The sequence below is a fragment of the Lepidochelys kempii genome, chromosome 25 (assembly GCF_965140285.1).
Source record: "Lepidochelys kempii isolate rLepKem1 chromosome 25, rLepKem1.hap1, whole genome shotgun sequence".
In the NCBI taxonomy this organism is placed as follows: domain Eukaryota; kingdom Metazoa; phylum Chordata; order Testudines; family Cheloniidae; genus Lepidochelys; species Lepidochelys kempii.
In genome coordinates this window covers 13,850,644-13,902,397 of record NC_136404.1, presented here as the reverse complement: position 1 = coordinate 13,902,397, position 51,754 = coordinate 13,850,644, and the positions used below count along the sequence as shown (strand labels likewise).

Genomic DNA, 51,754 nt, shown 5'->3' with positions numbered 1-51,754 from the left:
CCACTGCTCCATTCCCAGCAGCCCCGCCCCTTCGCCCGGGTTAGCTCTGCAGTACCCCCAACGGAGGCTCAGTTAAATGGACCCAGAATGCCCCAGGAGGAACATAACCTGCCTCTGGCATGGAACCCTGGCACCCTCCTCCATTCGGGAGCCCTGGGGGTGCTTTCTGTCACCCTCCAGCTGACCTGGCTGCAGAGCAGGGGGAGACACTGCTAGGGGCTGAGACACAGAGGCAGGAGCTGGATCACAGATACATATCATCCCTCCTGCCCTTTCCCAAGGACTCCTGCTCGTCGGCTAGCTCTGGGGGAGGTTCCTTTCCAGCACACTGGGGAATGGGCAGGATCAGATTGGACTTCATGCAGGTTTCTGCTGTGTGGGGAGTTTGTTCCTCCTCTTGCCCTGGGATCCTCTCATCTTTGGGGTCATGAAGCTCCGATAAACCCTGTGCAGCGGACTGGTGATTGGCTATAGCAGCAGAGCTAAACATAAGCAGAAGCCAAGTAGATCAAGGAGCTTGGTTACCTCCTCCTGGAGCATGCTTATGGGATGAGTGGCTAAGGCCTCAGGCCATGACGCAGGAGAGCAGGGTTTAATTTCTGGCTCGGCCACTGATTCATCACGTGACCTTTAGCAAGTTGCTTAGGATTTTCAGAAGGGCTCAGAAGCAGCCAGGCTGTCGAAAGCCCCTGGCACTCACATCTCTCTCTGCCTCAGTTCCTCCACTGCAAAATGGGGAGAATAATCTTTCCCTTGCCTGCCTTGTGCATGTCAATTGTAAGCTCTCTGGGGGAAGGGCTGGTTCTTGCTCTGCAGCATGCCTTGCACAATGGGGTCCCAATCTCAGCCTTGCAGTGCAGGCTGAGGTGCAGTGAACAGTAATCATTGACCTGGAGACTGATTCTTCAAGGTGAAGATTTCCATCAACACCCATTAAATCAGGGCCCCTTCTCCATTCTCTCCCAGCACTGCCTGCCACTCAGTGGCGAGCCAAGCAACGTGAGACCTCAGAAGCAGACCTGATCCCAAGAATCTTAAATTGGGGGAAAGTTTCAAGTCTGAATCCTGCAGCCTGGGCCTGGTCTCTATACAGAATCAAGGACTGGGAGGGAAGTTTCAGTTTTACCTCTAGCCTCTCTCACTACCTGTAATGTTGTTCCTCTTCTGGGGACCTCTCCAAGGTTGAATTAAGGGCAGGGAGGCAGTAGTATCTGTGATCAGGCAGGAGAGGGGTGCATATGGGCGGGGGAAGGCTGTTCCCTTAATGGCCTTTGTAAAACAAATGACTCAATGAACCATGTGACCTTTCCAACCCACTCCCTTACTACTGCGGTCAGCAGGTCTTCTGGCCTGTCCTCACATGGCCATGCAAGTGTGATGCGAGGATCCGTGCCTCTGGCTCGCTCCGAAACATCTGGATGGCTTGGAACACACAAACTGGAGTGTTTCCATTTTTGGAACTAGCCCATTCTATAAAGACATTTGGAGATGTTGAAAGGGGAGAGCCTTAAATAAATAAATAAAAATCCCCCCTCGGGGTAATCTGCAGCGGGCAGCTGGAAAGAGAGGATCTGGCAAGAGGAAACTGTTATTTCACTGGGAACGAGCCGCCGCAAGCTGACTTAGCGCACTCGGATCTCTGCTCCTCCCTGCCCCAGCAGTGGTGTCCAGGGCTGGAACTGAGTTCCAACGGGACTGGGGGGAAAACTCCCCTGGAGCAGGCACAGTGTGGGGCGGCAGTCCATTGTCCTACGCTGCCCCCTTGCAAGCCCTATGCAGGGGGCGGGGCCAGTAGTGGGAGGAGGAGTCTCCACAGTGCACATCATGGACACGCAAGGCTCCTCTGGAATGCAGGGCAACCCATAGGCAGCTGTTACAACGCACGCCTGGCGTTATTCTGATTGATGTCAGGGGCCGTTCCAGTCCTCGGTGCCACCCAGAATCCTGAGGGCATGGTGCCAACTTTGCCCCCTTGGGCTTTTGCCTCTAGTTGGGGATCTTGCTGCTCGAGGGAAAATGGCTTGTGAAACAGACTTTCTACAGGTGCCCTGCTACCCCGACCAGCGCTTCTGCTCCTGTTGCTCTAGGATTTGGCTGGGAATGGCAGGGCAGGGAATAAACCCCCGTACCTCCTGATCCTGATATAACGTATAATCATGGGCCACGACAGTGGGAACCTCCAGGTTGCTCCTCCCCCACATGCAGGAGGAGGGAGAAACAAGGTCACACACTTTGGTCCTAACCCCGCCCTGTTCCATGGAGGATCAGTTTACACCCCCTTTGCACTGGTGCAAACAACTGCATGCCACACACAGCAGTGACTTGGCTCAGAACCAACTCTGCTGGTTCCATGTCGGACCCCAACCCAAAAAGGGGCCTGTTTGTCTAGGTCCGCTGTGGCCTGTCTCCTGAGCTACCAGGCCAAGACAGTGGAAATGCTGCAAGAACAGACAATGGCTGGAGATTTCTGCTTTGTAGGACTAAAGTCTGCCCCCCCACCCCCCCCGGGCGATGCCGGAGTTGATGCCATTTTAAATGTGAACCCAAACCTCTGCTCCTAGTGGCTGTTTGTGATCTAGTAGCTATGACAACACCCTGAGACTCAGGACATGTGTGCTCTTGTCCTAGCTCTGCCTCGGACCTGCCGTGTGACTTTGGTCAAATCACTTCCCCTGTTTCACTTCGCATCCTTGACCTGCTCTCTCTATTTAAGCGAATATCTTTGGGTCAGGGACAGTCTCACTCTGGGTATTGCTGCAACTAAAGCGCCAAAGCAGAGACACGTCCCATGTTGACGGAAGTTTTCTCTATCCAGGTAATTAATCCATCTCTCCAAGAGGCAGTAGCTAGGTTGATGGAAGAATTCATCCGTCGACCTAGCCACGTCTACACTAGGGGTTAGCTCGCCCTAACTACACAGCACAAGGCGTGATGGTTTTCACTGCCCTGAGCCATGTAGCTGGGTTGATCTAATTTTTAAGCGTAGACCAGGCCTTTGTGGGTAACTCCGCACTGCAGAAAAAACCCCACGGCAGCAAGTCTCTGAGCCCAGGTCAGTTGACTCGGGCTCACGCTATAGGGCTAAAAATAGCCGCGTAGATGTTCCTGCTTAGGCTGGAGCCTGGGGTCTGGGATACAGCATGGGGAGAGGGTCTCAGGGCCCGAGTGGGAACATTTACATGGCTATTTTTAGCCCTGTAGCACAAGCCTGAGTCAGTTAACCCAGGCTCGGAGACTTGCAGCCACAGGGTGGTTTTTTGCAGCGTAGACGTACTGTGTCTGTACAGCACCCAGCACAGTGGGGCCCTGATCTCAGCTGAGGCCTCTAGATGGTCCCATAACACTAAGCAGTATTTATCATAAAACACAATAGGCTCAGGCCTCCAGCCTCTGGGCAGGCCAGGCTTCCTCAGACACTTTGCCTACATAAGGACAGCAGGGTGGCTACATTATTTCAGCCGTCAGCAAGCACATTTACCTTTGCAAGGATGGCAGGTCACCAGCCCCAGGAACCCCAAGAGGCTGATCTTATTGCCTGGCTGGGTGTAGTTGGACCAAGCTACGTCAACGTTGCTATTACCGCAGCATTCCTCCCAGGTCACGCCGGTCTTTAGGATCATGGTGCATTTCGCTTCCTTCCCCTGCTGCAGCCAGCAGATCCCACCTGCCAGAAGAAAGCAGACCATGAGAACCACACTTGGGAGGCTGCGTCCTTAAGATGAAGCTACTGCGTTTACTGGGTACAGCTACCCCCTGGACAGAGAGCCAGCCCGAAGCCTCTGTACCACTAGAACAGTGCATAATGTGTGAGAATTAGTTCCCCCACCTATTGGTGCTTCTAGATGCTTATACTTCACAAGCTGGCCGTGGCCCCTCTTCAGAGACACAACAGAGCTCAACCTCAGGGGTGGGGTAGGAGGGAGGAAATAAACAAATATTTACAACTGGATTTGCAAAATGTGTGTCAGCCTGCTACGGCATGTGCATTCCATGCAGCTGCATTTCCATGTGCCGTTGACCAATATGCATGCAAACGCAGGGCGTTGCACAGGTGCACACAGATATTTGTGCAGGTGCACGCATTGTGCCTGGCTTGGGAAATTGGGGTGGGGGGGGGTGCTGAGTAGCACGGTCTGCAAAGTGTCGGTTTGCAAATGGCAAACTGTCTGCAAATTGCGGTGTTTGAGGCAGGTTGGCTCTCTCCCCTCACCCCCTTCTCGTGCCTTCGCTGACCTGATTGACCCTCACCCATCTCTGGCATTAGGCTCTGGAAAACAGACACAGGGTCGTTGTTAAAGAGAACAGCACCAAGAACCTGAACTGGCAGTTCCCAAACCCCTTCATTTTCATCTGTAGGGCTGGATTAGGGGGACCAGCAGGCAAGTGGGAAAAATCAGGACGGGGCAGAGGGTAATAGGTGCCTATATAAGAAAGCCCCCAAAATCGGGACTGTCCCTGTAAAAATTGGGACAGCTGGTCACCCTAGGCTGGATACTCCTGAATCTAGTTCTACAGATGGGGCCCAAGCTATAGTCCTGGGCTCCCGACAGCAAAGACCCCAAAACTGAAAGAGGTTTTTAGTTCTGTCAACTCCAAGCATTCAAAAATCATGAGTTTGGACCCAAAAAAATCTATCAGATTCGTGGCTTAAAAGCCATGAGACTTTTCAAAAGTACCAACTTCGGGATGCTTTTCATTTGCCTTCCAGTATTGTAGACTCTAGCGGGTCACGTTTTCAAGCTTTTCTCTGCAACCACAAAGGCTAGAATCTTTTTTTTTTTAAATGAAAGTTGAGATTTTCTCTTCTTCACATGAATCCAGGATCTGGGGCTTTAAGAAAGGCATTGAACAGCATGTGGCTTGCAGTTCAATCGCAGTTCTCTCCTAACAGTGGATTTGCAAAAATGGGTTTAAATCTGGGTTTAGATTTCAAAGCGTTCAGGAACATTTGGCTCTGGAGATTCCGAGCCCTCCCTTGTTACTTCCCCAGAGCATTCAAGCAAGACTACCAGGTGTAGGTGGACCAGACATGTGGGACCATGAGTGGTATGGCACTTAGGATCAATCCTTCTAGTATGCAGCCATGTCTTGACCATTGGGCACTGGAGACAGCCCCTTGGGACACAGCCAACCCACTGGCATCTGATCTCACTGAGTCAAAAGCCTGTTTGTTTCTTAATCTCATGAGCAAATCGTTTCTTTTTTCCCCTCTCTCTTTTGTGAGTGATTCCTTTGCCATTTCCTTCCTTGTAAACCAGCCGCTTCTGATGCTGGTTGGTTTGTTTTCTCATCAGCTCAACTTGGGGTTTGTTAAATGGCTAAAGATGTGGGGGCCAGTTTCCGCCCTCAGATATACCGGGGTAAATCTGGAGTGACTCTACGGTAATCAGTGGAGTTACTTGGGGAGTCACCCCAGTGCATGCTGAGGTCAGAGTCTGGTCTGAGATTGCCCAGCCGCAATTAACCTGACTTTGGTTGGGTTGCAGCAGCTCTTTGCCCTGGGCAATTGGAAGCTCCCAGGGAAGATTTCCCACTGCTGCCCAGCCTTCTCTGTTCTATAGAGGAGAAGATAATAACAGGCTCTGTGTCTGGGCCCTCTCTGATTAAAAGTGCAGGACACCAGGCCACTAACTGAGGAACAGAAGGTTCCTAGTCTCCCCTTCTCGCCCCTGGTCACTAATCTAGACGGGTGGGGTGTCTGAGCAGAAACAAAGGGAAGAGGGAGCCCGCTGTCTCATTCAGGAGGGTTTCTCCCACCCTGGCCTCATGCAGAGTTAATCCTGAGCAAACCCACCGAGTTCTGATCATTCTGTGTGACTAACTGCTGGGCCCCACTCCCTTTCTCCCAACCTCACAATGCTGCAGCCAAGCGTAACCCCACAGAGATGACCCCCGGGCATCCTAACATTTGGAGTATACCCCCTCTGTCCTCACCTCCCCACCCCCATTGGTCATAGACAGGGGCTGTCACAGCTCTTGCCAGCAATGTTTCTTTGCATATAAACCAGGACTTTGGAGTCTGCTCTTAATCTCACCCATGTTAAATGCATCACAAAGGGTGTAAACCAGAGCAGGATTCAACCCCGAACACTGACGTGGCTCTTTGTAAATAGCACCCCATACATATTAGTGAGTTAATCCTCACAGCGCCCCCTGGGGGATGAGTGAGGATCACACCCCTGATGGGGAAATTGAGGCATGGAGTGATTTAATGGGTTGTCTATATGGGTATAATGCCCCCGTGGACATTCTTATTCCAGCATGAGTGGCTTTTTTCAGTTTAGCACAATAAACTAACCCCTCAAAAAAGGTACTTAATATCTTTGTCTCCACATGCAGCTATTCCAGAATAACGATTCCTGAGTAACTCCATATGTGGACACTCTTGTTAGAAGTGCCTTGTTCTGGTTTAACTTAATCTATTTGTGAATTAAGCTAAACAGGAACATTTTATTCTAGAATAGAGCATCCACACATGGAGTTATTCAGAAATGGCTATTCCACTTTAACTTCGCATCCCACCTTTATCCAAAATAACTTCCAAATCTAGATGAATCCTAGTGGTCATGCAAGGAACTGTAACCACCATATAACTGGTTTCAATTCACACCTTAGCTTATACCGGTATATCTTTCCCATGTAGACAACCCCTACTACGAAGCTTGCCCAAGGTCAATAACAATGCCATACCACAGCAGGAAATAGAACCCAGGAGTCCTGACTCCTGGTCCTCCGCTCTAACCTCCAGACCACACTTCCTCCTAGAGGCAGGACTAGAAGGCTGAGTCCCAATGTTTGATCTAACCACTAGACAACACTGCCTCCTTCAGAACTGTACATTGGGATGACATGGTTGTCAATGAGCCTGGAATTTGGCCCTGAATTGCTTATTCATCTGTTAAATAATATTAATTGGGCTAGACTCTGCTCTGTTACCCGGTACAAATCCCAGCGACATCCATTCTGGAGTCATACCAGTGTGAAAGTGGGGTAAGTCACGTTAGTATCTGATGGTTTGTCTACACTTAGAGCGCTGCTGGGGCTGTAGCGCTTAGTGCAGATCTACCTACAAGAGCTTGTCCCGTTGGCATAGGAACTCCACCTCCCCGAGAGGCAGTAGCTGTCGACTGGAGAAGCCCTCCCGTCAACACAGTGCTGTCTACGCCAGGGGTTAGCTCAATACAGCTACATCGCTTTTCCACACCCCTGAGCAAGGTAGTTATCCCGACGTCGGCTGGTAGTGTAGACCAAGCCTCACTCATGTACTCTGCATGTCACAGCGTTAGCCAGAGCCAGATCTTTGTCCCCTCTTGGTAAAAAATGGGTTTGTTTTTTTTTAAAAGCAAATAAACATCCTCTGCAGCATTTGCAACTCAAACATTGCAACATTCTGCTGGTGCAACTGACTGGAAACAGTGAAACTGACCAGCCTGTTGTCCTTGTCCAAGTTGAGAGCAATGTAAAAGGTAAACAAAGTGCAACAAGTGCAAGCTAGATCCTGCCGTTACTCCTGAGTGTAGTAATTACTACCCTGAGTAGTCCCACTGATCCTGAAGACAGGGACCTTGTTCTGAAGTGTTTGCAGGATCAAATCCTCTCAAACAGATTGTTAAAATTCTTTCAGTTTTAAGTACCTGCAGCATTATAGGGAGAGGAATGTGTTTGCTTTTAAAGTATGCCAGCAACCGGTGTAAATCCACATCACTGCACTGAATTCAATGGCGTTACCATGATGTACACCAGCTGAGGATCTGGCCCATGTTTTTTAGTTTAGCACATAAGAGGCTTGAAGCAAACTCCAAGTTCACCCCTGCTCTCCCCCCCCCCTCCAAAAAAAGTTGGAAAGTGTTTGGATCCACAATTTTTCACCCATCTCTAAGTCCAGATGATAATTCTGGGCCTGATCCCAAGAAGCGCTGAGTTCCCATCAAAGTAAATGGGAGTGGCAGGTACCGAGGCCCAGATCCCCAAAGGTATTTAGGTGCCTAACTCCAATGGGAGTCAGCCACCTAAATACCTTTGAGGATCTGGGCCTCTGCCCTTGTCTGCCACCTCTTTTCAGTCCTGTTTGTCACCGCCACAGCCCCGTGTGATTCCTTATTGCTTGCTGCAGAAACTGCATTGCCTTCTCCGGAACGTAACTCACCAAGTGGAAATCTCCATAACTGGCTGGGTACTAAGCTCTGATGCAAAATGTGGGGAGCCTTGGCCCCCCTCATGGCTCTGCCAAACCTCCTCATTCCCGACTTGCAGCCTGCCCAGCTGTTCCAGTCCTAGACAACTCACACACAGCTCTGTCAGTCCTCCCCAATCCTGGCCCCAGCAGACCCCACTCCATCAATTCCAATCCCGGCATTCCACACAGCTCTGCTGCAACTCGGCCAGCGGTTCCAGTGCTGGTCTCCCCACACAGCTCTCGGTCATTCCTCCTCAATTGTAACCTGCAGCTGCCCCACTCCTGCTGTTCCAGTCCTGGGCTCCCCACCCACAGCTCAGCTGATGCACCTCGATCTTGACCCATTAATTTCTCTATAGCATTTCCACTAGTCATAAGTATTTAAAGTGCCCCCAGCACCTTAGAAATAAATTAGGTTAGAGCCAGGAAATTAATTAAAATTACCCAAAGACCTCCCAATCTCATGGCATCTCAGTTCCACGAATGTCCATTCCCACCACACACACCCAAAAGCTAGTGAAAAATGTAAGCACAAGTATTAGAAGTGGGCCAAACCCGTCACCAGGAGCCTCCTTAGTGAAGCAAGGTCATCCTTCCAGTTGGATTTAAATTCAGCTCAGGCTGAGAGATGACACACGGATATCATCTAAAGTGCTCAGCTACCGTGGAGGGGAGAATTTCTAAATTTGGATATAATCCGAACAAGGTTTTCTGGAATCTGGCTCTTTTAGAATAGTTTAGTTGACAAAATAATTTGCAAGCGAAGAGGGGGTCAGTTATCCTGAGCTTTTTGAGAAAAAACAAGTGTTTTAAGATTATCACTAACATTTACCCTGTGTCATTACTTTTTTTAACAAAAAAAAATCCATTAATCCCATTGCTACTACATAGAACAACCTCTTGCATTTCTAACAGTGCCTAGGTACTATGCTGATGGCACTCTTTAGGGTCCTTCAATATCTAGTACAGACTAACACAGCTGCTACTCTGAAATCTTCAATATCTAGTGCTTTTCAACCTGAAGAAACCCCAAAGCACTGTGTAAACTTAATGGTTGGGAGAATTTATATGCAAGTAACACTTAAGCTACTGCGGAAATACAGCTAGGGAGGAGGACAGAATCAGTTTAGCAATGCCCAACAATGCTACACAGCAGTTCAGGGAAGAAAGAGAGCAAATTAGAGTCCCATATCCAATTGCATGCTGCAGAGGAGAATTGGAGGGAGACAGAATGCAACTCTCTGAACTGCAATTTGGCCTGGACCTCAGGGCAAACACCTGTATACTTGTCTTGGGTTCTTTAACGAGGAGGAGTGTTCACAGCTTGGTTTTACAATCCCTGGGGAGGAGTTAATTCCCCAGGTTCCTACTCAGGCAAAGTTCCTGTTGACTCCTAAGGTGAAAAGCTGGAAATAGGAGTTGTGCCACTGATTTCACTGGAACCAGGATTTCACCCCTTGATTGGTGCCTCAGCAAGGACCGAATCCATCTATGGTATTTCTCTAGCCCCACTGCTGGAGTACCTGAGCTCCTTACAAGCGTTAATGCATTTGGGCTCACAGCACCGCTGGGGAAAGTGCTGTCAAAGGGACAACATGGCACAGAGGCTCAGATATGGAGGAACCCAAGTCTCCGAAGTCCCAGGATAGTGCATAGCCACCGGATCCTCCTTCCTCTAGGAGAAGGAGAGCTCATTGAGGACGCCAGGGTTTTGACCCAGGGACTGCACGTATGGCACTGCACCTAATCCCCACGATTTAACTGGATCTTGGCTGATATTTGTAAAAATTCTTTTGATTTCAGCAAGGGTCCGAATTGCCTGTGCTCCTATTGCCAGTCAGCAACAGTATCTCATACTGTAGTAATTGTATTCATATTAGACCAGGTTCAGAGGTCCACTGGGTATCAGTGGAAACAGTACAGTTCAGGCAATGTCACAGATTTGTTTTGTGGCAAAGGCATGAGGCTGGGATCTAGGTCCAATTCCCAGATCTGCCCTGGGCCCTTGGGTAAGTCACATTAAAGTCAGTGTCTGTAAAACAGGCATCCTACCCCCAAAGGATGCTGCAAGCATTAAATCTATTAGTATTTACAGCATGCTAAGATGATCCCGTAGCTAAGGTGATGGGGACCATACTTCAGAAATATTTCCCATCTACCTCGCTGTATCACTCAAGGAAGAAGCAAAAATCCACTGCCTGGCAGAATTCGAGGCTGAGCAAAACTACAGTGGGAACTTGGATGCTTTAAAATGTTCTCATAAGATAGGGATTTGTTGGCTGGCTAGAGTCTCCGAGGCAGGTTCCCCGGTAGACACCCATTACCAAAATTCCATAGGCAAACCCCATGCCTAGTGTTATTTTACCTTAATGTTCTTAACAGAAAGGGGCTCAAGCAGCAACCTCTGCACCTGGCTTTGGAACACTCCAGTTCGGAGTCAGATGGATCTGGGGTTTGGAGATGGCCCCTTTATAAAGCCAAGGGACCTGATTCTCCATTACCTTCCATCTTCAGCAGCAATTTGCAATGGTGCAAAGTGAATGTAAAATGCTACCGGAACAGAATGATAGAACAGATGGTACACCCTTGGCCCAGGGGTAAATGACTGCATGAAGCAATGGAAATTCAGACCCACGGGACGCTGCTCAATTCAAGTTGGTTCCCAGGTTTGGATTCTGAACGCCCAGTGTTTCAGGAATGTTTCAAGCTGGCATTTGGAAACCATTTCTAGTTTTTAAACAGATAAAACTCAGCATTATGGCTGCCCTCGGAAGCACATGCATTCTCTTGCTTTTCAGATCCTTAGGCATGGATCCTAACAGGAAGAGAACACCTGTGGACTTCAGTGGGAGTTATGGGTACACAGCACCTCTTAGGAACTGACCCCAATGGGTGACTTTTATACTAACACCAACTTGATGAAACAGAGCAGCCGCAGTATACTGAGATAGCAGGGGACTTGGCTAATATTTGCCCGTGATCTCTTTGCTTTTACTATAGCTGCTGGTGTTCTCCCACGGAACAAAGGGCTTCCTTCCACAATGAAATCACAGCTCTGATGACACTGCAGTCTAGATCAGTGTGATCATGATCGTGGGACTTCATCGTTATGTCTTCACACAGGACCGAACGGGGCAGGGAGAGAAGCTATGGGGGAGGGCTGAGGAGGCTCAAAACCACAGAGGATTGGGCCCTTAGCAAGCCTGGTGAGACAGAACACAAGCATGGAAGAAATGCCCCTGTGAAACACACCAATAGCTACAAAAACAATGAGGAGTCCAGTGGTACCTTAAAGACTAACAGATTTATTTGGGCATAAGCTTTTCTGGGTAAAAAACGCACTTCTTCAGATGCATTGTTTTGTGATCTTTTACTCATGAAAGCTTATGCTCAAATAAACCTGTTAGTCTGTATCCACAAAAACAATGAGGAGTCCGGTGGCACCTTAAAGACTAACACAGCGCCCCTCTGATACTTGATGACAATAGCTAGTCTCCAGTAGTGACCAGGGGTGAACGAACATAATGCTAGATTTATAGCAGTTCTCAACTTTTCCTGTACTGGGACCCCCCCATGCTGGCCTGGGATCTCCCTCCCATTTAGCAATCTGAGAAGGGGGAAAGTGCTCACAAATCCTCCCCCCCTCCCCACACACCCCTTTGTGACCACTCCTAGGGGATTGCTCCCCTGAGGTTGACACCTGCTGAATTACAACACAGGGAGGCAATTTCTTCCTAAGCCCAGCTGGGGAAAGGTAAGAAACATGTGGCAGGTAAATAGATGGGTGTTTGTCTGGCATCTCCCACAGTCTGCCGGAAAGCAGTTGTCTGGACTATACATAATTTGCAACAGCAAATGACCCAGATCCAAAATTGCAACCAACCCATCCCATAGACCATTTGTTTTAAAAGTTACTAAACTCCGAGTGCAAACGAGCTGAAAAAGCACTTAAGAGCCTCCCTGGAGCTCCAGCTGGGGACTAGCCCAGCTCTCCAGAGCAGGAACTGCAAGTCTCTGAGCCAGAGCTCTGGACAGACAGCCTGGAGCACAGGTAGCTTCTGCTGCTTGTCAGGGGCACCCCACTCCGCAGCAGCTCCCCCATGAATGGCCGCGTTATGGCCCGACGAGGCGTGCGCTTCTAGGAAGTTCATCCAAAACAAAACACAAACCAAAGGGGCACCTTGCATTGGTGCTGAGCGGGGGAGGTGGCAAGCGGGGATCCTGATCCGGATTCGTTCGGGACAAGGTCCGATCTGAGATCAGAACCGGCTTTGAACCACTTGAGACCTCTACAGAATAGCAAGGTTCAACTTCAAAATGGGAAAGGGTTTTATTTTGGAGGGGGGATTCCTCCCCCAACTTCTGCCCAGCGAGGTTTGCAACGCTCACCTGCAAACACTCGTCCGCAGCTGCCTGCCCTTCCCTAACTCCGGGCAGTTTGTTTCAGGGAAGCATCGGGTGGTGTGGTTTTTGGCCGGGGTTGTTGCGTTATGGTTAAGAGCTGCCCCTGGAGCAGCCTGTGAGACTCACTTACCCTGAACGGAGTCCTCTTCCCCTCCAGTGATAGGACACCAAATCACAGCCAACAGCAGCACCAGCCAGGGCTTCATGTTGAGCCGAGACGAGCGATCAAAAACCAGCCAGGCAGCCCCAAAACTTGAAAAGTTTGCTAGTCAATTTCACACCCCTGCCCAGTCCTCTCCTTTGCCCCCCAGGGGCGTGCGGCTCCCGCAGATCTCCGAGGGCGAGACACGGGGCGAGGCTGGGCTGGCCCTCCTGTATCTTCGCCTAGTCCTGGGCTGACCTGTTGCCTTTCGAATTACAAATCTCAGTTTCACACTGGCTATATAAAGATTTTTTTTCGTGCAGGGTTGAATCATGCTGCTGGGGTGGGCGGTGCCCGCGCAGCAGCCAGTGAAGTGCCGGGAAGAGCAGAGTGTGTGTGTGTGGGGGGGGACACGCATGTATGTTTGCAGGCTTGATTGTCTGAGGTTACAAATCACCCCACTCCCCCCCGCCCCCACTTTCATCAATAACGTACACACAAGTTGACAGGAGGAGGGATGGGGAGAAAACTCTCGAGTGTAGCTGGCTGCCAGCTTCTGGGTTTTTTTCTTTCTTTTCTCCACTCCTTATTCTTTTCCGCCAAAATAATGCTCCCTTCCTGACCCTTTAAACACATGTCTCTGGTATGTGGAGTAGATCTCTCCCTAGTTCTGTTTACTCCTGCCAGCCCCAGCTTAGAATAATCACTCATGGGTCCAGGCTGGATGGCAAACTGCTTAAGTTTGTATTTGTTGCTTAGCTGTGGGGAATAATTATAGCTGTTTATACATCACAGTTGGTTCAAAAAAGAAGTAGAAAGGGAAAAAAATCAAGCCGAGCCCCACAGAATTAATATGAGGCGGTTGGAAATTTGTTGTTGAAGTCATTGGTGCAATGCAGGTTTGTTGGGAGGGTCAGCTCAAGTGTTATTCCCCAGAGATTTTTCTTGGAACTTCAGGGATGTGTGTATGTGTGTATGTAAATGAAGTAACTAATGTGGAGTGGGGCAAATAATTTGCCTCAGGGGAAGGATGGGACCAGACTGCAAAGACTCCGCACTAGTGTAAATGTCTGCATGGGTCATAGGGCAACGAATAACCCAGACCCCTGATTTGAATTGTGCCAAAGTTCAGGCGTGATTGGGGCTAGGGTTTTCTTTCAGGTTAATTCTCTCTAGCTGCCTAGTGACCTAGGTTTTATAACACCCCCTCAATCATGGTACCAGAGTGCTCAGTAACTTCAGATAATATTAATACTACTTTGCTGTTATGCAGCCGTTTTTATCTTCAGAGCACTTTGTAAAGCTTAATTAATTCAAGTTCCCAGCCTCTCTCGTAGAAGGGCGCTCGCCACATTTTGTAGAGGGGGAAACTGAGACACAGACAGGCCTTGTCAGTCCTCATAGAGCAATTCAGCGTCAGAGGGAGGGTTAGAAGTCCTGGGGCCATGTCTGTGAGGCCAAGGAGAGTCTGGAAATTAAATGTTGCCAGGCTTTCAATGGATATTACACAGGAGTGGGAGGGCCGGAATGGGGAAGGGGCACAGCTTCCAAAACCCACAGATCCAGAGAAAATACAGGGAAATGAAGTTCTAGCTGCTTCAAAAAAGATTCTGCCTGGCTCCCTTCCCTCTGTTAGCATCACTCCTCAGGGGCCACTGACTCATCTGCCCAGGCCTGTGCAACACCAGTGCTGGGGTGGAGTGGAAGTTAAGGGAACCTGGAATGGTATTACTTCCATGTGAATATCATTCTGCATAGCTACAGGGTTCCGATCATGCCCCAGTCCAACCACGCTTGTTCCCAGCCTCCCTGAGGCTGGGTAGAGCGGAGATGCAGGCTGTATTATCTCTGTCTCTTCTTGCAGCTGTTTTGGAGGTCTTTTCTAACCGATGTAACCTTTATTTTTTGTCCCTCTGTACTTCACAGCTGAGGAGAACATCAGACCCTTAACACTGGCCTCTGCTGAGGTCACTCACTCTGCAAAACTGATCCAGGGTCTTTCAGAAGGGAGGCCCCTTCCAGATGACATAGGGGACCTCCCTTGCTTCACATTCCCTCTCTCTTAAATTCTGCCTTACGGAGCAGTGATCTTGCAGCTCAGAGCATGTCATCTCAGATCTGATGATGCTATCCCAGAGTTATCCTTGAATCCTAGTTTGGTGGGGGATTAGTTCAGATCCAGCCAGGGCTAGATGTCATGTGGAGGGAGCAACTCTCTCCAGACAGCTAGAATCATAAGAAACGGGAAAGGCCAGCCATGCACAGAACCAGATTCTGCACCTTGTGCAGCCATTGCACCTATACATAGCACATATCAAATGCTACCAAATCAAAATGCGCCAACCTTTGTGCAGAGACCACCTCAGTAAAAATAGCAGCGAAGGGGCAGCATGGGCAGGGGCAGAGGCTAGTTGCCTGCATTCAAGCCTGCCTAGTACTTTTCTGTTGCAACACGTGGACATTTGCTGTGTTCTCGCTGAGCAATTGCCCATGGCAGGTCAGGGGGTGATAGAGTCAAATTCTGTGGCTGGCTTTAAATCAGCAAGAATAAGTATGCCTCACAATGGAGGGATCATTAATCCACCCGCTTCAAGGCATGAGCGGCTCATTGCAGTGGCCAAGATGGGATTTTCCCTGGCATTGCACAATGGATCAGGTGCATTATGGGGAGGAGGTTACCTTTCTCAGCAACATCAAGTATTGGCCACATCTGGAGGCAGGCTGCCAGAACTGCTGGTCAGACGCCCTATGGCATTGTGCTGGGGAGGAAAAGGTCAAAGCATGGCATATTTTCTTCCTCTCAGAACATAGTTCTGTAGTGTCCCTTCAAGGATTGCAAAGCATGGGAGAAGGGGGATACTCAGCTAATTTAAATTATCATAGCTTTGCTACTGTAGTCAATGAAGATATGACACTTTACACCAGCTGAGGATCTGTCCCTTTCTAAGCATTAATGAATTTAGCTTCAGCATCCCTGGAGGCAGGGAAGTATCATTATCCCATTTTACAGCTGGGGAAACTGAGGCACAGCGAGATGAAGTGGCTTGCCTAAGGTCATGCTGGGAGGGGGGGAAGTTCTGTAGCCAAGCCAGGAACAGAATGTAACAACCAGTCCCGTGCTGTAATCAACAGATGATCCTTCCTCCCCTTTTCACATTTTCACTGGTGCACTTGTGATTGTCATCCTAAGGTCAAAACCAAAAGGAATGGCTGGCAGATATTGAGGCAAAACAGTAGCACATGCCAAAGGGGAAAGGGAGAAGCCATGCCGGAAAAACCAAGTATGTTTTCTGTCCAGCGATAAAAGGTCATAGGTGCCTGAGCTCAGCCTGACCACTCAAGAAACAAAACACGTCTCTATCCTTTATTGTCCCGGGCACGCAGAGGCCAGGCCAAAATGTTTCTTCTAGATCTGCCCTCCACAGAGAGGGACATTGTAATGCTGGCTTTTGCAACAGGCTTTGGTGCCGTTACAGTGTTTGGTGGGCAGGGATAAAGCAATTCTTTACAGACACAATAAATGGTAACCTTGCACTTGACCTTCCCTGTCTGATTACGTTCCCTTGTTGAAACGACTCGGGTTAGCTGTCTGGGTGCTGGCATTGTTCTGGATCAAGCGGCTTCCAATGGTATTTTGCTCTGTAGTGGTATTTTAAAATTATGTGTACATTAAAGAGGAAAAAAGAAACAATCTCATTCCATAATCCCTGAACCACAGATGACCCTTCAAGAGTATCTTTCTTCTCTCCTTTGTTTGGGATAATTACACTCTGCTATATAAATTATGGCTCCAATTCGCAACAAGATACTGAATTCATTAGTGGCATTGAGCAAAGTGCTTCTTAAAGATTCCCCGGCTAGAGCAACAGGACGGAGAATGTGGTTTTCATCCTGGCCACTGTGGGGCCATGGGCAAATAATTTAATCTCACTACCTACCTCAGTTCCACCCCACCCCCAAGTAAAATGGCATTGACAGTTCCCCACCACAGAGGGATGTAATTCACTAACACTCATGAGCTGCTCTGATACAACTGGGAATGGTGATGAGTGCCACAAAAAAACCTACAAATAAATGTGGGAGACCAGGCAGCAGGAGTGGGTCGGGGGGGGGGGAGTAGGAATTTGCTCTGTGATTAAACAGAGCCCCAACCCACTGACCTTCAGGGTGTAATATAAGAACCATCTATTTACTTAGGCGTTTGTCTAAGCAGGGCGGGTGATTACAGAGAATACAGAGGTAGCTTTATTCTGGTCAGGGAATTTTTTAGGCTGACCTTTGTCAATATTGTTTTACACAAGAAATAACAAGAGGGGCACATTTTATAGGTCGCACAATAGAAAAATGACAACTGTGCATTATTGCCATGTACTTGTTGAACAGATGGTTAAGAATCTGGCTCAGGTCCTTCCTTAGTGTAAATTGGTGTGGCTACACTGAAGTCAGTGGAGCTGCCTCGGTTTACATCAGCAAAGGATCTGGCACACAATCCAAATGTAGGCCCAGCAAAGCCAGGGAACCAAGAGTTAAGGGCAAAGCTCCATTCTTTACTTGTGCCCAGGGACAGCAGCATGTAGCTTGTGTTGTTCTGAGATGTCTCCAGCACTCAGGCACAGTACGGTGTATTAAGGCAGTGTCGCCTAATGGACAGAGCACTAGGAGACCTGGCTTGTATCCGTTTCTGCCGTTAGCCTGTTGGGTGACATTGGGCAAGTCACTACCCTGCTCATTGCCTCAGTTTCCCCATCTGTAAAAAGGGAATAATGATATTGACTTCCTTTATAAAGTACTTTGAGACCTACTGATGAAAAGTGCTGAATAACAGCTAGGGATTATTATTAAGGCAAATGGCCAGATTCTCAGCTAGTATAAACTGGTGCAGCCCCATCAACTTCAATGGAGCTACGCCCATTTAAACCAATTGGCCCTTTATTTAGAGCGATGCCACATTAGTGGGTTTGTCTCATGACTAGTGGGTCTGAGCCCAGAGCTGGCCAGCAGGCACTGCTGTGTTCTAATCCCTGAGACTAGCTTCCTCTGTTCCCCTGGGGCAAGTTGCTTCACAGCTCCATGCCTCAGTTTCCCCATCTGTCAAACAAAGATAATGTTTCTTGCTCCATTCTGTGGTACCTCGCGGGGAAGTTGCTGAGGATTAATTCGCTAATATTCACAAAATATCTTTGAAGATGAAAACCCCCGAAGAAATGCCAAGAATTACTGAGCTATATTCTCCTACCAACAAATCTTTTCATGTCACGCTTCCATTTCTGCAAAATGGGGAGGGAGGGTTTCAAATCTTTCAAAGACCAGCTCCTCCAAATCTGATTCCCTTGGATGTTGGGTCTTGATCAACTCAGACTCCCCCTGAATACTCACCCTGGTTTCTTCAAATAAAGCCTCTGTAGGGAATGCAAGATACTAACGATACCACCTTATAAATACCTAGTTCCACTATTGGGTCTTTTATCCCAGTGCAACTGCTTTTCCTGACTGCCGTTTCCAGCCAAGCCGATGGCTGCACCATGTCCTACTGCAGCATCAACTGCCCAGTTAATTGATACCCCATTTACCTCATCTTCCAGATTATTAACAATAAGGGGGTTAAATGATAAACAGCCTGATGCCCAGTCCTGTAGCAAATCAACTCCCCACTAAGACTTGACACTTTGCCATTTGTTTACTATCCTCCTGCCCGATTTCAGCACATGTGGCAGTTCTCATATCTCAGGCAATTTGAATTAATTATTTGGGTAAGACTTCACAAGTCACCATGTCAAATGCTTAATTAAAGTTCCGATCTATTACACTGCCTGCATCCCAGACCGTAAGCTCAGTCTGTAATTCGATCAGAAAAGCTATTGAGTTCGTCTGGCATGGTTTGCTCTCTATGAACCCAGCTGTTTATTGCCCAGGGTCCCATTAACCTCTTGGTGCCTGCAGATCTCTTCTCTGACTATACTCTGCATACATACACTTCTATCGCCTCAGAACATGCTCCTTGCCTCTGTTCGCTCTAGAAGGACCTGATCCAAAGCCCCCCTGAAGTTAGGGGGAGTCTTTCCATTGATTGCAATAGACCCAGATTTTCAGAGCTACCTAGATAGAAAATCTGGCCCTATATTAAGCCACCTGATTCATGTGCGTTTAATCCCACGGCAATAGACCCTGCAGCACACCCAAGACTCTAACTGAATCCAGATATGGCCCCACTCTGGCTGTTTCACTGATCCTGACCTCTCTCTCCACTGAAGGTGGCCTGAAAGCTATTCCAGCCCAGAGACATCTTTAGCACCACAGAACCGCTTGTGCTTTGTCTCTGCAAGCTTCATCCAACTGAACGTTCTTTCCTTCTCAGTTTCCAGGACATCACCTCCTTAATTTGAGTCAGCCCCATTCAAAGCCACATCAGCCTCCTTATTGCTCCTGGTGGGTCTCTTTTCCCTGGCATTATAGCCTCTTGCTCCTCAGTTATGCTGGGCAAAGTCCAGAGATCCTGACTTAGTTTCTTACTCAGACTGTAGGTTTGCTCCAGCCTTCTTCTGTTCTTGGGGATGCTTCTTCTCCTTGCATTCTTCACCCAGGCTCTGGGTTCCCACATGAGCTCAAAGTTTCCCAGTATTCCTTGCATCCTTCTGGGTATCCTTCTAATCCTAGCATGCCATCCTGTTCTCTTCATCTGATTCACAGATGGCCTAGACTATATTATTCTCTATCAATTCACCAGTCAAAATCACTGTGAGCTGGTGGGCTAGTTCACTGGCCCTGGAGGAGTCAGTTCCCCATTTGTAGAATGGGAATAATAATCCTCCCTCTGTTTTGTCAATTTAGAATGTAATCTCTTTGGGATAGGAATTGTCTCTTATGATGTCTCTTCTTTACAGTGTCTAGCTCAGAGGGGCCAGGATCTTGCTTGGGACCTCTAAGTGCTACCATAACACAGATAGTAATAGTAACAGGTCAGAAATCAGCCTGTACCCCTTGCAACAGGAACATTGCTCATCTTCTGCATGTGGCTTGAGAGGCAGAGTGGTCTGTGAGCACTTGCACAGGGCTAAGAGCCTTGGACTTTCTTTGTTCTAATCCAGCTCTGCCACTTATTCTGTGACAAGTCACTTGGGCCTAGATCTTCAATGATATTTAGGTACCTAACTCCCAGGGACTTCAATGTACTTCTTCACACAATGCACAGTCAACCTGTGGAACTCCTTGCCAGAGGATATTGAGAAGACCAAGACTTCAACAGGGTTAAAAAGGAACTAGATAAGTTCATGGAGGATAGGTCCATCAATGGCTATTAGCCAGGATGGACAGGGATGGTGTCCCTAGTGTCTGTTTGCCAGAAGCTGGGAATGGGAGACAGGGGATGGATCACGTGATGACTACCTGTTCTGTTCATTCCTTCTGAAGTACCAGGCATCAACCACTGTCAGAAAACAGGGTACTGGGCTGGACAGACCACTGGTCTGACCCAGTATGGCCGTTCTTAAGTTCAATGTGAGTTAGGCACCTAAATACCGCAGACGGTCAGGGCTTTGATCCCTATGCGTCTGAAAAACGTTGACCTAATTCTTGCTTACCTACCTTTCAAGAGTGTTGGGAGGACTGCTGCAATTAGTTGGTGTTAGTACCATGCTTTGAAGATACAAAGCAAAATGTGTGATCTTGAGATCCTCTGGTAGCTCTTGTGCATCCCAGTAAAGACTTCTTGGGGTGAAATCTACCCCTACTGTAGTCAATGGCAAAATTCTCATGATTTCAATAGGGACAGGATTTGACTTCTGACCTCTAGTGAGGTCCTTTTCTTTCGTTACAACATGTCAGAGTCTGGGCTGTTGAACGTGGAGGAGCAAATTCATCCTTGGCATAATCAGATGTAATGAAGTCAATGTACGTGTGCCCACTTACACCAAGGCTGAATTTGACTTGGAGATTTTAAAACACATTCGTCAGTACTAAAGCACATTAAAGTGTATGGCCCCGACTGCCTGAAAAGAAAGGCATCAGAAACGTGACGGGGGCTGTGGAGTAGAGCTATGGAAAGCAGAGAAGAGGGAAAATACAGACTGCACCTTGGAGATGGGAAAGTTGTACAGAAGTCGGTAAAGTCAAGTTGTTACTACTGAAGAGAAGCAGCTAGTCATTGATGAAGCTGGTTTCCCATCTGAGTGAAGGGCCAGATGCCTCTTGTCTATGGTATTCCCTGGGCTCTGTATTTGATTTCTCCAGGCTGCAGAAAGGAGTACTTGTGGCACCTTAGAGACTAACAAATTTATTTGAGCATAAGCTTTTGTGAGCTACAGCGGATGCACAGAAATTTATAGCTACCTTAATTGGTTCCTTATGAAATGATCGAGTTATGCACATAATTTTCTGATCTTTAGGATGGGGGCTGGGGCACAAGTGCCAGGCTATGTAAGAAAAGGGGAAGGCTGGATGGCAAGATTTTAGTTGTAGCCAAAGATTTTGTTTTTCTAATGACCCAGACTCTCTGCCCAAGTCTAACTGAAGCCAGGTGGACACAGCGTAGTGGCGAGACAATCTGGGGGCACAGGAAGAGTCCTGATGCACACATCCAGAGGTGTCCAAGATTGCTCTGGGCCATGGGGAAAACAGCTCTGTGTCCAAAGTCCCTTCCAAGACATGCAAGACAAAGGAATCATGTTACCATCAATGTCCTGTTCTAATGGGTGCAAGATGTTTTGATCTGTTTGGTCCAGAAATTGTAATGCAGGAGCAGTACACAAAAAATATTTGCACAAAAGGGTACTGCACAAATTCAGATGGTGCAATTATATCACCCAAGTAACATGGTGCACAAAGATGTGTGTCCAAAAAGTATTGCATTGCAACACCCCCCCCCCATTGATTACACTTCCGTTATGTGGCACTGTGTCTGCTTCTCTGGAGCAAACTCAACCCAGGTGTCTTTAATAGAGTTGCACCCTTTTATACATCAAGGCTCAGTTTAGCCTGTGACGTCTAACAGGACAGAAGAACCATTAGCACTGGGAACCCACACAGCCTACTTGTGTGTTGACTCATAACTTTGTCTACACTACATGCCTGCGTAAGTTACGTAGCAAACTGTGTCATGCCTGATGGACCCGGGCCACATAATTTCACAAAACCGCTGGTATTTCTTGCCATAAGTTATTGCGGGCATGAGTCTTTCCGGGGGACGAGTAAGCAGGAAAAGGGACAAAGGCTGTAACGACAGGTGACGGGGCAGTTAGTGGCCCAGAGAATCAATTCAAGATTGAGCTGCGCCAACGTACACTAGCTGCAGAGTTTGTCCCAAAACATGGTTAGAGCTAGGAAAGCGACTACGAATGAGGATGTTGGGCTGGAGGATCCTGCTGAGAGCTGCTCACTCAGGTGTGCCTCTGGGGGTGATCTTCCCCTTTCCGGGCAGAAGCCTCCTCCGCACCCTCCCCATCCTGTGAGGAGGGCACGCTACAGGACGTGGGATCTGCATGGGGGGATAGAGGTGGCAGAGAGTGTGGTTGAAGAGGGGACTGGGTTGCTTAATGCATTGTCCTGCCCATCCTGCAGTCATCCTTACAGAGAATCTGCTCCAAAGTGAGCAATATCCTTTTAACTGGAGCCTGTTAGCCTGGTGGGACCTTCCAGAGAGCTGGGGGCAGAGAAGTTCCCCAAAGCCGGTGTACAAGAAGAGGATGTCTGTGCAGATAGCCATCATCTGGCAGATCACCTAAGGTCTGTTGGTTCTGGGGGGCCAAAGGCTGTGCACTTTCTGCCAGGAATAGGAGAGAAATTCTACCATCCACCCTCCCCCCGTTCACCCCAATGGAACGATGGGGTATTAACTCCTCATGGTGACCCTCATACAGTATACCATCCCAACCCTCTCATCTTCTGGCAGGAGGGGACAATCTGGTCCATCCCAGGGCTCTGTGTCTATTCTCTCTCAATGATGGGTCACAGTTGCTCAATATGCGACTCCAGATCCTGCTTTCCAAGCTCCAACTAGCAGGTCTGAAGAGCCAGCTGCATTCGTCCTGCCCCTTGCACGTCATCGCCTGTGACAAAGATCCTGCTACCGGATGTCAGATGACAGTGTGATGGAGGAGGATGAATCGGGCCGAATGGAATCCAGCCCGCTCTTACAGAGCCATCCTCTCAATGCCACACTAACCAGAGAAATTAAAGCATACTTATGAAAGCAAGACAAGCAGCTATTACTCACAGCTTGACACATGGTGGGGAGCAGAGACATTGAGTAAGAAAATGCTGTTTATACTGTCAGCTTTTCCCACTGAAGACCCAGTCCTGCTCCCACTGAATCACAGGGAAGAGAAGCAAGCTGCAAAATGGCATATGAGGCCTTGATGCTGCAAGGCACTGAAAACACTCTGCTCCCGTTGGCTTCAGTGGGTTTTGAGGGTAGTCAGCATCTGGCAGAAGGTGCACAGGAGCGGGCCCTCAGTCAGAAGTTGGATCAATACCCTCCTGGCAGATCTGATGTGACTACAATTTACATAGTTCAGTACCAGAAAGAGAGGAATTGTTCAGAGAAGCACAATGACAAAAGTTACATTAGCTCAGCAAGCTGTTAGCCAGGAGGGAGGGATCTAACTTTGCCAGGCTTACAACCTATTAAAAAAGCAGGGTTCTAGGTTCTTGGTAGATTGAAGGCTCCACTTCTGACTGGCTTCAGTGAAATGCGGGTCCTGTGCGGCTGCATGGCATGTCACATTCTTAGATTTACCCCGTCAGCCTCAGCAGCGGGGCCAGAATGACTTTCAGAGAAGAATCTCGATGGCTTGCAATAGATAGTACAGGCTTCCAGTTAGTATAAAAACAAAACATGTTTTTCACATTAAATTTCCCTTGAAAAACAATGATTTAAATTAAGGGTGAAAAGAAAAAAAAGAAAAGAAAAGAAAAGAAAGAAAACTTTAGTGAAACTCCAACAAGTTTAATGAAACTCCAAACTTTTTAAAAATAAGTTCTAGAGGTTTCATGAACCCTAAAAGGCAGGTGGGATCTCCCACCACGAACTGCTCCTATAGATCAACCCCTCCAGCAAGGGCTGGAAATAGCAGCAGGGCAAAGAGATGAATGAATGACTGCTTATTATTGGCACTCCAGGAGTGCTTAGAAGCCCTGCCCCTGGATTGGGGCCCTGTTGGGCTGGGCACTATATAAAACACATACCAAAAGCCAACCCCTGCCCCAAAGAGCTTATCATCTAAAGAGGACAGACAAACAGTGGAAAAGTAAAGAGACTTGCTGAAGGTCACACAAGCAGGTCAGTGGTGGGGCTGGAATAGAATCCACACCTTCTGTCCCAAGAATGTATCTGGCCCCCATCACCGCAGTATCTGAGAATCTCCCAATCTTCAATGGGTTTATCCTCACACCGCCTCCTGTGGGGAACGGCAGTGCCATTATCCCTGTTGTGTAGATCACACTCCTCAGACGCAGAGTCGGTCTACATTACAGTGGCTAAGCTACAGCATGTGCTGCTGTAGCATGGACACCTACTACAGCAGGAGAAGGGGATTTTCCATCAGTGTAGGTAATCCATCTCTCGGAGAGGCAGTTGCCAGGGTGACAGAAGAATCCTGGCTGTGTCTACAGCAGGAGTTAGGTCTAGCTAGCTACGTCACACAGGGTGTGAGACTTTTCTCAGCCCTGAGCGATGTAGGTAGGTAGACCTAAGTTTTAGGTTCATACCAGACCTCTGTGACTTGCCCAGAATCACACAAGGGTGTGTCAGTGCACACATGATTAGGCGATGTGCACACATGATTTGGTGGAAAGTGGATCGAGACCTTCAAACTCATTTCACCCAGGCCACCCAACAGCCTTTGGTCACTGCAGCTGGGGCTGAATTTGAACCTGTGAGCCAGAGGTGAAAGGCTCTTTGGGTGGAGGTGGGGATAGAAATGTAATTCTTACGATCTGCCTGTACATTAATTCAAAGGGAAACCGATTCAAATCCACCATGATGTGAGTGACTGGTTCAGTGCTGACAATCCCTGCAGCGTCTGTAACAAACTTTGCAGCTTTCCTTTGAATGGTCTCCAATTTACTAATTAAAACATGCAATTACATATCATCTGGGGTGGGGGAAAGCCAGGAGCCTAGCTACACTATTTATTCTCACTTGCCCAGAAATACAACACAGAGCTAGGCTTTGTCTCCTTTGAGCTTCTCCTGGCTTCAAGGGTCTTTCTAAGGCAGAATCTGGGGTTGGTTCTGTGCCTTGCAGGAGAGAATTGTGTCCGCCATTCTGGAACTAACCAGCTCTGGGTCTGCACGGCAGAATTTGGGTCTGAATTGTGGGGCAGTCTGGGAGAGTTGGAAACTGGGATTTCAACTCTGGATATCATTTAAAACAAAGACCCCAGTTCTGAGGCAGGGAAGTTGTTCTAGAAGTAGCTCTCCCCAGGACATGTATGGTTTTGTGAAACAGGATTTAGGGTGATGGAGGAGGTGGTATGCAACAGCTCAGCTTTAAGCCCAGACTTGCTGATGACCTCACAGCTTTTATGAATAGGAAATATACAGCGCTTGGAGCCCCTGGCTTCAACAGCGTGATGTGGATCTGGTGTGTGCAGGGGAAGGAACTGTGAAGGAGAGACACTTTGGGAACATGTCTGTGCAATGCGACATCTACATGGAATAACATCTGAGAGTCTGGAATTTATATAAACACTGCAGAGCTCATGTCAGCAAATCCAGGAGTCGGATGGATTTACCCACAGCTTTGTTACTTTTCGCAGGGCATGTCTGGGTAGAGAAGGCCCCGGCTACATTCTCCTTTGCCTGCTAACCACCTTTGCGTAATGTAAACTAGACCCCACACAGCTGGCACAGTGCTGGCAAGCTGGGCTTCCCCCAGCACAAAATGGGAGCAAGTGTGTGCCATGAACACACATCACACATGCATGCTGGAGTCCACTGTAGAGCCTCACAGTCTGAGACGCCTCTCACCCCTTGCCAACAGCCTGGCAGAGTGGCATTGTCTGAATGAAGTAACGTCTCGGGACGTGATCTCATGGTTAACGCCCACAGGCTCTTGGATGGAATGCAAGCGGCAGGGTCATGTGAATGGAACAAGAGGTGCCCTGACTCAATTCCTCTGGGCTTCCTGGGCATGCTGCATCTCATGTGCATGAGCCAGACAGAATCACTTGCTTGGGGCTGGGTAAGATCCGCAGGCTGCTTCCTGCAGTGAGCTGAACAGAGAAGATTCTACTGCTTTGCAGTGGTCCTGGATTAAACTCCCCCTTTTCCCACAGGTGTGGACAGTTTAAAGGTCTAAGCATTGGCCTTGCTATATTTACTCTCTCTGTAATCACAGGGACAGAATCCCAAGTGAGGTCTCCAACCCTTCATCTTAAAGGAGATATATTCAGCCACTGCAGTTTACTCCGTGTGCCTCTCAGATGTGTCCTTTCAGGCCTGTCTCTTCCTTGTGGACATTTAAGTGTTTGTGATATTTTCCACTGCCCTTAGCCAAAATTCTCCCTTTCCTTGCTGCCTTCCCTGAATGGTTATGGCTGCATTCCAGCAACTGCTAGAAAAGCATTTTGGGAACGGAAGGTGCTGTATACGGACAACTTAGCGCTGAGCAACTAATTCACAGAGGATAACTGATTCAAAACATTTTGCCTCCTGGTCAATCTTCTGCAAACAGACTGCAATTTTCTCCTATTTGCTATTCAAGAGCATTAGCAGAAACTGTTTGTGGCTGGCAGTTCACTTGTCCGTTTTCATTGGACACATAAACCACCTAAGAATTTGCTGTCCCCACTGAATGAGTGTAACTCTTAGAATTAGCTTCCCAGTACAAATATGCATCACTCCGAATGTGATAACCATTTTCCAACAATGACCATTGACATTTGCTTAAAATGTGAGGTTTCTGCCAATGCTCCTGCTGGTGAACCTGTGTGCTAGAAATCATGCAGAACAGGGGCGTACACTCTGCAAAGCCAGCTCATTTAAACCATTGGATGTTCGCAGCAAACCTGTCTGGCAATATTCTCCCAGCTCCCACCATCATCTCCTTAAATGGCTGGGTTTACTCACAGAGGATAATATTCACCCAAGTGAAGACAGCGCATGTGACAACCTCTGCTTGGCTTAAGCCCCACAAGAGGGAAGAGCTGGGCATCTGTCGTATCAACTGGTACAATCTCTTTCTTTGTCTCCAGGAGGCCTTCTAAAGATCAGCTGTTTTGGAATGTCCCTCACCACATCTGTAATTCAGGATGTGGCCTTTGGAGGACAGACTGTGCAAAGTGGCTGCCAATACACGCCACTACCCCAGTGCAGAAAAGCAAGACTCGGCGTCTACTAACTACCCATCTCTCTATCTCTACCCATCTGTCCATGGGCATTTAGATGCCGACTGCTGGGATTGCAACTTTCCCAGGTTTGTAAATCTGTCCACAAACGTGTAGTTTCCTCTCTGGATCAGTCAGATTGCTTCTAAAGGGTCTTTCTTTCCATTGTCCACTCATCTTCTCTCACCTAAGATGAGAAACAGCAGCACTGAAGAATAGAGTTGTTCTTGTGGATCGGTCCATTGACCTCCAGAATCTTATCACCAACAATAGCTAATACTTGATGCTTCAGGGGACAGTGCAAACCTCTCCAGCTGTGCGCTGTGTTTGTACAACACCTCATACAATGGAGCCCCCGTCCATGACTGGGACTCCCACGCTCTACTGTGATACAAATAAAATAAATAACAATAATGACAGGGAGACTGTGTGATAATTATTTCCTGCTTGCTCCAGGCTATCAGTGCCTAATGCCCTGAAACTTGAGATTTGATTGCCCTTATCTCAACATGCATATGTGAAAATATTATCAATGATTATTAAAATGATACAGCCGCCATATTTGACTCCATCCCTTCCTTTGTCAGGGACTTCCACAGGGACACAGAAAGCAAAGGAGTATTTCCTGCTTGTTATAAATTTACAGCCATTCACTACAGCTGTTCTCATACTATGACACAGAGTAAAAAGGGAGAGAGAAGTCCAAGTCAAAAAAGTCAGATCAGAACTTTTCTTAAATTTGAGAGGTGTTAGAAACCAGGATTTGGCTTCAGACTAGTATAGTTAGTGGGAATTTACCAAGTTTGGCTCTAGATTTAGAGCTGAACTGTCACCCGGGTCAGGGGATTTCAGATGTAATGTTTTTGTCTAGACTTGTCTCCTATAAAAAGGAGGGACTCATCAGTTACAGGAAAAGCTAGCAGAATTATGAATCAATTACCAATTAATTGTGAAATTTCTCAACAAATACTAGAACCATTACTAATGACTCTGCAATAACTAACTACAGTTATTAATTAACTGTAGAATTTGCTAAGCAATTGTTAGAATTTCTAAGCAATTACTAAACAATTCTAGAAATAGCTGCTTAATTACTAATCAGTTGCTATAACAATTTCTAAACTCCTCCAGAAAAAGCCAATCATTTAGTACCCAATGGCAAAATTTTGTACCACTGTCCCTCAGCTTTTTAATTTTTTAAAATAAACTGACAATTTCACAGAGTTTTCTCTCTCTGCTTTTCAGAAGTACAAAAATTCACTGAGCAAGACACCTCCAGAATTTCATCTCTTCCTCTTAAAAACCTGAGCCAATGGCGCCCTCTCGTGTATACAGATTAATTTGATGCTTAGGCATCTATGCAATAGCCGCCTTTTGGTGTGAGACCAGATTCTTCTGTTGTGTTAACTGTTGGCTTCAGTGGAGTTATCTCAGGGGTGAATTAGACCCAGCATGTGCAGATAGGAAACATATTCTCAAACCACCACATACATACACAATCTGTTCTCTGCGTCTCATGTTGATGGGTGAATGTATGTGTGGTATTGTGGCATTTGCCTCTTTTTATTTATATAACAGTAGCACCTACAAGCCCCATTCATGATCAGGACCCCACTACGCTATGCTCTGTACAGACATAGGACATAAAAACAGTCCCTGCCCCACAGAGCTTACAATCTAAGTAACGTGCCTGGCACAGAGCTATTTTTACCATCGTGGTTTTTTTCCCCCGCAACACTGTGGTTAAAACTAGCCAGCACTTTCTAAAATAAAGGTAGGATTCTGCGCGCACACATGAATACTTAACTTTGCCTCATATGGGTACTCTTGTGTGCAAAGTGAAGCAGTTCATTAGTGTTTGCAGGATTGGGGCTTTTAGGCTGTGCTGAGGCTTTAGCCTATTGGCTATCAGGGCACTTGGAGAAACAGAGCAAAAGAACCATTTTTTCTCTGTTACTTAAACCACCCTTAACTCTCAAAAGTGCCAATATCTGAAGTTAAAATAAATGAGCAGAGCTGATCGAAAACTTTCCACTGAAAAGTTATTTTGACAGTGGGGTTTTTTGTTGGAAATTTACACTTGGAACACCATCCAAAAAATAATTCCCCCCCCCCAAGTTTTTGCAAACCAGACCCCTCACCCCAATTTTGGTTTTCAGAGGAAAATTTTCAGTTTTCAATCACTGAAAAAAACCCAGATTTTAATTTTTGTCAACATTTTTCACAAGGAGAAAAAAATTTACCAGCTAGCTCCACCGATTTGAAAACAGTGCCAACCTCCCACAGATAAGCACATCACCGAACCTCCAGCACACGCGGTAATAAGACTCACTGGAGAGGATAAGAACTGAATGAAGATGGATTTCCCTTCTCTGCCCTACACAGGGTCAGTTCAGGACCCTGCGGAGGCACTCTGGCTGGGTGGAATTGGAGAAAAGCTTGCTCTGCAAGTTCCCAAGCTGTCCCTGTTTTGTGCATTGATAGTCGCGGGGCCTCATGGCCTCTATCCAGAGGTGCTGGAACTAGGGGTGCTGCCGCACCCCCTGGTTTGAAGTGGTTTCCATCAGATACTGGGTTTACAGTTTGGTTCAATGGCTCTCAGCACCCCCACTCTGTAAATTGTTTCAGCACCACTACCTCTATCTGGCACCTTTCACAGGCAATACACTCACTTCTAAAAGTTTTTTAAAAAATTATTTTTGTAAAGATAAGGTGGATCTATGCATAGGATTTTTTCTTTATGCATCACCAGCACACTGGGGCCCTAATCTCAATGAGCAATAGCATAAATCATAATAGCCATTGGTGCTATAATTCTGTAACAACTGGTTGTTGCATCCCATTACCATGCCTTAGACTCATATATAGTCTCTGGGCCCTCATCAGTCAGAGACTTCCTTTCACAATGCCATCCTGATCTATATATATCTTGGGCCAGATTCTATGTTGCACCTCTTAGTGGATGCAGATCAGAAGGCCCAACACAGAGGGAGCAAAAGTAGATTCATGCCTCCCAAATTTTGGTCTGATGTGGGGTAGAGGAGATAACCCTGTGGAGCTGTCTGGCAACCCAGAATAGTTGAAACATAGAGTGCTCCTTCCTGCCACTACCAGGCCCGTGGGTCTGCCCTACGTTACATCTCTTTGTCAGAGGCTGTGAATTGAGGCAACATAAGGCCTTATGCTACATAGGAACCCACCTGCATGGGGAGGAATTTGTGGCTGGTGGATCTGGCAGTGTTCTAGCCCCTTTAAGGTGCTGGAGCAGTGTTAAGGCCCAGAATTGGGGCTCTTGTCTATGCATGGATAGATTAGATTAATTCATAAAACAAACTTTATATCTGAGGACCAATCATCCAAAGGGCCAAATCCTGAGGTTTGTTCTCAAAGCCAAAACCTGCCCTCACATGTGTTTGCAGGAGATTTCAATTCTTCCCTAGATATTAAGGGGAACGGTGTTCCAAAAACTTTTCTTTAAAAAAAAATTGAAATTTTGTTCGTTTCATATATATATATATATATATATATATATATATATATATATATTCAAAATAAATACACTGCACTTGTTTCCCAGCACTAGCTGGTCCCAGCTGCCAGCCACAGCTGAAATTGGCAAGGGATGGTTTTATCCCTGACCACCACCTAGCATTTCCATGGAAACAGAAATGGTAAAAATGGGGGAATTTGCTTTAACTATTTCTCTGCTCCCTAACATGCCCGGCACAAGGGAGAGATGAACCCCAGTGCTGCCAGAAGTACTAGGAGCATGAGCACGCAGCACTGGAATTTGAACGCCATAGTAAAAAAATACTCTCTGGCAGCACAGGTGCTGGAGTGGCGGCATCAGCATACCACAGCTGCATCAGGTCTGCCCTAGTACAGATGTTGGGTCAAATCCATCTTCAGTAAAGTGTCATCCCCTGCAAACAAATCTGTCCCTTGAAGGAGGAGGATGTACTGGCTACAGCAGCTAGCAAACTTTGCTCAGCTGAGGGCTACCTTCATAACCCGCTGTGTGCCTTGGTACCTCTCCTAATTGACCAAAATTGGGGTAGACTGAGAATACACAGAGGTGCAGCTGATAAAGACTGCAGGTCCCAACATGCAATGCTCTTATTGATTTCAGATCAGAAGCATGCTGGGATATGTAGTCTCCATGGAAATACCTCTGTACTAATGAAGAGAACAGACATTAGCTAAATTATGGAACTCTGTGGGCAGTAGTGAGCCCAAGGACACAAACTGGTAGTAGCTCCATGAGTAAGCTCTCCTATCAGTCAGAACATTGTCCTTCCACAGTGTCATTTATAAAATACGAATTATGCAGAATGTGTAAACTGCAGTTGAAATATTACTCCATCCAGTTACCAAATATGCCTTCAGTTCCTGTTCCTCACCAACATGCAGCTTTGCTGTGGGGTTGTCAGCTGCTGCACGCCACCCCAGAGGTGGCTGCATTTCAGTAGCAGATGAAGTCACTCTTGTGCTTGCTAGCATACATTTACAGAGAAAAACTCACTCACAGATGTGAGAGGGGTGCTGGTGCTGAGAGGCCACATCGAGACGAGCATCACATTCGCCAACAGAAAATCGAACTCCGCACCAGACGCCAGAGCCCCGGCAGTTCAGTCAAAGGAGCCGCTCCCACCGCTGTGCGTTAGCACCAGGCTGTTCTAGATGCTGAGGCCTAGCAGTAGTGGGAGACGCTGTCATGGGGGGCTTCTTTTGTACCTGAGACCAACAAGCAGACAGGCCTCTGTGCAGACCCCACAGATCCCAGTAGGCACACGTAGAGGGACACCCCTGTCCCTGTGCAGCCCCCTACGCCTCATGTCCCCGTGCAGCCCCTATGCCTCTGTGCAGCTCCCTACACCCCACATCTCTGTGCAGCCCCTATGCAGCCCTCTACACCCCATGCCCCTGTGCAGCCCCCTACGCCCCTGTGCAGCCCCCTACACCCCATACCCCTGTGCAGCCCCCTACACCCCTGTATAGCTCCCTACACCCCATATCCCTGTTCAGCCCCCTACACCTCATTCCCCTGTGCAGCCCCCTACACCCCTGTGCAGCCCCCTACACCCCATACCCCTGTGCAGCCCCCTACACCCCTGTATAGCTCCCTACACCCCATATCCCTGTTCAGCCCCCTACACCTCATTCCCCTGTGCAGCCCCCTACACCCCTGTATAGCTCCCTACACCCCATACCCCTGTGCAGCCCCCTACACCCCCCTACACCCCATACCCCTGTGCAGCCCCCTACACCCCATACCCTTGCACAGTCATCCCCCCCCCACTACTTCCTATACCCCTGTGCAGTGAGGGGACACAGACCCTAGCTAGGGAGCGGTTCCCCAAGCCCTCCTGCTCTTCCCCCTCTCCTCAGAAGACCAATTAGCTCCTCCTCCCAAAATGCTTTAGCCCCCCCCACTTCCTCAGGAACCCTCCCCCCGTGGGGCGTGGCTATGCCCTCCAGTAGTTCCCTCCGCCCCACCTCCACCCTCTCCCCTGAGGCGACTCAAGGCCCCACCCCTCCAGGCAAAGAGGCCCCGCCCCCTCCCTGTGGGCTCCCAGAGGCCCCCGCCCTCCTCAGGAGTCGCAGAGGCTCCGCCCCGTCCCAGTCCGCGTTTCCGCCAGTCCCACCGCGAGCACCTTTCGTGCCCGCTCGGCCGCCGTAGCCGCGCCGTGCGTCGCCCCCCGCCGGGCGGGGCGGCGTGGTGTCGGGGGGGGGGGAAGATGGCGGAGGCTTCCCCGCAGCCGGGACGGTATTTCTGCCACTGCTGCGCGGCCGAGATCGCTCCGCGTCTGCCGGTGAGGAGGGCGCCGCGGCCTGAGCTGGGGGGGGAGCCGGGCAGTTGGTGAGGAGGGGGGCCCGGGCCGGGCGAGGGATGAGCGGGGGGGGCCGGGCCGGTTTGGGGGGTGAGGCATGGGGCGGTCGGGTCGGGTGTGGGGGGGTTGAGGCATGGGGAGGGTGAGGCATAGGGCGGGGGGGGCGGCCGGGGCGGGGAGGGGTTGAGGCATAGGGCGGGGGGGGGCGGCCGGGGCGGGGAGGGGTTGAGGCATAGGGCGGGGGGGGGCGGCCGGGGCGGGGGCGGGCGGCCGGGGCGGGGAGGGGTTGAGGCATGGGGCGGGGGGGGGCGGCCGGCCGGGGCGGGGAGGGGTTGAGGCATGGGGCGGGGGGGGGCGGCCGGCCGGGGCGGGGAGGGGTTGAGGCATGGGGCGGGGGGGGGGCGGCCGGCCGGGGCGGGGAGGGGTTGAGGCATGGGGCGGGGGGGGGCGGCCGGCCGGGGCGGGGAGGGGTTGAGGCATGGGGCGGGGGGGGGGCGGCCGGCCGGGGCGGGGAGGGGTTGAGGCATGGGGCGGGGGGGGGCGGCCGGCCGGGGCGGGGAGGGGTTGAGGCATGGGGCGGGGGGGGGCGGCCGGCCGGGGCGGGGAGGGGTTGAGGCATGGGGCGGGGGGGGGCGGCCGGCCGGGGCGGGGAGGGGTTGAGGCATGGGGCGGGGGGGGGCGGCCGGCCGGGGCGGGGGGGGGTTGAGGCATGGGGCGGGGGGGGGGTGGCCGGCCGGGTCGGGGGGGGGGGGGGTTGAGGCATGGGAGAGCAGTGGGCTGGGGACGGTGAGTGATAAGACTGGGGCCATGGCGAGTAGTGGGGGGCAGAGAAGGGGGCTAAAAGAAGAGGGGAGCTGGGATTGGAGGGGTCGGGGAAGGGATCCCCCTAGGCTGGAGGGGAAGGGGGGGTTGTACTGGGCGGGGTTTGGGGAAGCCCATTTGGGAGGGTGATGGGCTCTGTGCTGGGGGGGGGAGGGGTTCTAGCTTGCTGGGCATCCCCTTGCTGTTCCTAAGTTGGAAGATAGCAAAGTGTATTGGAGACTCTTGGGTTGGGAACAGGAGGGTGAAGAGGATTTTCTCCCTCTCCCCCTACCATGTTCTGGGGTGGTGGGGAAGGGTGGGACCCTGCTGACAAACTGCAAGGTGGTGGCGGTTCCCACGCACCCTTCCCCCAGGCTTTCGAACTGGGACAACTTGACTAGGAGGGTGACTTTAAATGTTTCAAGGTAACTTATACAGCAGAATGTTTGATCAAAAGATGCCCACACCCCAAGGCTGCCTACAACAGATACCCAGAGAAGGTGTCTCCTGGCACCCATCCATGCCTCTGGGTTCTTCTTGCCTCACTGCCTTCATTTAGGTAGAGGGAGAGGTTCTAAGTGACATTCTTCCAAATTAAAGCTGCATGCTTTCTACTCTATGTGCACCAGAAACCCCCCCCCCCCCCAAAAAAAAAAAAAAAACCAAACAAACTAGGGGGTGTGATAGAGTTCTTCCAGTTATCAGGAAGATTCCCTATTAACAGTCAGTGAAAACAAGCTGAGTGTAACCGTTAGAGAAAGTAATGCTTTGGAATCTAGAAATGGGCAACTGTGAGGCAAAAACAGTAATTTCACTGACCAGTGCAGGAGTGTTTCTTACACTCACTGTAGTGCTTTAACTATGTGCTTCGAGCTCCAACTAAAATGCCCATGCATCTTTACTTGTTAGGAGAGAAACACCCTCCCCCCATAATGGTAAGAAAGAAGTGCTGATTATTGGCATGAAAGTGACTTTGATAAAGCAACATGTTTGACCATGACTTGTAGGAAATCTGGCCAAGATGTGTTCTATTAATGAGTTGCCAAATGTCATCAGCACATCAAGTTTGTTTTTGAAGTTAATGAGCCTTTCCCTTGATGCTGAGCCTTTATTTGTTCTGAAACTCTTAACGTTGTGCCAGGAAATTATTTGCAATAGAATTTCTATCTTTAGTGAAATTCATTTGCTGATCTGGTGTACAGTGAAAACTCAAGTTGTGCCATGAACTTGGTAGTGAGTTCCCGATAGAATACTTGACATTTTAGTAGAGTGCTTAGCAGCTGACTATCTCAGGGCCCTATAGACATGGTGCTAAATATTAATCCTGTATTACTGGGGAAATTGAGCCCTCAAACAGATTAAGAAACTTACCCACAGTCATAAAAACATCAGTGCCAAGGTTGGAATTAGAACCCACTTCCCTACTCTAGCCACTAGAACATGAGGCTTCTCAGAGTTGTATTGCTTCTAGGGAAGTCTTTTTAAATTGTGTGCACAAATAATCCAGTTTAATTCATCTTTAAAAATCAACCCAGAGCTTCACTACATATTGTAAATGTGTGCTGCTGTCAGTCGGTCTCTTTACTAGAGTAATTCACAGGCCAGTGACTGGTTGGTTGGTTGTGCTGGACTCCTTTGTCAAATCATCCTTCTGAGAGTTCAAATCTATATAGCATTTTATACAGTGATAAAGTGAGCTTTTACTCCACCCTTTGACTGGAGTTTTGGAAGGAGCAAAAGGAAGTTAGGTGTTCAGTTCTTATTGGATGCCTAACTCCCTTGGGTCTCTTTGAAACTCCCAGCTGTAAAGTCTGAGTTGCAGAATCCTACCAAAAATCTATCTTCTGTTAGGCTATATCTACACTACCGCATTTGTCAGTACAGTATAACTTATGTCGTTCAGGAGTGTGGAAAAAACCCACCCTTCTGAGTGACAGAAGTTTCACCAACAGAAGCACTGGTGTGAAGAGTGCTATGTCGGCCGAAGAGCTTCTCCTGCCTTTCTTTGGGGGTGGTTTAATTACACTGACAGGAGAGCTCTGTCCCATCTTCACACAGCAACTACACGAGAGATCTTACAGCGGTGCACCTGCATTGGGACAGTCCGCTGCTCTAAGCTCTCTAGTGTATACATAGCCTTGGTGAAGTATACAAGGCTTTGAGATACACAAGTCTCTCTTTCTGCCACAGACCTGATGAAGAGCTCTGTGTAGCTTGAAAACTTGTACCCTCCACCAATGGAACCTGGTCCCATAAAAGATATTCCCTCGCCCACCTTGTCCCTCTCATATCCTGGGACCAACATGGCTACTCCACCACGGCAAGCTATCTCTTCGTGTCAGACTTTACACCTAGTACCAGCAGATTGTGCAGAGAACTGTCTGTTTATCTTAAAATGAAGTAGGGGAAAGTTTACAATTTTTGTTTTGAGGGGGTCTAGATTAGTTCAATGATTGTCTAGTAATTGTAACAGGCTGCTGAGAAGGTTGTCAAATGAAAACATCTCCTTTAAATCAGTTGCTGTTCATCTGCTACTGTAGCACTGCTGTGATGCTTGGTGTGAAAAGATTCTGCCTTTTCCTGATGTTTTTTAACCCCCCTAAATAATTACAAAAATACTCGTTTTGTTGCTATTTATTTTTGTTTGGTAAATACTCTCCCCCATCTCAGTCTGTATCTGGTTTAGCTTTAACATAAATACCAGCATTATGGATGTTCCTCACGACATAATCGTTGTAAACAGTTGCTGTTAAAACCTTCCGGTGCACCCTGATGCTTGATTCTCCAAGTGTGGTGTGTCTGAATATACCCGGTTAACGCTTTATATGGAGGAGGTTTTTTTAGGTGTGACTATCAAACACCACGTTTTATTTTCTAGTCTGATTATGTTGTAACGGACATTTTTAACCACAGCTTCAGACTCACTAACTGGATGTCATTTTCTTTCCTGGTTGACCGCAAGGAGTCCCCTGATATTTTGACAAACTACTGTTGAACTGGGAGGTTAACATTTTTGTTAAAGCAAGTTTAGCCCACAGCCTTTAATCTGAGCATCCAGCTCTCCAGATAACTCCTCAATTCACTAGCTGTTTGGATGAAAACTTTTCTGGCTGTTTTAAAATCAGGAAAGAATGTGTATAGCAAGGTTTTCTAGATACGCCACCTTGGACTTATGTCAAGTACTGGTTCATAAACTAACCAAGGACAAGGCAGGTTGTTGCTTGAATGGAAGACTCTGAGGAAATCCAGTGTGGTGATGCAGCTGGTGGCGCTCATTTTTCTGAGTCAGCCACTGGAAGCACCCTTTCTGAAATACATAAAACGGAGGCCTTTAATCTTTAGTCCCATTAGAGATTCCATAGTGCTTTTCAAAACATGCTGAAGACAGATTTCTTGGCCAGATTCCAGCTTAATTAGTCTACCTACCTACAGTTCTTCCTGCAATGTTATGTTGCTGCGTTCTTTTAAACACCTGCTGTTTCACTTCTGGGATACCTGCACTTGAGCAGTGGGTGAAGTGAACCTTTGTATAGCTGATCCGTTCTTCAGTGGGATGAAAGAACTGGATTTATATTTTAAGTTTATATACATTTTAAGAGCTAAAAGGCTGATAAGCTCCTGCTAAATACTCTTGAGCTTTGAGAGGGTGGATAGGGAATTTGTTGGTGGTTCCTCCCCTCTCCCCTCCCCGCCCCCGCAAAAAAAAAACAACCCTTCCTGCCAGATATATTGGTCACTAGCCTTGCGTAATATGCAAAGTTGGGTTTCCTATAACTATTGGAGCAATCCTTTTGGTGGTGAATGCAACAGTTGTCTGTCTCCTAACATAGCTCAGTGCTGAAAATCCAGGTTCGGTTGATGCTCAAGAAGCTGGTTGTTTCAGAGGTCCAAATTAGGAAGGCCACTCTTATTGACTGCAAACTAAGTTGCTAGAGTGGAACTGGCACTGCATGTGTTACAAAAGGAAAGAGTCTAACAGTTTGAAAAGCAGTAAACTTTGGCAATTGTGCTGTTCCAGCTGCAAAAGAATTTGCTGATTGCTGTATTCAGAACTGCCTGTTGTCAAAATTATATCCCTCTAACAGGAAAGCTGAGAGGAGCAAATCACTTGCTTCTCTTGATCAGGCTCATGGTGCTGAGTGTGGAAAGCAATAGATTGGTTTTGTAAATTCTTATCCGAATGGGGCATTGATGGAAATTGAGTAAATTGGCTGACGTTTATTTCAAAGTCAGAGACTGATCCAGCTTTTTGTACATTCCTGCCTCTGTGTGCTGTTGACCAACTCCCTGGGAGGCATTTGGGTGAGGTAGGAACACGTTTGAAATACAAATTGTGGGTATTTTATAGAAACATGATTGCAAATCTAAAGAGAGTTCAGTGTGGGAGAGGAGGCAGCTGTGTTTAAGTGGTATTCACTGACAGTCCCTACAGATGGGTGGTGTCTTGCTGATTCCTTATTCTCTTGAATAGAGACAACATTAAATGGATTTTGGGTTTTGCTGTGCATAGCTAGGGTCTTACAATGTGTTTTGTTTTGTTTTTTTTCCCATGGCTCGGGGAGGGATCACAAACTTCTTAGCAGGGTGAACACAGGCCACTTGCATCCTGTTCTTTTGGGAATCGGGTAGCTCGGCTCCTAGGTGGAATATCTTTGGGCTTGACTACACTGTCCCACAGTTTGGACTAAAGGGGTGTGAATAGCAGTGCGCACCAAAGTGCTATGCTGTAACTCCCCCTGTGTGGGCACTTTGGGTATAAACATAAAGATCGTGAGTTCACACTAACTTAGTCCTCTTGGACTTGGCACCTTTAAGTTCATGCCTGCAGTGTCCACATGGGAATTATAGCACAGCACTCACTGCTATTCATACCACCTTAGTTAAGGCTGCGGGTTAATGTAGACATGCCTTATGTTCTAGTGGGTGTGACAATCCCGAAAGTAAAAGTGGTGGGGAAGCAGCATCTGCATTTTTAAAAAGATAAACTCAGGTAAGCCAGCTATCAATATCAGTGGAATTAGCAAATTCCACTTTGGTCATTTATATTTTGCCTGCCCTAAGTGTCGTGTTTGGTTCAAATTGGGCATGGTACACTTCACTTCCTCTCTTCAGCTGCACTGTATTGTATAGCATTGTTGTGTGCAGTTATTTGTGGGGGCTCATTATACTGACAAATGATTCCTTCATATAATTTTAAGCCCTTTGAGTTTCTTCTGTCTCAAAGGGGCTGTCAAATTATCAACAGTCATTAAACATAAATGCTTTGCTAAAGCTGGGAATAAACAAGAAAAGCAGGTGTGCAGAGAAGGAATCCGTTACTCTGAGAAGGAATCCTGATTCTGAACATGCAGTCTGTTTGAGCTTTATAAACGATCCCATCTTAAATTGGGCGCAATAGAAGTAGACCGAAAGAGCTTTCTCTAATGAGCGTGCAGTGTGGGAGGTTATTTTAGTGTTTGTGTTGCAGAATGACCTCCTTATGTCTCCTTGAAGCCTCCACTGGTATAGCTACACTGCGATTAAAAACCCATGGCGGGCCCATGCCAGCTGGCTGGGTCTGTGAGGCTTCTAAATTGCGGTGTAGACATCTGGGTTCTGGCTGAAGCCTGGGCTCTAGGACCCTGTGAGGTGGGAGGGTCCCAGAGCTCAGGGCTGCAGCCAGAGACCCAATGTCTACACCGCAATTAAACAGCTTCTCAGCCCCAGCCCCGCATGCCTGAGTCAGCTGGGTTGTCTAATTGCAGTGTAGACATACTCTGTGTGGTGAAAAATCCCAGATCTTGTTAGGTCCTTGTTAGGTTGCTTTCCTCTTCGTTCTTCTTGACATTATAATTGGCAGTAACTGTAACTCCACATTGTTTCTCTTTCATTCTGACCGTTTGTCCTCTAGAAGCCATTTGAAAATCAACACGTATGCATGCTGCCTTGCCAGGAAATCCAGTGGTTTTGCTTTCACTTCGCCTGTGACTACATCAAGATCCATCTAATGCTCTGTCTGTGCTGGGGGTTAACCAGTGTTATCTGAACCACCTTTAAACCATGCTCCAAACAGACTCAGGCTTAAGTTTGTCTGGCCAGTGTGATGAAGGCCTAAGTTCCCTCTAAGCTGTGCAGCCACATGGCTGTGCGGCAGGCTATCAAGGGCCACGCAGGTGGGGAGAGGAACCTCTCCCCCAGGCTGCTGTGGTAAGAGAGGGCTGGTGGGGGGAGTCCTCTCTCCCCCGCTCCTCCCGCGACAGCCTGCACCTCAAACCTCTCATCCCCAGCCCCACCCCAGAGCCACCCTCCTATTTGAAGCCCTCACCCCCTGCACCCCAACCCTCTGCCCCAGTCCTGAACCCCCTCCCACACCCTGAACCCCTCATCCTCTGCCCCAACCCAGAGCCCACACCCGCAGCTGAAGCCATCACCCCTCTGCCCCAGCCCTGAGCCCCTCTCGCACTCCAAACGCCTCAGCCCCATTGTCGCCACACAGCACCTCCATATTGGTGGACATAACAAAATTCATTCCATACATGGATCTAAAAAATTAGAGGGAACATTGGTGAAGGCATACACTAATGGTTTTAAAACTGTTATAAAGACTACTTGTCTTCCTGTGGTCTATAATCTAATCTCTGCATAATAGAATGCTTTTAAAACATGATTTGATAACAGTTGTGCCCTGTTCACACTGACTAAGGAGACTTATGCCTGAAATGGTTTTATGCAGCATTTAAAACTGGTTTATGTAATACAGTGTGGAGACAGAAGAAGGGTGTAGCCATGTGTCTGTATCCCATGAGTCTGTTAAGTAGAGATTCTTTTTACAAAAGGGTGAGAAACAAGCATGGAATTCTGGGATTTGTAGTCTTCAGTCATAAAAGGCACAGAATAAGTCCAGCCAGGATTCCTGAAATCTCAGTTGCCATCAGTAACTAAAGAATGCTCTGGAAAGTGTGAGGTAGAAAGGCTGCCTATTACATTTGTAGGTAATCCTGCTGTTCCTGGGGAAGGATAGTAAGAGTGAGGCTGTAAAGTTTGGAATTTTCTCTGGAGTTGTTAACTTCACGTATTGTTACATGTTGGTCCTCATGGTGAAAGTTGGTGTGGCCTGCATGAACTGAGACCAATTTCTAGTTATTCCCCTTAAATGTGAATAATTTGAGCCCAGTGTTGCATAGGGCTGCAGTGCTATGTGTCCTACCGTATCTAATCCATAAAGGTGGCTTCCTCCTTCTCCAGGACTTAGAGCTCCTGCTTGTTGCCAGAGTGACTCGAAACAGTGAATTCTTTGGTACTTAAAGCATGGTGGACTTTGGAAGTGGTGCACTGCCTGACTTCACCTCTTAGTTTATAGAGTATTATTCTGAGTGCACAGAGTCAGGGTTTCTGTGCCTTATTCCTGTTGGCTAGCTGGAAAATTCATCCTGGAGAATGGAACGCAGGGTTTTTCTCCATTTCTCCATATGGAAGATACTATCTGTAACTATTTTCTAGCACCTGCGTTTCTCATGTAGTTTTTCTCTTCTATAGGATTATATTTGCCCAAGGTGTGAATCTGGTTTTATTGAAGAACTTCCTGAGGAGCCCAGGTAATGTGCTGTTCCTGAAGGATACTGTGAGCATTAACTTGGGATCTTCTCTGTTCTGTTTCCTTTTCCTGGGGTGGGAGATATTACAAACTAAGGGGACCAGTTGGACAACCTCTAATGATATTTGGCTTTTCTCAATGAAAACCTTGGGGGCCCAGCTACTTGGTTTTTCCAAGTACATACTTAACTCTCACAGTCTGTGTCCACAAATAAGTCAACATGTTTCCCAACCATGATGGTTAGAAGCCTGATATCCTGGCTAGTGACCCGTGGACCATTCAGAGAACTTTCTGCAGTCTTGACTGGACTTTCTCTGCCCTGTGCTGATGGGCTGCTTGCTCCAAACCCCTCTCTTCCCCACAGTCTTTTCATCTTAGCTTCACTCCATACTTCTTTTCTCCCATGCCTTGACCCTTCATCCCCCTGCCCTTTTCTTTCCTTTCCTTTTAACTGATCCCCTGCTAACTAACCCCCCCCCCCCCAAAAAAAAAAACAAACGAAAAACCCACCATGCAACTTAAATCCCATTTGCTGCCATCACATTGTTTACTCTGCTTGTATGTTCAACCCCTTCCCCCACCCTGCGTCTGTCTTGTCTAGTTAGTTTGTAAGCTCTTCAGGGCAGGACCGTCTACTGTTCTGTGTTGCAGGGTGCCTTGCACAATTGTGCCCTGGTCTTGGTTGGTCCTTAAGCACTGCCAAAATATACATATTAATTTAAATGAAATAGTAAGCATGACAGTATCTGATTTCTAACAGGTTTCAGAGTAACAGCCGTGTTAGTCTGTATTCGCAAAAAGAAAAGGAATACTTGTGGCACCTTAGAGACTAACCAATTTATTTGAGCATGAGCTTTCGTGAGCTACAGCTCACTTCAGCTCACGAAAGCTCATGCTCAAATAAATTGGTTAGTCTCTAAGGTGCCACAAGTACTCCTTTTCTGATTTCTAACAGTTTTTCTGCTATGTAGACAGTAGCACCTAGCTGTGGGTTAATCGGGGGTAGCTCCCCTCCGCCCCCCAAAATCTGAGAGAGCATATGATGTCTCAAAGGGCACTGTGAAGAAACATCCACTATTATCCATACACACAGCAGGAAGCAGTGATACACACAGTTATACAGAATGTGATCAGGATGTGGTTTTTGCCTTGCAAAAAATGCTTTAATGTGTGGACACGCTGACCTGTTTTGGCTGTAATGGTGTGTTTGCCAGTGCAGGTCACACGTAATGTGATTCTTGGTCTTGACTTGCAGAGAGAGTGGCCTTGAGATTTAAACAGTGCAAGGTGACAAGATGTTAAAGAAGTCCACTTACTTACACGTTTAAGAACAAACAAGTCTCTGCATACATCAACTGTATCAAGTATTCATTAGTTATTCCTTTGGATTGCAGTAGGTTTTCTAAACCCATGAAGAGGCATAGCTCCATCCTGAAAGGCAGCATTGTCTGGTAGATGGAGCTAGAAATCATGCCTAGCTAATCCTAGCTTTGAGAGTGACTTGCTGTGACATTGGCAGAGTCACTCAGGTGTTCTGAACCTCCGTTTACTCTGCTGTAAAACCAAGATAACATTTAGCACGCACATGAGCCATGAGGAGTAACGCTCATACGGCTTTTTGAAAGCATAGCGCTATGTATTCTCTTGTAATCATTTGCTAACTCTCATTCTCTGACTGGTCATGTGATTTTGCAGTGCAAAAAAGAGGACTGGTTCTGATGAGTGGGTTTCCAACAGCAGCATTAAGCATGTTTGCATCGTTGTCGTGTTGGCATCCTAAACCTTACCCTCATGGTGCTCCGGAGAACGTAGCTGAGTTGCCTAGGGGTGGAATGGGTAGAGAATGCTTGGCTGATGTAACAGGTGGGTCTTCCCTAGCAAAGTTACTGTTCTGCAGCTTCATGAGATGCGCACGAAGTGATCAGCAAGAAGGGGGGGGGGAGGTCTGAATGTTCAGGGAGGTAAGGGACAGCAAGAAGAAAAATTACACGAGTGATTGTGGTGGAAAACAGCAGCTGATGAGAAAATGTGTTGCCTGTGAAATGGTTTTGCACAACTCGTAAAGTGGTATGACGTCTGCCCCTACCAAGATCCCATCCCTTGGTTTCCACCTACTCTGCGCCGTCGCGAGTCCGCATTCCTGAGGCTAACCAATGCTGTTCGCTCTTCTCAGGAATGCTGAGAATGGTTCCAGCTCTTCCGCATCGACCAGCGATCAGAGCAGGCATCCATTCGAGGTGAGTAATAGCCACTCCCCATCCCCTACTAGATTCTTGTTGGTTTTGTTTTTTTTTTTCCTTGCCATTGAATCTGAATATTTCTGCAGGGATATCATTTTATATTGTCCCCCTGGATTCTGCCAAAGTTTGAAGGTAAATATCATCCAAGCGCTGCTTCTAGAACTCTCTAAATAGCCTGGCATTCTTCTCCGAGTATAGCTGAGTTTCCCCCATATCCCGTTTTTGTTAGGAGGAGCCATGCTGTGGTATATTGAACTGTTTATCTGGGCATGCCAGGGTCACCGTTTAGAGAGTCAGCAGTTAGCCTCCGTTGCCACACAATGGTATCAGAAAAATAATGGTTATTTCCTAAGTCTAATTTCAGCTGATGCTGTCTGCTCATTGCAGAGCCTCTGCTCAGCACAGAGCCCTCAGCTCTGATGCTGGAGCTGTCTGCAGAGTCTGGCTTTGTCTCGTCAGAGGCCTTTGTTAGTAGAAGTAAAAGGTCTCTCCTTGTGACCAACCTGCCTTGAATTCTCTTCGCTACAGAACGTGGATCAGCACTTATTCACCTTGCCACAGGGCTATGGCCAGTTTGCCTTTGGGATTTTTGATGACAGCTTTGAGTTTCCTGCCTTTGGGTCCAGTGGCCAATCTGAAGACAACAGGGACTCCGAGAACCGGCGGGAGAGAGAACACCAGTCTCGGCACAGATATGGTGCAAGGCAGCCCCGAGCCCGTCTCACTGCACGGCGTGCCGCTGGCAGGCACGAGGGAGTCCCAACGCTAGAAGGGTGAGAAGTGCTTTCTAATGCTCTGCTCAGTGCCCAGGGCTTGCTTTTCTTTTTAAGGTGGTTTAGCTGAGAACCATAACATTTGTTTGTGTTATCCATTCTCGAGGACTAGTCCCTTATTAAACACTTCCTACATGGAGTTATTCTCCTTCACAGGTGCCTTACTTCCTATGCAAACAGCTGCTTTTGGGAGATTACATTTCAGCTGGAATAGAACCCTTATCCAGCCTGTATCTTGAGTGAAACTGACTTGCTGGCCGTGGTTTACCTGTACTCTACAATAGATCATACCGCAAAGAAGGGAATATGCCTGGGAGCTTTTAACTAAAATATGCCCTAGACTGAGTAAGCATCTGTCTGCCCTGATTCTTTTCCTTGAGCATGGTCACTTGTGGGCAAAGCAGCATGAAAACCAGCTGATGTGTCCGATCACTGGTGAATTTCTCCACTCCTTACAGTCAGCAGCTGGAAATGATGCTACCTCCCAGGCCTATGCTAGAGTGGATTGACTTTTCTCTAAGTGCATCCCAGAGACACTGTCCACTTCCCACTTTTGTGTAGAAAAATGGTCCTCTCTGAATAAAATCCTTTGACTTCTTCCTGTGGCAAGAAATAAGTAGTCACTAGGATGCAGTTGCACTTTAAACCGGATACTGCATCTTACCTTTCGTTCCCCCTGATGGTACCACAGTATTTCCGACCCACTCTGGACTTCAGGGCTGTTTGTGGGATTTAGTGGATCCTAGTTCTTCTTTGATCTTGATTTTGCTGTCTTTCAGAATCATACAGCAGCTGGTCAACGGCATTATTGCACCTACGACAATACCAAACCTAGGACTAGGCCCTTGGTGAGTTGGAGTTATGGGCTACTCTACCTAAAGGTCTGGTTGTGTGCAGCCCCAGTGGAGACTAAAACCCTGTTGTCTTTATTCTTAAAGGGGAGTCTTGCATTCGAATCCAATGGACTATGCCTGGGGTGCCAATGGCTTGGATGCAATTATTACACAGGTAAACCTGGCACCTGTTCTATGCCTCTGCCACTGGGGGATGCTCATGTGCAGTGGTTGGTACTGGGGTGGAACCCTTTCTCTAAGAATCTACCCTTCTCCCTTCCATAGAGGGATAGCACTGACATCTGTCTTGGTTAGTAGGGACTCACAGTCCAGTACGTCTCCAAAACCTAGCGTTGAGTCAATGTGTGTAAAAGTAGCTACAAGAGGTGCTCAGGTTTGCACTCCATTGCCAGGGAAAATGTCTTTTGTTTTCATGATTCATGTGTCTTGAAATGCACAAGGAGGAGGGCTCTGTTTACTTCCCCCTGCAGTGGCTTATCCTTTCAGTAATGGTTTCTTAAAGGAAGCAATGTATTTGAAAACACAAGCTCTGCGCCTAGAGGGAACAGTATGAACAGAAACATGTTTCAGTCAGGGCTTGGCTGCGGTTCCAAAAGACAAGCATGTTGTCCTGTCTGCCGCAAGCTGACAACCTGTTTTATGGCTGTTGGTGGTTTAGGGAGGTAGAAGAGGGGGACCACGCTTGATTCTGCTCCTGGTATTCCTCATGGTGTCCGATAACAAAGGCATCCATTAAATTAAGAGGAAATAATTCCTTTAGCATATGTTTGGCAAGTGGAATTCACTGCTGGAGAGTTCTAAGACCAATTGTCATGACTGGGGCATGGGCGGTCAGACCTAGTGGTTGGAGCAGGAATCTGGAACTAGGAAGCAGCCCAAAGTAGGGAGATCCCAGCTGCAGGCACAACTCCCTGTTCCTGTGCTGGGTTTGTATAGAAGTTGTGAACCAATCAGGACCTCCAGCGTTCTGCCAATCAGATTCCAGGACTGGAGTCCTCTGCCAGGGGCTTCTATTCTGGCAACTGCTAGCAGATCCCTGGGTGGCAGGTTGGAACTTACTAGCTCCTAAGAGCCCTGTGGACCAGGGTTCAAGACTTGTGGTTTCCGCCATCAATACATACGTTAAATTTTGTGCTGAGGGGTGTCAGCTGGTCCATTCAGAGGTCAGGGGGAATCTTTCTCCTCGATGCAGCTCTGCAAAGTTGCCCAGGTCTGTGGTGGGGAATTAATATTTGAAGCATCAGGAGTTAGCAAGCAGTAAAGGCGGGATACAGGTGACAGGACACGGTTAGATGGCTCAATACCTTGGCCTAACAAATCCTATGTCCCATCCAGCCAGTGTCGTTGTCCTGTACCATATGGCGTTTTGTCTTTCAGTTATTAAATCAATTTGAAAACACTGGGCCGCCTCCAGCAGACAAAGAGAAGATCCAAGCGCTCCCCACCGTTCAGATAACAGAGGAACACGTAGGTACGTCCCCTGCCTCCTTCACCGAGGAGTCCAATGAAGAGCTTTGCAGAGCTTTCATGTGGTTTTTCCCTTGGAATTTTCATGTTGGCGAGTAATCTATCATAGGGCAAAAGAATTCCGGAGGCAGAACTAGGCACAGCTCTCTCCTACTCCTGCCTGAACAGAAGTACTGTAACGCTGATAAGTTTGCAGTAGGCCGTTAACTGCCCCATCTTTAAAAGCTAATGTAGCTAGAGACGTATAAAGATTGGAGCCAGCACAGAAATTGGCCGACTGTCTCAGTCTCCCAAGTCTGCAGCCTGTCTTGGAAATGAGAGGTCTTTACTATCTCCTGGGCATTGTCGCCTTTTAGGGGAATCTCACACCCAGTGGCACTGCAGCGTAGGACTGGTGGTGTAGAACAGCTGGCAGCATGGTTCCCACTACCTAGAGATCTGCTCAGGCCTCATTTTAAAGCCCAGACCGAACCTGTTGAGTTGTTTTCATACCTGACCCAAACCTGATGCTTTAGTTGGGTGCGTCCCATCGGCTTCGTTTCAGGTAGCAAGGCTCTCGCTCACACTGCTGCCCCCACCCTCGCTGTGCCGGACTACGCTCTCTGGTCTCCACCCCCACACTCCACTCACCCCCCGGGAGGTTCTAGCCATGCCACTGCTGGGTGCAAACGGTACGTGACACGTCGCACTCTGCTGGGGCTCCTTCCTACAGGACTGGGGAGCCCAGTCCAAGGCATGCCCCTGCAGGGAGCGCGGCTGTCTGGCAGCGGTTTCAGACAGCCCCCGCGCCTTTGGCCACAGGGTTTCCTGGCAGGCAGGCAGGACGGGGACAGAATCCAGCCCACCTGCCTGGCTAAGCCACCATCATCCCACGTCTGCTGTACTGTGGTGTGTGTCTCCCACCCCTACCTGCACAGCAGTGCACGTGGGCTCCTGGTGCATTCCAAGGCTCCTCTCTGCATCCTGGTGCTGCCTGGCTTCCTGTTTGGGAGAAGTGCGCGGAGCTGCGCAGCTGTCCGCCGACTCCTTCAGCCACTGCTGCCACCTCCACTGAGCTCTGGGGACAGGGAACCGGATCCTTCCCTTGCTCCCTCAGAGTCCAAACCAGAGTCTGAGAGCGTCAAGTTCTTTTCAAGTCTGATCTGACACCTGGAGTCAGGTTCTGGTCAGGTTGCCAGCCTCTGCCGCTGTGTCTTCTAGATGGGCTATAAGCAGCATTAGATGACACCGTGGTAAAAATGCACCTGGTGGGGCTGCAGCAGTGTGAAATTCTCCTGAAACTATCAGTGCTGATGCAGCCACTGCATGTAAAAATCTCTTGGGAGCAGCGAATAGTGTGTGCTGGCCGTCATAGCCGTGCATAATAAAATGCCGGACAGACTGGCTTACAGGAAGAGAGATTTGAATCTGTTAGGGTTCATATAGAATTAGGCTTGGCAGACTTTGATTTTTATTTTTTATACGATCAGTGTTTATCTTTAAGCAATTTTTTTTCAGTTTTTTTATTTCCGTTTTCACAATGGTGGGAAATGATGGGAGGGATCGGTCAGTACTTCTTTAATGATGGTATTTGTTGAGACTCAAAGTTAGTTTTATAATTGTTAAAATACAAATTGTCGACCTCGCCTGTCAAAATATACAAGGTGAAGTTCCATAACTCAAATTCTAATAGGTTCTCAAACTGCCTTTTTCTTTCTTTACCAGTGTGTCAATTTTGATGATTGTTTGATGATTGACGGAAATATTTTTTTGTGGGTTTGTGTGTATGGTGACATTGACATTTAAAAATAAAAATCGAATCCTTCCAAGCCTACATATGAAACACTGGCAGCAGCATGTTGAGGAAGGGAGTAAGAGAGAAAATATAGGTAAGGAAGGAGAGGAATTTGGGAATAAGGTGGAGAGATACAGGCAGCTATCCCAAGTGACAGAAGCTCTGGAGGCAGTAGCTTTCTCCCCAGTGCTGGGGAGACTGTGAAAGGCCAGTTGCCAGATGACCTAAGGCAGGAATAAAGAGTCAGTCAGATGAGCTGGAGCACGTCCCTGGTGAGTTTTCAAAGCTGGACAGCTCTGAACCAATTTCTGAACTGGCTGGGGAAGCCAGCGCTCATTCCGCTCCCAAGCGGTGAATGAATAATACCCAGTCAGCCCTCTTTATTCCTCGCTTTGTGGTTTTGTGCCTTGTAGGGTCTGGGCTCGAGTGTCCTGTATGTAAAGAGGATTACACACTTGGTGAAAATGTCCGGCAATTACCCTGCAATCATCTATTCCACAATGGCTGTATAGTCCCCTGGCTGGAACAGGTTAGTTACACCAGCGCCCGGATCCCTTTGATGCAAGGGGAATATTATATACTCTGGCCACGTTCCATTATACTGTTCCCATTGGTAAATATTTCTATATCCTGCTGATGCCAGAGCATGAGCAGCCTTTTGCCTCTGAAGAAGGAGGTAGGCAGTAGCATGACTGGCTGTTACTTGCACTGTTCCCGTGTCCTATGTCTAATCCTTTCTCTCCTGGCTTTTTTTTTTTTTAATCTCCAAAGCACGACACATGCCCCGTGTGCCGGAAAAGTTTAAGTGGACAAAACACTGCCACGAATCCCCCAGGACTCACAGGGATGAATTTCTCCTCGTCATCTTCCTCCTCCTCCTCCAGCTCACCAAGTAATGAAAACTCATCAAACAATTCATGAATCCTAGTCCAGCCCCAATCCTGTGTGCCCTGTCCATAGTCCTTCCTCCCTAGCCAACGTAAGCAACTAAGGGCCTTCCGGAGCGGAGCAAGGGGGGAAACCAAAACCCAGAAATTCCCTCACGAGGCCCCTGGTTCTTCAGAGACGAGACACCTCCGGCTCTCCAGTGGGGGGAAGATCTCTGAATTCATCGCGTCGCCATGCGGACTCTTAAAACTGCTGTGAAAGACCGTTAAGCTTCACAGATTGGAAACCCAAGGTGCTGAGCTATTGTCTGCAACTCCAGCTGGGGGAAGGTGGTTTGTATGGTTTTGAGATTCTGCTCTTTATATTCTCTCCCCACGCCCCGCTCCTCCATCCCTTATGCTTTGAAGTTTTAAACCTTTAAAATGACAGTGTAACAAAATCCAGTTTGCGCCGAGGATCTCCAGGTGGGGAGGGCGAGTGAGGGTCAGGGAGTTGCCACAGAAAATATGAACTCACGGAATAGACCAAGCTATCCTGCCTTCCCCTGCCACAGTCCCTTTTTGTTTTCTTTATAACTTCACCCTTCTCATATTCAACACAGAAAGGGTTTTTATAATTTTAAATTATTACTGCTGTTAAATAAATGGACGTTTCAGCTCAACAAGAAGTTATGCATGATTTGTGGATAAATACAGGGTAAGCTCGTCTGAGTGCTGTACGATACCTTCCCAGTGGCTGGCCAGTCTGTGCTGAGATCATTGTGCCCTCCTTCCCTCCCAGTGTGCTGGTACACAGTGACTTCTTTAGCACTAGGTTCCTACTGACCAGCACCCGTGTACATTGCCAGCCTGCAAATCATCAAGCGCTGTCGGCTGTGGGATAGAAACTTGCAGCATCTTTGTTCAATTTCTGTATTTCTACCCCCCCTGCCACCCCCCGCAGTCCTGCCCTTCTCTCACCCTGGATGCAGAATGTTGGCTGCAGGACTGAAATTGTACCCAGAGCGAGGACCAGCCGAACGCCATCATGATCAGATAAAATACAGAGCAAGTGACGCTTGGAAAAAAATGTATTTCAAAGCTACTTCAAAATACAGCTGCTTTAAAAATCTCCAGGAGCTTGTGAATCAGTTTCCTTGCAAGAGTTGGTTTGATGGGGGGAGGGTAGTGGGGGGGGGAACTTTTGTCCTACTGTTCAGGGGCTGGGGGGCAGGTTTTGATTTGGTATGAGCTTTTTTAATAAACTGATTCTCTCTGGAGAGAGGAAGTCAGAGCAGGTATGCTCAAAGTTATGTTTTCATGGGTTGTGGGCAGGACCTATTCATTTACTATTCTGATCACTTTAAAACTTCAGCTTCAGCGGCGGATGGTATGATCCTGAAGGCATCTATAGTAGGAACCTGTGTAGTTGGGGGTTTTCCAGGCCTGCCTGCTGGAAAGAGGGACCTGCCCCATGTAAAGGGGAGGCTGTGACACAAGCTGTAGCTGGAGGATTAAGTGAAGCAACTGATCCCATGGAAGACCCCAAAGAAGCACCATGGGTGTGTGGATCCAACTGAGCTCTGAGGCTGCACAGTCAGCAGGGAGCTAGGTGGGAAGTCAAGCTGTCGGACCATAGAAGATGCTGTATGATGTGTCTTCAGGGTGAGAGGCAGAAGCTTACTTCTGGCGTCAAGTGGAGGATTCTCAAAAAAAAAAAAAAAATCTTCTCTTGAAAGCTGGCCACACTGACATAGTCTGGCCGTAGAAAGAATTCTGAAGTCTTAGCCGAGATCCATGGTGGTGAGATATGTAATGTGTGTTGAAGGCCTTCATAGAAGTGTACGTAGGCAGGAAGATAGGTAAGGAGTCTGCTGTAGAGCGATCCTTTTCCTCCAGGGCGGGTCCGTGTGGCAAGGTGCATGAGTATTCTCTCCTCTCCAAGGCCAGGTTGACAGGTTTTACCAATGTGGCTATGTCAGGAGTGTGAGGGGGAAAAAATCACCCCCGTAACTCACGGCTTTGCCAGCAAAACCCTTTGTGTAGACACCTCTTATACCGCAAAAGGGACTCTTGCTGGTATAGATAATATCATTCGGGGAGATGGTTTAACTCCACAGGCAGAAGAACTCCTTTTGCTAGCATAAGCTGCACCTCCCCTAGGGGACTTTGCCCAAAGCTTTTGAAATGTGGACTAGCCTCAAGTAATGTGAGTGTTCAACAGGAAGAATCTGTCCTACCCTGCGAACTCACAGCTGCAGTTCTGTGTGTTGCTGGTAGGTGGCGCAACAGACCCAGAGGTGTCAAACAGTCTGGTTGTGGCAAAGCTAAAATGTTCTGAGAGCTGAAAAGATGATTGGGGGGGAAAAACCATTCGTCATTCTTCCCCTCTAAAGTGGTGCTCTGGGTTACATGTTACAACCGCAAGCTGTCTCCTGTTCCTTTCCCAGGTGTCTCATGGCAGTCAGCCCGGTCATGTATTGACCCAGCTAACCTAGCCTTCAGGTGAAGGCTTTTAGTCTGACTCGGGGG

The 51,754-nt window shown here is 48.1% G+C and overlaps 2 protein-coding genes across 3 annotated transcripts in view; one reads left to right on the top strand and one right to left on the bottom strand.

Moving 5' to 3' along the window:
- FSTL3 (follistatin like 3) overlaps positions 1-12,984 on the bottom strand; it is a 24,181-nt gene extending 11,197 nt beyond the window's left edge. For both annotated transcript variants that reach the window (XM_073324099.1, XM_073324100.1), the window contains exons 1-2: positions 12,711-12,984; positions 3,479-3,664 (exon numbers count right to left, since the gene is read on the bottom strand). In XM_073324099.1, coding sequence (XP_073180200.1) covers positions 3,479-3,664; positions 12,711-12,786 — 262 coding nt within the window. In that variant the 5' untranslated portion in view covers positions 12,787-12,984. The remainder of the gene's footprint in view (positions 1-3,478; positions 3,665-12,710) is intronic.
- A 19,711-nt stretch (positions 12,985-32,695) lies between these two features.
- RNF126 (ring finger protein 126) lies at positions 32,696-50,356 on the top strand. Its single transcript, XM_073323861.2, has 9 exons — positions 32,696-32,856; positions 41,191-41,249; positions 43,422-43,485; positions 44,017-44,261; positions 45,041-45,109; positions 45,200-45,269; positions 46,493-46,586; positions 48,770-48,885; positions 49,128-50,356. Exons 1-9 carry the CDS (start codon positions 32,782-32,784, stop codon positions 49,275-49,277), a joined length of 942 nt encoding a protein of 313 aa, XP_073179962.1. The 5' UTR covers positions 32,696-32,781; the 3' UTR covers positions 49,278-50,356.
- The last annotated feature ends 1,398 nt before the right edge of the window (positions 50,357-51,754 follow it).

Excerpts from the sequence above, each read along its gene's own strand:
- RNF126 (XM_073323861.2), top strand. The coding sequence starts at position 32,782 with ATGGCGGAGGCTTCCCCGCAGCCGGGACGGTATTTCTGCCACTGCTGC. Across the intron at positions 41,250-43,421 it reads GAACTTCCTGAGGAGCCCAG|GAATGCTGAGAATGGTTCCA; the intron begins GTAATGTGCTGT and ends CGCTCTTCTCAG. Across the intron at positions 46,587-48,769 it reads GATAACAGAGGAACACGTAG|GGTCTGGGCTCGAGTGTCCT; the intron begins GTACGTCCCCTG and ends TGTGCCTTGTAG.